The 70,537-nt window shown below is 47.7% G+C and overlaps 1 protein-coding gene and 2 long non-coding RNA genes across 9 annotated transcripts; 1 reads left to right on the top strand and 2 right to left on the bottom strand.

Annotated features, from left to right (window-relative positions):
• Positions 1 to 40,172: 40,172 nt before the first annotated feature.
• Positions 40,173 to 45,306, bottom strand: LOC144306566 (uncharacterized). Its single transcript, XR_013373641.1, has 4 exons — positions 45,060 to 45,306; positions 42,076 to 42,330; positions 41,196 to 41,303; positions 40,173 to 40,905 (listed from the first exon to the last, which is right to left on the bottom strand). It is a non-coding gene; the product is annotated as an uncharacterized LOC144306566 (long non-coding RNA).
• Positions 45,307 to 45,846: 540 nt separating this feature from the next.
• Positions 45,847 to 68,949, bottom strand: TFAP2A (transcription factor AP-2 alpha). Of its 6 annotated transcripts, none has more exons than XM_077886500.1 (8): positions 68,731 to 68,945; positions 59,404 to 59,461; positions 59,027 to 59,264; positions 55,770 to 55,821; positions 53,632 to 53,863; positions 51,624 to 51,742; positions 49,578 to 49,719; positions 45,847 to 47,582 (listed from the first exon to the last, which is right to left on the bottom strand). In XM_077886500.1, the coding sequence occupies exons 1-8, from the start codon at positions 68,801 to 68,803 to the stop codon at positions 47,294 to 47,296; spliced, it is 1,203 nt and encodes a 400-aa protein (XP_077742626.1). In that variant the 5' UTR covers positions 68,804 to 68,945; the 3' UTR covers positions 45,847 to 47,293. The 6 variants fall into 6 exon arrangements, with proteins under 6 accessions (XP_077742626.1, XP_077742627.1, XP_077742624.1 ...); XM_077886501.1 differs by lacking the exon at positions 68,731 to 68,945 and adding an exon at positions 60,442 to 60,467 and having other exon boundaries at positions 59,408 to 59,461; XM_077886498.1 differs by having other exon boundaries at positions 59,027 to 59,461; positions 68,731 to 68,949.
• On the top strand, positions 62,786 to 65,798 carry LOC144306863 (uncharacterized). 2 transcript variants are annotated; one of them, XR_013373925.1, is made up of 3 exons: positions 62,786 to 63,166; positions 64,048 to 64,322; positions 64,573 to 65,798. It is a non-coding gene; the product is annotated as an uncharacterized LOC144306863 (long non-coding RNA). The 2 variants fall into 2 exon arrangements; XR_013373924.1 differs by lacking the exon at positions 62,786 to 63,166 and having other exon boundaries at positions 63,177 to 64,322.
• Positions 68,950 to 70,537: the final 1,588 nt, after the last annotated feature.

The raw sequence follows: 70,537 nt of genomic DNA, 5'->3' as shown, positions 1-70,537 counted from the left end.
AAGTCCTGCTTTTTAGGGGCTTGCAATCTAATTATAAAGAAATATTCATCATATTTGATTTTTTTTGGAATGTTAAATCTTGTGCAATGTAATTTATCTATAATATGTACCATTTGTCTCCACAATAGACCATACCTCTGTGAGAGCTCAGGTATGCACCTGCATTTGCTCATGCTCATGTTCCCAGTATTTCTAACAATGATTAGCTCTTGACAGTTATTCATAAATACATTTGAATAAAATATATACAATAAGATGTAACAGGAGTTGAGGGAAAGGAAATATCAATTATAGGGTTGATTTCAGGGAGGAAATGACCAGAGTCTTAGAAATTCAGAGGTCTTTGTACATGGAGGCATGTACAAAGGAAAAGATGAACAAGACTTAAGAGGAAAAAGTCCACAATTCTTAGACCCACGTGACCCCAAGTCTAGTTATGCCACTAAATTCTTTTCACTGTCCATCAGCCCCCATTGGGTGTTCATTTTCTTCCTTACTCTGCTTGGAGTCCATGATCCATCCAACAATTCTCCCGCTTTACACACACCCTCAACCCTCTTCTCTCTCTCCCTCCCCATCCAGAACTCACTTGGTGAAGCCCCCAAACCTGGTGAAAACCGAGCTTCCATCTACTCAGCATCTGCCCTCCAGCTGAACGTGACCAGAAGAAAGCATACAACTGTGCTAACAGATTTCATTTTAAATTCAGGGGGTTTTTTTGTTTGTTTGTTTTTAAATATTTTATTTATTTATTCATGAGAGACACAGAGAGAGAGGCAGAGACAGGAGAAGCAGGCTCCATGCAAGGAGCCCAATATGGGACTCCATCCCGGGACTCCAGGATCACAACCTGAGCCGAACGAAGGCAGACGCTCAACCACTGAGTCACCCAGGCATCCCTCAGGTTTTATTTTTAACTTATGAACCAAAATCTCAAGTCGCTTTCAAAACTTCCTAACAGCATTTAGATGTCCAGTCACATCAGTTTCTGATCCTCCAAAATGATGATTTCACGCCGTTTCTTCTCCCCACAAGATTCTCAAAGATCCCCACCCCACTCCCTCTGTTTGATGACACTGCTTTATTTATCAGAGAAAATAGAAACAAGAGAATAGACTTACTATTCTCTTTTTGCCTATTCTCTTTTGCCTATTTCCTACTTTTTAAGGTCAACTGTTCACTTTCTCTCTTCTGCCCATTAGCAACTTCTATTACTTCTTTTTTCTTCTGATTCATCTATTTTCCCTCTTCTGCACCACTTCCATTATATACAAAAACACTTTAATAGTTCCCTCTTTTAACAATCCACTCTTGACTCTACATTCCCATATTTTCCCTTTTTTCACAACAGAATTTGAAAGAATGATCTATACTTGGTGTCCCCATTTCTTTGCACTGTGTTCTCTTTAATCGTTTCCTTCAGAATTTCATCTGTACCATTCAACTATGCCTACTCTTTTTAAGGTCACGATGTCAAATCCAGTAGTCAATTTTCTATCCTTGTTCTACTGCACCACTCAACTGGACTTGGCACAGTTGACTGCCTGTTCTTTTTTGAAACATTATGATTTGAGGGGCACCCAATCCTTCTGGGTTTCCTCTTATTTCATTGATTATTCCTTCTCAGTCTTCTTTGCTGGCTCTTCTATTCATGTTATCCATTAAATATTGGGGTGCCCCTGAGCTCAATCCCAGCCTCAAGATGAGCACTTCCCTCTCCAGGTGATCTCTTCTTGATCCGTGGTGCTTTTAAGATTTTATTTATTTATTTGAGAGAGCAAGAGAGAGCACGAGCGCACGCACGAGTGAGAGAGAGGGGCAGAAGGAGAAGCAAACTCCCTGCTAAGTAAGGAGCCCAACATGGGGCTCCATCCCAGTACTCCAGGATCATGACCTGAGTCAAAGGCAGACACCTAACTGACTGAGCCACCCAGATACCCCAATCCGTGGCTTTAAATACCATCTACACACTGGTGATTCCCAAAGTGTGCGTCCAGCCCTGATATTTCTCTTAAATCCCAGGTGACTGTATCTGCCTATCTGATAACTCAATGTCTTCACTTAAAATTATCAAAACAGGGACACCTGGGGGGCTCAGTGGTTGAGTGCCTGGTTTTGGCTCAGATCATGATTCCAGGGTCCTAGAATGAGTCCCAGATCGGGCTCCCTGCAAGAAGCCTGTTTCTCCTTCTGCCTGTGTCTCTCCCTCTCTCTGTCTCACATGAATAAATAAATAAAATCCTATCAAAAATAAATAAATAAATAAATAAATAAATAAATAAATAAATAAATAAATACAATCTTTAAAAAATTACCAGAACAGGGTTCTTAATTTCCCAATCTAAACCACCTCTTCTCTTAGTTTCCCTATCTCAGAAAATGATCCCACAAATCACCTAGTTACACAGAACACAAACCTGGGATTCATTCTAGATGGCTCTCTTTCCCTCCTACTGCACATATGATCCATTATCAAGTCTTTTGCCAATCCCTTAGAACATGTACGAAGTCCTACCACCTTCTACTACTTCCACTGCCATACCTAAGGCCACCATCAGCCTTCACTTCTACTCTATCTTAACCAAGTAGCTGGTCTTCCTAAATCCCTCTTTCTCCTCAACAGAATAGGTTCTACAGAAAAGCCAGAGTAATTTTTTTCAACTATAGCTCAAATCATCTTGCTCCCTTACTCCACTCCCCTGCTCAGCTCTCTCCCGTGGCTTCCCACTGCACTTAGAATTCAAAGTCCTTACTATAGCCTACAAGTCCCTAGTGATGTACTGACTTCTTCCCCTCATTCCACTCTTCTTCCCCTTGATCATTCCTCTTCAGCCACACTGACCTTCTTGTTGTTCCTTGACCAAGCCTCATTCTCTTCTACCTCTTTCCGTAATGCTCTCTATGCAGGTCCTTGCCTGAATGTGCTACCCCCCAACTTAGGTCTCTGCTTGGATGTTACTCCTTAGAGCAATCTTCTTGCCCACCCCGTCATCCTGCCTTCTTTGTTCCTCACATTCATCACCGAATGAAACTATATACATATATTTTTTTCTTTGGCTCACTTATTATTTATCAGTTTTCCATTCTGGGCCACCCTGGTGGCTCAGCGGTTTTGGCTTAGCGCCGCCTTCAGCCCAGGGCGTGATCCTGGAGACCTGGGATCAAATCGCGCGTCGGGTTCCCTGCATGGAGCCTGCCTCTCCCTCTGCCTGTGTCTCTGCCTCTCTCGGTGTGTCTCTCATGAATAAATAAATAAAATCTTTTTAAAAAAAATGCTGCTAAGGTAAAGAAGGAAAGAAGGGAGAGAGGAGAGGTGAGGGCAGGGAGGGAGCATGTTCTTTAGCATCAGATCATTTCCATGAATCCATCAAACTACAACATGCAGATAAATAGAAACATCTTCAAGTTACCAACTTTGCAAACCAGTTGCCATGAGCCTAAAGTCAACAGATTTCCTGTTGTGCCTCATAGTTCAGCCTACAACCTGACAAGGCTGTCTTAGAATTGGATTACACGGCTACCAAATCTCAATTTCCACCTATCTAACAGGTGCATTCTTTGTATGGATTCAGGCTATCTGCTGCTAAAAGTATCTGCCTCAGAGAACAGATGATGTTAATGGTATTGCTTTGACCACCCTGGAGCAGTTGAAAACATGAGTTCCTAGAGGCCAGGATCCTCAACCCACCATGACCTGCAAAATAAACTTCAAATTGTAGATGAAGTTGAGTGCCCTCCTTTTGTGAGACACTGTACACAGCAAGTAAGGAACAGTGTTGCCCCCAGGGCCATACTCATAGAGACAGGAAAGCATCGAGAACTTGGGGGAAGAGGAGATTGCCATGAAATGACACACTTCAACTCCTGGTTCAAAGCTCTTACTATATCACTCCCCACACTCAGAACATTCAGTAGAATCTCCCTTTCCCAGCCTGAAAGTCAACCTTCTCCGTCCCTTTCCTCCAAAGATCCTTCCCGCCATTACCACCACACACCCCTATGTCTCTGCCTCTCTCTCTCTCTCTCTGTTTCTCATGAATAACTAAATAAAAATAAAAATAAAAATAAAACAGAATTGAGAGAAAAGAGACTTTGGCAGAGATTAAAAGACTGGGTAAAGAAAATGTGGTGGATATACACTATGGAATATTACACAGCCATAAAAAATAATGAGATTTGCCGTTTGCAACAACATGGATGGAGCTACAGAGTAATGATAAGTGAAATAAGTCAGAGAAAGGCAAATGCCATATGATTTCACTCATATGTGGAATTTAAGAAACAAAACAATGGAAAAGAAAAAAAAAGGCAAACCAAAAAACAAACAAACCTCTAGACTATTAACTCTAGAGGACAAACTGATGGGTGAGACGATGAGTGAAGTGGGTGAAGGGGATTAAGAGGACACATCATGAGGACCAGAGCCATGTATAGAAGTGTTGAATCACTATACTGTATGCCTGAAACTAATATGACACCATATGTGAACTATACTGGAATTTTTAAAAAGACTGGAATTGTGAGAGTGATTGTGTGGAAAGGGTTGGAAATATGACTTGCCTGGAGTGTGGGCACCTGTTCCACAAATCCCACAGGCAAAGCTACACAATTCTGTCAAGGAGAGACTTGGTGGTGGAGGTGGGGGAGGTGGGCTGTAATTCCCCTTTGTACCATATTAAGGATTTAGAGAGTTTGGACTTAACCCTGCAGAGCATGAAAGAACCCCTGGAGACTCTGAAAAATTTAAATTCATTACACTGACAGCAGACTGGAGAATGTACTGGAAGACTAGAGGCCAGTGGAAAGGAGAGGCCGCCTGGGTGGGAGCAGTAATTCAAACCACAGGTGAGGAGCTGATGGAGAGCCCTGACAGGAGGGGTGGTCAGATTTGAGAAATATGTTTAAGAAGAACCAACAAGTGTGTGCTGTGAATTATCTCCCAGTAAAATCTTTCATGACTCATTAGATGCGGAGGCGGAAGGAGCGCAGTGAATAAGGATGACAGTGAGGATTTGCTGGTCAGAGAGACTGCCTAGGTGGTGACGGCATGATCCAAAATGGAAGAGGGGGCAGGAGGAAGACAGGTTGGTTGGGGGGAGGAACAAAGCGATATGTTTGAGACACATTCAATTGGAGGTGTTGTGGAACCTCAGGAGTAGACAGCAGGGAGAAGTCACAACCGGAGACTGATGTTGAGCAAAGCCACGGAAATTGATGAAATCACCCAAGAGAAGCACACAGAGCCAGATGAGAAAAGGTGTCCCCTTTTACAAATTTTAGCAATGCAGAAAGAAGGGAGGCAGTAGTGTCTAAAGATAGGATTGTAGAGGGGGAGATGATTTTTAGATTTAAAGAGACCATAGATGTTTTTGTTGGCTAAGCACGAGGGGCTAAAGGAGAGGGAGCAAGAGAATATTCAAAAACGAGGATTAGAAGTATAAGCAGAAGGAGGGAGGACCCCAAAGCTCAAAATCCCTGATTTGGAGATTCCATCATTTCTTTATGCCAGAAATCCTGCTACTTTTGAAGTTTTTATTTATCCTCTCAGTGACTCGGCATACACATATTGGTCACTTGCATCCTCAAGCATCTTGCCGGGGCACGGAGAGAGAATAATCACTAGAATCCTTTCCCTTGAGTAACTACCCTTCTTGGGGCACCTGGGTGGCTCGGTGGTTGAGCATCTGCCTTCAGTTCAGGGTGTGATCCCGGGGTCCTGGGATCGAGGCCCACATCCGGCTCCCCCCAGGGAGTCTGCTTCTCCCTCTGCCTGTGTCTCTGCCTCTCTCTGTGTGTCTCTCATAAGTCTTAAAAAAGGAAAAGAAAGAGGAAGAAGAGAAGAGAAGGAAGAAGAGAGGGAAGAGAAGAGAAGAATGTACTGGAAGAAGAGAGGGAAGAGAAGAAGAGAAGAGAAGAGAAGAGAAGAGAAGAGAAGAGAAGAGAAGAGAAGAGAAGAGAAGGAAGAAGAGAGGGAAGAGAAGAGAAGAAGAGAAGAGAAGAGAAGAGAAGAGAAGAGAAGAGAGAGAAGAGAAGAGAAGAGAAGAGAAGAGAAGAGAAGAGAAGAGAAGAGAAGAGAAGAATGAAGAGAAGAGAAAAGGGCACTGTCCGCTTATCCGGATGGTCTCCATGTCCCCTGTCCCAGGAAAGTGACACAATCTGTGAAGGGTGGGGGCAAGGTAAGTGAGGATAACAAACATGAGGGAACTGAAGAGATTCTGGAACACCAGCCCTGGAAACAGGTGACAGAAAGCCAACTGGGAAGTGAAGATGGGGAGATATCACCTCACAGGGAGGGACCAGCATTTATGAAGCGCCTACTCCATGCGGGCAGTATTCTAACCCATGGGTGAGAGTCGCTGTGCCCAGGAAAGGCTGGGGATCTTAATGAGCTTGAACTTGTTGGTGTCATTTTATTTCATCACTAATCATCTTTGAGCGTCTTGGCAAAGGACCATAAGACGATGACGATAACCACCATGACGACTGATGGTGGCCCTGCCTATTTGCCCTCTGCTTGCTTCTTCTGCATTGGCTGCTGCACAGAAGCACGGAGATTGCAGCTGCGACTTGCCCCACACGTAGGAGGGCAGAGCTAATTCCTTCACACCTCCCTGCTATCACACTGCATCTCTGCTCCTTCCTCCACTTCCCTGCTGCCCCACCCAGTTCCCATAAGTGCCGGATGGGATTATCAAGAGAAAAGGCTGAAAGTGCCCTTATCAGGAGGAAGGGGAGGACTAGGAGCTTTTTGTGTGTGTGTGTATGTCTGGTTTGGAGCAGTTAATAATAATAGCTGACAAATTATGGGATAGATACTGTTGTGTAGATTCTGCATGTATTGACTTATTTCTTATCATAACCCTGCTAGATGAGCCAACGTAGCTCCCAGGAAATACGTGGCGCTATCATCGTACCTATTTTACAGATAAGAAAACCGAAACACAAGAGTCTCCTTTACCTAAGGTTACACAGCACAGGCTATAACAGAATTCGAATCCAGGAACCCTGACTTCAGCCTCTGCTTTTTTATCACCACATGATACTGCCTTCCAGTAAGAGTTAAATGGAGGAAACCCTTAGACTTACTTTTTGTTGCTGTTGTTTTAGATTTACTTTTTGAAACCACCTCAGAAACCATCTGTCCTGGTCTCTCACATCAAGCAGAAATCCTTCTACGGCTTGGACAATTCTGGATGTGACAGGCAATCTGCTCCATTCCTGCGTGGCTCCACCTAGAACAAAACCTGCCCAAATCCTGTCACTGGCCCTCCCTCCCTTGGGAAGCCAAAAGAAATGTGCCGTGAAGGTCGTGATCCTGATGACCCTCCCGGCATATGCAAGTCATTACCTTACCCTTAGACAAGCAAGAGTAGAGCCATTTCTTAAGCTGAATAGCAAAAAAAAAAAAAAAAAAAAAAGAGACCAGCATATGTGGCCTCGGTGGCGAATTTGAACAGGGTACCATGGCTCTTAGCTGTGCCAACTCCTCAAGTCAAAGCATTTGCTCTTCCTAAACCATCCAGAGGGGGGAGGACACTCATCCATGACCCCTGGGGCATTCTAAAATGCAATCAGAAAATGGCTGTGGGTCAATATTTGTTTAGGTTCAGAAATGGGCAAAAAATAGGCTTTCCTCTCTACAGCCCAGCTCTTCTGTTGATAATCCGTAATTTGCTTCTGCGGGTGAAGAGTATGTTGGTAATGGCTCCTTTGTCCCCTATTAATTAAAAGTAGATCTCTAATCCCTGGTTTGCCTTTGGGCAAGTCAATTGACTCATGGCACCCTTCAAAGCTTGTCAACTTCCTCTGGGCCCCTTTGGAAGTTCAGTAGGTCTGTTCCCATTTCCTTCTCCCACCATATGGGCTGCACTCACTCACCTGAGCAGAGAGGGGGCATTTGGTCAGACAAACAGCAATATCTCAGGAGTAAAGCAGTCAGCCTCTGCAGGCCTGAGGACAGCAGGCTAGGATGACTTTCCAGAAACAATGGCTATTCTTTCAAGAACCCATGCACGGAGGTTGCACCCATCAGCACGTTGCCACTTCACACTCCTGGGTGTGTGTGTCTGGCAAAGAGAACAAGCAAGCAGAGACAGGCCTGAAAACTCAGGAAACTATAAATAAAAAAGGAAGTGAGAGCCAAATCTTTTCACACTAAAGGAAATAAACATATGGGATACGTTATTGGAACAAGCAGCTAAGGCGAAGGCCATAAATGAGTTCAACAGGTATCTGCTTTGTCTGCTTGCAGAGGAAAGAACCAAGGAGAAAGTGGGTCAGAGTAAAAAGCATATAGGAGTGTTTCTTCTTCCTCTAATTTGTTACTTCCAAAAATTCAGTTGAGCACCTACTAGATACCAGACACTATGCCAGGTCCCAAGGATAAAAAGATGAATAAAATGTGGTCCTTGCTCTTAAATTTTTCACAGACTAGTGTTTTAATTACCTCAAGTTCTCATGGTTTTAGGGTCCTATTAAAATTTTATCAGAATAAGAGTTTTAGGCATCTCAAGACATGTAGGACTTTGGTGAGAAAACTAAGTTCCCTTTCTTCCATGCTTTGATGCATCATTTCCAAATGAAGACCACTTCCACCCTAGGATGGAAGACAGGCAACAAGCTCCTAGTAGGGGGGTTCTTTAGTAAGGACACATGATGGCACTTGGAATCTCACGCTCTAGTGGAAAGAGCCCAGGCTTTGTAGCCAGGAAGATCCAGACTCAGCCACTTATTAGCCATGAAAACTTAGTCAAGGCATAATTTTCTTTTTTTTTTTTTAAGGCATAATTTTCAAAATTTCAGAAGTTGGCTATTGGGAGACAACCCTACATGGATCTCTTGAGTCTCTCTACAGCTTACAAAGCGCTAACTGTCCTTTGTTCCAGACTGTCTTCGCAAGGCAGTTTCCAAAGCAGAAGGCCTTGGGAGATAGTGATCATGTCTCCCTGTGGAGAAAGGAGAAAGCAGACTTAGTGAACATTACAAAAGGTTCAGGTTCCTCCTGCTCAGTATAATGCTTATCACCCCTGTGGCACTTGAGCGCAGGGGTAACTGTCACAAATATACTGCTGCTTACTGCTCACTGAACTATAATCGTTAAGTCCTTTGTTTCTGACCCAGGAATCTCGTGTCTTCTGTCAGCATCCATGAAACCCTGGCAGGTCAACTCGATCGCTTGCACGTAAGGGGAAATTTAAATTGACTCTCCTACAAACATATAGCAAGCACATAACAAAGACTGATTTAACTCATTAATAAAAGAACCAAAAAAAAAAAAAAAAAAAAAGGAACCAATAATATGGTAAAGGTTGCTCTAGAAGCATTTGAAAATACACATTTAATTGCCCCTCCAGGAAAGAAATGCTGCAAAAATTAGTTAAATTGGATACAAAATTAGGTAGTATCCTACTGGTCAATGAAACTACAATCTTTGGGAATATCTTTTGTAATAGAAAAAATTCATCTGCACCTTTACTGAACAAAAGTATGTTGTAATTTAGCAACCTATAAATTAACAACAAATCAGATTCTAATTTACAGTCCGGGCTGTAATCCTAAAAAACAGTCTGTCCAAGTGGGGTCAATGTACCTGGCCCTAAAGAATAAAATAATCGGGAGGGGAGGGGCTATTGGACAGTGCTTCTGATGATACAGAAAAGATATACAGGCAGTCATCCTTTTGCTTATTGCTGAGTTTTGGATTATCTTTCTTACTTCATTGAGCAACTTACCTATACTCTTTGGAGTTCAAAGTCTTCATCTGTAAAACAGAGATCATAATATTCACTTTTAAAGGCAATTGTAGGGCAGCCTGGGCGGCTCAGCGGTTTAACGCCGCCTTCAGCCCAGGGTGTGATCCTGAAGACCTGGGATTGAGTCCCACGTCGGGCTCCCTGCATGGAGCCTGCTTCTCCCTCTGCCTGTGTCTCTGCCTCTCTCTCTCTCTCTGTGTCTCTCATGGATAAATAAATAAAATATTTTTTTAAACAATTTTAAAAATTAAAAAAAGGCAACTGTATGGAGGAGAAATAGTACATACAAAGTGAATGGTACAGAGTAGTTGCTAAATTAAAAGTAGCTATTAGGACCAGTAATCATACACAGTTGGATTTTGCTAACTCTTTCTTCCCCAGTCTGCCACAATTTCTTATTTGTGCTCTAAAGCTAAAAAGAACGTGTATGTGTGTGATTGTGTGTGTGTGTGTCAAAACTTTGAAAAGCTGTTTGAGACTAATGGATGGTAAGGAGTGGCAAATTCATTTGTGTAAAGATATAGTCTGGCTTGAAAAGGCAGGCCATACGCACTCAAGGCTTAGAGCAGCGTTTTAAAGGGTTTGAAAGTATTTGATCCCTAGACAAGTTGAGCTAGAAGGCAACAGGCCTGAGGCCCAGCATACTGTGAGGTCACCAACATTTGCTATCTCTGAAAATCCTGCTCCATAGGTTGGTGATAGGAAGTTGTCCAAACTCAGTCAAATGAGAAAATCTGAACTAGGCATTCTGGGCTAAAGGAACAACATTCTGTCTCTCCCTCCTTGAATGCCTTGCCATTAGGGGGGACAGGTGGTCATAGATGAGCTCTAAAAATAATAGTACTTAGCTCCCAGGTTTACGTTTCCCCACCTCTCCTGCCCAGCTGCCTGCCATGATCCAGTACCTCATAGCACAGCAAGACTTTACAACACTCTTGGTCCTCAGCAGAAAGTCCCCACCCACACTGGGAAAGCCAACCCCTACTAGTAACCTACTATTATTCCTTGCCCGATGAGAAATGTTTGTTTTTCCATTACGGTAACATGCATAGTTCCCATGAGTGCTAATGGGACTACCCCACAGACATAAAAGAGAATAGCACCTTAAGTTTAAACAGATAGAACCTTCTACTGAACTCAGACATTATCTCATTAACTGCCTTTACATAGGATGTATAAAGTGACTAGGGGCAAAGTATTAAAGTGTCTACTAGCCAGATAAAGAAACTGAAAAATATGTCATTATGTGCGACATCAAAATAAGCATTTTACAAAAGGACCTGAGTTGAAATCCCCTGCCCTCCAAGAATTTAGAGCTGTGTTCTCCATACAGTAGTCACTGGCCACATGTACTATTAAACCCTTGAAGAGTGGATAATCCCAAATAGATATGCCATAAGTATAAAATACATATCAGATTTCTAACATAATACAGAAACGTAAAACATGTCACTAATAATTTCTATGTTGATTACATGTTGAAATCTAATGTTGTTTACCTATTGATTTAAATAAAAAATGGATTATTAAAATTAATGTCATCCTGTTCTTTTTACTTTCCTACGTAGCCGCTAAACACTGGCACGTCTGTAGCTTGCATGATATTTCTGTTGGAGGGCTGATTGAGAACCCGGTGCACTGCTCTTATATCTTTACAAGTAGCCCTGGATTAAACAGGATAAAAACATATTCGAGAACCCTGAGTTTTAGTCCTGACTCTACCACTAACTAACTAGCAGACTGTAAAATCTTGATTACATCTCTGTCCTCCTTTCTATGAGCTTTGAATTCCTTCTTGGTAAAATTCAAGTTTTGGATGATTGGTTCCAAGCATCGCTTCCAGCTCTGAGAACTAATAACTTTAAAGTTACTCTACCTTTTCATTCCTAGAGCCAGGCCAAATTCCAGATGAGTCCTCAAATATCCAATTTCAGACCAAGATGAAGAGGTCTGCTCTCTTTTAAGGATTTGCATCTGTTCTCTTCTGAGTAAGCACTAGATGATAGGATTGCTGGACATGCTGGGGGGATATTAGATTGACCAGAAAGTCTAGGTACATGACGTTTTATGATTCAATGATCAAGCTCCAATATCAGTCAGAACATATTTGGTTATGCTGCGTAACAAAAAATCCCAAAATCTCTGTGGATGGCTCAAAATCAGATTGTTTTCCCCCTGATCATGCAATATGTCCATTTCTGGTCATCAGGAGGGCTCTTTTTATTGTAATCATTCAGAAACTCAGGCTAATGAAGAAGTCACCATCTCAAACACTGCCTGTTGTTATTCCAGGGGAAAGGCAAACACTAGAGGCTCTCAAGTAGATAACTGCATGGTCTAGCTCAAGAGTGACTCAGGTCGCTTTCATGCCACCTCCTTAGCTAGAATTGGTCACCTGGTCCTACTCACCTACAAGACAGACAGGAAGTACAATCCTCCTTGTGCCCAGAAGGTGAAGAGCCAGAAATGTTTGATGCACAGACTTGTGATCACCACTTGCCCAAGAGTGATTCTGAACATACCTGGTCTCTGTAAGTATGACGTGGGATAATGTGAGGCCACTAAGTGCATCCAGGCTGCAGGGAACCCCAGACACATACTGGAGCAATACCAAGCCAGGCTCTCAACAGACGGAGATGGGGAGCTGGAATATAAAGCAAATACCTAGTCATCTTACTGCAACTCTTCCCAGTGAAAAAGAATTTCCTATTAATCATAACTCAGTTTTTTATTTACTGGGCATCAGGCTCTTTAAGCATTTCGGAAAGAGAGCAAGTGACTTGTGTCTATGCTCCGCATTTTTGCCAAGTTACTCTTTATTATATAAAACCATCCTTCCAAAACTAAAGACTGTAGTTGCTGGTCTCTTTGCTAGGGATCAACAGCCTACTGATCCATCTATATTCTAGCAACCTTAAGCAAATATTACTACCATCAAAAACAACCAACAGACCCTTCCAGGATTATGCTAATCATTCAGCACATAGTCAGGGGCAGCACTGAGGTGCCTCCTTAGGTGTCCTCCCTGAGGAAGGCTCCATTCCAACCAAATCATTGCACTCTGTACAAATGCACACCTGGAGCCTGCCCGAGGGGTACAGATCTTTCCAGTGGCCTCCACCGAGAGTGACATAGCACTGGATATTATAGGCTGGACACTGGGCTTTTTCATTCAGCTAATTGACACCATACAGACCCTTCTGTGCGCTCTCAGCATATACACAAACAAATGCAGCAAGATTACCAACGAAAAATGTTGAATGGCTCAACACAGCACATAATATTAGATGGGTACCCCTGTGAAGCGGTCTATTTTAGAAGAGGGGCTGCCAGTGGGGAGTAACCTTAATGCATTCTGAGCCTGCTGCCCTTTGGGGTGCCTCATCTTGCTTCCTGGGATCTATAGCGCTTGGGTTTAAACTGGTCACTGCTTGCCAGTTCCCACATCTGGACTCTGCTTCCCAGAATCGTTTTCTCAGCCCATTTGGGGGTGACCCACTTTGCTGGTTCTGTAGCAGCTGCAGAACAATCCTGCGGCTGTTCACACGGCCAATGGAAAGAGCTAGGTCAAAGGCACTGCTAAGACAAACACAATACTTTACACCCAGAAAAACTCAGGCTATCATGATGCACAATTTTGTATTACCTTCATGCCTCAAGTAGGTGAAGTTGAGGTTTAAAAAAAGAAATGTTTAACTAAAAACAGAAGAGGAGGGGCATCTGGGTGGCTCAGTCGGTTAAGCGACTGCCTTCGGTTCAGGTCATGATCGCAGGGTCATGGGATCCAGCCCTGCCTCAGACTCCCCACTCGGCAGGAAGCCTGTTTCTCCCTCTCCCTCTGCCTGCTGCTCCCCCTGCTTGTGCTCTCTCTCTCTCTCTCTCTGTCAAATAAATAAATAAAATGTTTTTAAATTAAAAAAATTAAAATAAAAACAAAAGAGATAAGCATTTCTGAGCCTTTAACCCACACTAGGCATTTTACTAAGCTCCTTAAATGCATTCACTTATTTCATCCTCTCGACAACCTTGTGAGGAAATTACTATCATTATCTTGTTCGACATGAGAAGACGTTGATATGTTGGCAAATCAAGTAATTTGTCTACAGCCATACAGTTACAAAGTTTGGGAATCAGGATTCAGAGCCCAGATTCATATACAGGTCTCAACCCTGGTATATCAGCCAGGGTTCCCCAGAGAAATAGAACCAATAAGATATATAGAGATAGGGCGCCTGGATGACTCAGGTGGTTAAGCCTCTGCCTTCAACCCAGGCCATGATCCCCAGTCCTGGGACGGAGCCCTGTGTGTAGGGTTTCCTGTTCAGCAGGGAGGCTGCTTCTGCCTCTCCCTCTGCCCTTCCCCACCGCTCCTGTGCTCGCTCTCTCTCTCTCTCTCCTATTTCTCTCTCTCTCTCTCAATAAAAAAATCTTTAAAAATAAGATATATAGGGATAGATATCATTGTAACTAGATCAATCCATAGATGATACAGATCGAGATGAAGAGACTGATTTCTAAAAATTGTGGGGGCTGACAAGTCTGAAATCTGCAGAGCAGAAAAGCAGACTGCCAACTCGCTCCGAAGTGATGCTACAATCCTGAAGCAAATTTTCTTTTTTCCCTGGGAAAACCCAGTTTTTGCTCTTAAGGCCTTCAAATGACTTGGATGAGGTCCACCCACATGGCCAAGGGTCCTGTCCTTTATCTACCGCCAGTACTACAATCAACAGACTGTAGATGTTAACCACATCTACGAAACACCTTCCCTGCAGCACCTTCCCTGGAGACTGGTGTTTGGTGACACAACTAGGGGCTATGGCCCAGCCAAGGTGACATATAAAACTAACCATCGCACCTGCTCATTTGATTAGTAAGCTGCATCTCTAACGGCTGTATTCTGCTGCCTAGCGATGGTGAGATTTGTTGTCGTTTCTGCGTTGGGAAAAAATGCAAAGGATCAGTGTCTTCACACTGATCAAGTCTGATACTTGAATCAGTCTTCTATCCCTGGCAAACTGCCTCCCAACACCAGTCCACGTGTCACCTCCTTCTTTGCTGGCCCCAGCAGTAAGATAGACTCAAAAAGAGAATCCAGAAATCGAATTAAGGACAGATGTTCTTCCCTAAGCCATGGCAGTACTTTACTAATACTCCTACTGGAGGCATTGCAATTATCCACCTTCTAATCCAGAAGGGTAGTTTTCTTTTTCTTTTTCTTTTTTTTTTTTTTTAAGATTTTATTTATTTATCCCTGAGAGACACACAGAGAAAGGCAGAGACACAGGCGGAGAGAGAGGCAGGCTCCCTGTGGGGAGCCCAATGTGGGACTCGATCCCAGGACCCCAGGATCACATCCTAAGCCAAAGGCAGATGCTCTACCGCTGAGCCACCCAGGTGCCCCAAGAAGGGTAGTTTCTCAAGGGAAAGGATTCTTTTTTTTTGGGGGGGGGGGGGGAAGGATTCTAATGATTCATCTCCCTCCATGCTCTGGCAAGATGCTTGAGGATGCAAGTGACCAATATGTGTAGGCCAAGTCACTGAAAGGATGAATAAAAGCTTTCAAAGTAGCAGGATTTCGGGCATACAGAAATCACAGAATCTCCAAATCATGGATTTTGAGCTTTAGGTCCCTCCCTGCAATCTAACTGGGCTCTTGGATTGGCTTCAGAGGGTCTCCATGAAAGCCCAGAACTTATACGCACAAGTTTGTAAGCATGTGTGAGTTGCTAGGAATTTTCTCATTCTCTGCTTGCTGAGACGGTCCCAGTTTGCTCCAACTATAGTCCAGTTAATTTTTCTTAATTGTTTTTAGTATCTCTTTTCAATCTCAAAAGGGTTCTGGCTTGCACAAGACTGAAAAAGCCATTGTACAAAGCTTGATCTACCTGTCTGCTTTCACACTCAGGTGAATTCGAGACCTGTGAAGAGCTTTCCTGGCCTATTCCCACATTGTTTCATGCAGCCAGCACCTCTGCTTTGCACAGAGGCCTGCTACAAATTAGGTCAAAGTTATAGCTGGGTAGCAGGGACTCCACTTAGCTTCTCATCCAAAGCTTCAGACCCCAGACTTTGGCTGCACCCTTGACACCCATGGGCCATTGATCATAAGTGAAACCAGATCAGCAAAAGAACCAACAACATTTCTGGGAACAACTGAAAATACATGTCGTGCTGACAGGGCATCAGTGAAAACCAATGCAGCAGCACATTCTTTTAAGGGAGGTGACCTCAGGCTTTTCTTGATGAAAACTTACCTTGATAGATGATGAGAAAGCAATCTGCTGGCTAGGAGAGGAGGGACCAGTGTGGACCATGGGAGGAGGATACGGGCTGCTGCGACTAACTTGGAGTTTGTTCCATGATCAATCCCTTGGTAAAGATTGACATACTGGAGAAACTACCATAATGAGGTGCCATGAGCATATTTTCTGAATCAAAAACTGGGACTTGTGTGCCAAGAAGCATGCATGGGAGAAAGTTGGGACTGTCTCAGATCATCAAGAGCCTAGAATTTTCAAAGATGATATGTAGAAAATCAAACATGTCATTCATTCATTCATACCAGGTGAAAGGCACTAAAAGGAAAACATGAGCAAAAATTAAATTAAAATACAGTCTCTGTCGGGACACCACTCTGTCAGTGGTTGAGCATCTGCCTTTGGCTCAGGTCATGATCCCGGGGTCCTGGGATCAAGTCCCACATAGGGCTCCCCCAAGGGAGCCTGCTTCTCCCTCTGCCTATGTTTCTGCCTCTCTCTGTGTGTTTCTGTGAATAAATAAATAAATAAAATTACAGAATGGAGGGATTCTTTAGATACGAGCACAGTTTGCACAAGCAAAGGAAAAAGGAAAAGGCACGCCAGGTAGAGAGTACTTTGGAGCCCCCACCCCAACCCCAAGCATGCTTCATGGCTAGCAGTGCCCGTATTATACAGCCATCATGGGGAGCCAGAGAAATGAGGAGGGGAAACATTTCCCCTTTGTCAGCACAAGCTAAACAACCCAATGGCCCTCTGCCCGGGGCAGGGAAATTGGGTTCATTGTCTCTCTGTGTTTCCCAAGGCTCTGAGTGGTTCATCCGTCAAGATCCTAAACTCCTCCAACAGGTCTTGGCGCATGTGATTCATCCCATTTCTGATTCACCCAGGGATGATGTCTATCATTTCCATTTCTCCTGTGATATTTAGTCCCATAACAACATACTTGAAAAGCTTTCTTCTTGAGAGCCTAGAAGAGAGTGAGATACATTCCACCGGTGAAGATTCAAGTGCAGAATAAATGTCTTTGTTGATTGCTCTGATCTGTCATTGCAGGCAAGAGGCTACTTCAAGGCTTATTGTTCAGAGGTTCAGTGTTTTGTTTTACCCTGCTGCATGTTAAGGACTTTATATCTTTTACAACGTAAAGGCACAATGCCAGGAAATGTCTGATATTTCAGTAGCAGGTATCCACACTAAGAGAATCTGGTCCATTTTACTGGTTCCTCGATTACATCTTTCTAGAGATTTTGAGGTCAAGGCTATTGACCTCAACGATAATGATTTATTGGGAGATCTTGAAACCTTCTTATCTGATGGTTTTCTGTTGTCATGCACTAGAAAGTGGCATTTGCAATCAAAAGTATTCTTTACAAGGAAAATCTTGAGCCTACCAGTTTTTGTGGTATAAAGCAAAGAATTCCACTTCAAGAATTGAAACAATAAGGCCACAAATTTTCAGGGGGAAGTCAGGTGGTAGCCTTTGAAGAATACTGGGAATCAGATGAGACTCTGGAAAACCTGGTCAAAATATAGCTTGGGTTTCTACGAAAGATAATATTCTGCAAATTTTAGATCAGTGAATCTGACATTTTTCATTGCTAAAGCTCTAGGAAAGTAACACAGGGGCAAGGGGAAAACTTATGGACACAAGATAAAGAAGATAAGATCACAGCAAATCACAAAGTGTTTGCTAAGAACACCCAAGAGGGTTCACTTCCTTTTCATGTAAGATTACCAGCCTAAAGAATATTTTCAACAGCTACACTTTTTTTAAGTCTCAGTAAAATCTTTTACCCCTGTGGTATTGATAAAGAAATGTAAGTTGGAAGATAAAATGGTTCTAGGTGAATCGAACTTAGTCAACAACTTTATGTGAGACTCCTTGCTGCCCATGGGTGGGTCTTCCTTGAATGTGCACAAGAGAGGACGCTGCCTCGCCTTAGTTTTTCCAGGCTCCATGTTATTGTTCAAGAAGAGGATTCTTGGTTCAGCTCCTTTCCAGGTTGTCTGTGCTATACCACGCGTAGAAGCTCTCACCTCATGAGGTAAACTTGACAGAAAAATGTCTCCATCACAGAGATGCCTGGCTGGCTCAGTCAGTAGAGCATGCTACCCTTGATCTCAGGGTCATTGAGGTTGGGTGCCATGTTGCGTACAGAGTTCACTTTAAAAAAATAAATGAAACAAATAAGTAAGAATTTTTTAAAAAAAAGTTTCCAGGGGCACCTGGATGGCTCAGTCCATTAAGCATCTGCTTTTGGCTTAGGTCATGATCCCAGGGTCCTGGGATCAAGCCTCACACAGGGCTTTCTGCTCAATGGGGAGCCCACTTCTTCCTCTCCCTCTGCCTGCCATTCTGCATGCTTGTGCTCTCTCTCTCTCTCTCTCTCTCTCTCATTCTCTCTCAAATACATACATAAATAAAAATCTTAAAAAAAAAGTTTCCATTGCTTTAAGCCTTAGGACCTAAGATGTTGATAACTATGATCCTATAATGGGACAGAAGCATATTATATTGGTGACATGAAATGCCAATTAATACAAAAGTATACTTGTTTTAATAGTATGTTATATTTCTTGGAGATGCCAGCAGCTTTTCCCTCACGTGGCTATCATTCTTAAGGAGTCTGGCGTATATGAGCTACTCGATGAAGAGAGGCTGAATGAACAGACAAATGGTGTGCTGCTTGCACTACCCTGGTTCTTTCCCTAAATTGATTTTTCCAAATGTGTGAATTAAGAGAACTCTGACTCTGACCCTACAAGAAATCCAAGGACAACTGCCATACAAGGACTTTTGAGGGTTTAAACACCAGTCATTTTTACAGATTTTATTTATTTGCTTATTTGAGAGAGAGGGGGTTGTCTGTGAGCAGGTGGAGAGGCAGAGGGAGGAGAGGCAGAGAATCCCAAGCATGAAGCATGGAGCCCAACGCAGTACTCCATCCCACAACCCCAAGATCATGACCTGATTGTAAATTAAGAGTCAGAGGCCTGACTGAGCCACCCAGGCACCCCCAGAACTCCAGTTACATTTATCTTTAATGGAAACTGTGCATTCAAACCCCAAAAGATGCTTTGAAAATCTCTAAGTGGACACAATGTGAATTCAAGAGCCCCCCAGTCACTTTGCTGGTGATGTTAAAAGTCAACATTTTTATTAACTTATGAAGTGCTATATTACCAATGCTAGGCAATAAGGAAGTATACAATGGCAGTCAGAATCTGAACAAGGAGGGACACCTGGGTGGCTCAGCGGTTTAGCATCTGCCTTCCGCTCAGGGCGTGATCCCAGGAGCCAGGATCGAGTCCCACATCAGGCTCCCCACAGGGAGCCTCCTTCTCCCTCTGCCTATGTCTCTGCCTTTCTCTCTGTGTCTCTCATGAATAAATAAATCTTTAAAAAAAAAAACAAAAACAAAAAAAATAGAATCTGAACAAGGAGAGGCCCCTGGGTGGCTCACTAGTCAAGCGTCTCTCTTTGGCTCAGGTTGTGATCCCGGGGTCTTGGGATGGAGTCCCACATTGGGCTCCCTGCAGAGAGCCTGCTTCTCCCTCTCCCTGTGTCTCTGCCTCTCTCTGCCTTTCACTCTCTCTGTCTCTCATGAATAAATAAATAAATAAACATTTTTAAAAAATAAAAATAAATAAAATGAATCTGAACAAAGAATAAATATGAACATAAGATAACATTGGATAAGCTGTCAATAGATGGTGAGTACAAATGGTTTGGAGGAGATGGCTCCAAGTGGGACATCACAGATCAAGTGACCCAGCATAACGTAGATGTCAAGATCGCAAAATGACCAACAGTCCAATATACGATACAATATAATTGGTGCTTATTCGCATATGATTTCTTACATGTGTTATAAGTTCAATGAAGTCAAAATAAACACAAATTCCCCTCAGCCTGTGTATTTTCATCAGAGGCATCCCCAGAGACCTCCAGCCTCACCCGAGGCTAACCCATTCAGAAAAATTTCAAATTAAAGTTGAAACAAAACCTTGCCTTGACCCAGCCGAAGCCAGTGGCTCTCTCAGGTTTCACCCCACAGCGATGCTAACTGTCTCCAGCTCCTCATTTCCATCTTGACAGGCAGAGTATTAACACTTGCACCAAAGGTCCCCTTTACTTTTCATGGCAATTGTCATTTTGCAGATGATGAATCTAAAGCACAGAGAGGTTCTAGGCCAAGAGTACCTTACAGAGTAACTAGGCCAAGTTACCAGTTGGCAACAGGAATTCAGATGCAAGCATCCGATTCCAGAGTCAATGCTTCTCAGCAACCCCCATTCTCTATTGTTGCCTTTCTCCTCAAATCAGAAAATCTGATGCTCCCCATAACTGGATGACAGAGGTCTAGAAGCCTGGCTTCCTCGAAGCATCCCTCCTGACCATGGACACTCCCAAGAAACAGCAAAGACAGGAGGCCAACTATCCATGCTCACCCTACTTCACTGTTACCAATGCCAGAAGTCGACTCAGGGCCTGGAAGCTCCAGTCTCAGCCTGTCCTGATTTCCTTGATCTTCTGGTGTGAAGAGCCTCATTCTAGGCATTCCAGCATTGACTCACATAACCCTTTTCTTTGTAAGATTTTATTGTTAAGTGGAGTGCTGGGTGGCTCAGATGGTTAGGTGTCTGACTCTTGATTTCGGTCTAGATCCTGATCTCAGGGTCATGAGATCGAGCCTGGCATCAGGCTCTGTACTCAGTGTGGAGTCCACTTGATGGTCTCTCTCTCTCTCTCTCTCTCTGCCCCTCCCCTGCTCCTACACACTCTTTCTCAAATAAATAAAATCTTTAAAAACATAAAATAAAATAAAGTATTACCATCAGAAGTGTTAACATCGATTGCCTCTGGATGGAGAAACCAAAAGGGGGGGAAGATAATATGTTCGTTTCCTAGAGCTCCCATAACAAATAACCACAAACTGGATGACTTAAAACAATAGAAATGTATCCTCTTCCAGTTCTGGAGGCTTCAAGTCCAAAACTAAGGTGTCAGCAGGGCCTTGCTTCCTCTAAAACTCTGAGTAGATCCTTTCTTTCCTCTTTCTAACTTCTCATGGTGACTGAGAAGCAATCCCGAGCGCTCCTGGGCTGGCAGCTACATTGCTCCAATCTCTGCTCGTCACCACGTGACCTCCCTCCATGACTGTCAAAATTTCCCTCCTCCTATAAGGACACCAATCATAGTGTATTAAGGACCCACCCTACCCCAGTATGACCTCAACTTAACCAATCACACCTGCAATGACCCTATTTCCAAGTAAGGTCACGTTCTGAGGTTCTGAGGTTAGGATTTTCAAATATCCTTTGGGGAGACACCATACAACCCATGACAGATGGGACGGGGAGAAATTGTCATAGTATCTCTTTTCACACTTACTTTTTCATGCCAAATGCAAAAGAGAAATGCACAACATTTGGCCAATATAAAAGATGACTGTCACAAACAAACCAGTGCCCTGTTGGAAAAGAGGGCTCTCCATGCAGGCTGCATTCTGAAACCTCACTGATTGTGAGTTCTGCTTGCAGTTGTGCTTGCTGGGGACGGCGGTGATTTTAGAGGTCTTTCCCTCCAGGATGCTAAAAGGAAAGTAAAAACTAAATGCTAGGGAAGTTTATGCGTGTTTACAGGAGGCTTCAGAAGCCCTGATCTTTTCATTAGTTTGGCGTGGTCATAGTGGGACGCAACTGGCCCAGAGTCACTTTAGTATAAGTGGCCCAAAGTATCCTTCATTTCTGGTTTATGTTTCTCTCCTGTAAATACAAGAAGAGGCAAATATGTCTCACCCAAGATCTCCCTTCCCCAACATTTATTAATTACTCAATAAAATCGAATGCCTTTATCATTAATTCAGATGACACCCATCCACCTAGAAAGCCATGGGAAATTTCGGCAGCAAAAGGCCATGGGCCACGCAGCAGCTGATATTTCAACTGTAATATCCTGGAGGAGTTCGTTTGTCAAAATGAAAAAGCAGTTAACTTGTTGGCTGGCAACAATTCAGAGTTGTAGGGGGTTTTAGGGAGATGAAAAGGCGAACTAGGAGTACTCTCCGCTCACAGAAAACCCAACACGGAAACCTGGCACACTCTTCACTTACAGAAGAAGAAGTCAACACGGGGATGGGGTGTTTCTTAAAAAGATCTTCCTTTAAATTGAAAAACCAGAACCAATTTTCACATGCAAAAAAAAAAAAAAAATCCAATCTCGTCGTATATTTTCAGGAACTCATCTTCCCTTGAAGTATACTCACTTCCAAATCACGTTTGGTTATTGCCCTTTGCTTGCCATTTTTCACACCAAAAGGTCTGAACCTTCATAATATGTATCTTATTAACCTAATGTTCTGTTGTTGCCGTTGTGACTAATGTGTGCAAGGCTCTTTGCCAATCACTAGAGAGAACACGGACCTAAATAAATCATAGGCCCTGCCCTTGATATACTCGTCATCTGGTGAAGGAATAAGCAGCTAATCAAACACAAAGTTGAAATGCCAGTATTCCTCATGCTTTAAAAAAAAAAAAAAGTCATCACTGTACCTGCACCATGCCCAGCATTACATTTATTAACTCTATTACAAAGATAGGGGATGTGCAGCAAATAATGATGATAATCATAGGTTCACAGCAAGTGGGTTTAAAGAGAATTAAAACAGGGTTAAAGAAAGTTACAAAAATTATGCTGTAAGAAGTCAGGAGAAAAGACAATTGCTTCTCACTAAAGGAATTAGAGATGCCGTATGAGGCGAATTTGTAAGCTGGGATTTAAAGGATAAGAATTTTTTTTTTTGTCTTTTTTCCTGAGTGGGAGGAATGGTATTCTAGGCTGAGCAAGGGCCAGGAGGAGTCCTGTAAGTTCCCGGCATATTCCAGGCAAGGCAACAGACTGGAGCAGCCAAAGCATTGGGGGGTTTGGGAGCATTTCACAAATGAAAGTCTGGAAAAGTCTTTTGGGTGTAGGTCAAGGGAGACCTCACCTGCCAGGCTAAGAGTCTTAGAAGTTGATCTTTCCAAAAGGGAAACCTACCGTTTGTGGAAGGGACACTGATATGACTAGAACTATGTTCAGGAACATGACTCTAGGCTACAGAAAATGCTCGACGTTAATCCAGCGCGGAAGATGAACCGAGGTGAAGAATAACTGTTTGTGAAGATCTCAGAGGGGAAGTCTGGGTGCTGGCTCATTTCAGCCTGATCATAAAGCCACCTCACACGTCTAGAGCACTGTGCAGTTTTACAGCACCCAGTCCTCTACCTAATTCCTACAAAATATATATCATTATGCCCATTTTACAGATGCAGAAAGGAAAGCTCACCCATATTAACTGGTTTGCCCGCAGCTAAAATCCGACAGTTCTCCTGCCTCTGAATCCACCCAGCTTCCCACTAAACCACCGTCAACTCCAAATATGCCCACCATTATTTGACAGTGAGGGCTGCTGACCCCAACATACCTAGTGTCATAGTTGGAGTTAGGGATGCCTGGGTGGCTCAGCAGTTGAACAGCTGCCTTCAGCTCAGGTCATGATCCCAGGGTCCTGGGATTGAGTCCCACATCAGGCTCCCCACGGAGAGCCTGCTTCACCCTCTGCTTGCGTCTCTGCCTCTCTCTGTGTGTCTCTCATGAATAAATAAGTAAAATCTTAAAAAAAAAAAAAAAAAAAGATGGAACTATTTTGGAATTAAAAAAAAAAAAAACAGTTTCCTTTCAACAAAATTGCCTCTTTGGTCATCCTTGTGTGTGAACACACACATACACACACACACACATGCACACATACCCAGAAAACTTTAACACCAAGATTTAAAGTGAAGCAAATGTTAGCAGTCAACTTTTAAACTTTTGAAAATGGTGTCATTAAAGGAATAACAGCCACAATAACAAGGCTACAATAAAACAGTCAGTACTAATATGGTGTGAATGAGAAGAATTGTGTGTTACATTCCCTAGGAACATGGGTCAACCTTCTCATGACTCCCCTTCAGCCTGGTCTGAAGCATTAACAAATGGCTTTTGTGTCCCTGTCTGTATGACGGCGGTATGTGACTGGACAAGCAGCTACTTCCCACAGAATGGCTTGTATGCAAGGGTTTCTACCTACAGTAGCCCCTTCCCACCCAGATGGCTTGAAATGCTGTTCAAAATGCACTGGGGGGGGGGGGGCACCTGGGTGGCTCAGTGGTTGAGCACCTGCCTTTGGCTCAGGTCATGATCCCCAGGTCCTGGGATCGAGTCCCCCATCGGGCTCCCCACAGGGAGCCTGCTTCTCCCTCTGCCTGTGTCTCTGCCTCTCTCTCTGTGTCTCTCATGAATAAATAAATAAAAGCTTAAAAAGAAAGAAAGAAACACCGTGTGCTTCCACCCCCACCCTACTCAGCCCTGTTCTGGGAAGCCACCGGCTCCAGACTCCAGCTGTCTTCTCCCTTGTTGGCAAAGGATCCTAAGCCAGGTTTTCTGCTCACATCCCCCTAATGTATTCAGCGACTCCTTGCGACTACCCAGGACGTGTTTGTGGGTGGTAGGGCTTTTTACTTTTTAAACTTTGCTGGAACAGGGAACAGGAAGTTCTATTATCCGTTTCCAGTGAAGTCATTTCAGGTAAAGCAATTTTTGTGACCATTTTCATCCCTCTTCCCCCCCCCCCCCAAGCTGCTAGGGAGGGGGCAGGGAAGAGGGATGAAAGGTCTCCTCCCTCACCCAAGTTGCTCAGTAACGACCATTTCCGCTTTCTCAGTTGTTAGAGACCGACTATTAGTAGGTTCCCAACTCGTCTTACGTTCTACTACTTCAATGTCTTTATATGGTGAAAGAAGTCCTTTCGAAGCTGTCTCCAAAAATCTCAGATATTGAGCTCAGCACTTTCTTAAATTAAGCTTTGGGCAAGATATAGAAGTGGTAATGACAGGTAGCCCAAAAGGTAAAAACTGCAAACCCAAAGAATAAAATACTTACAACCTTGTGAAGGGCTTTTATTGCTTTCTCTGTGTATTAAAATGTGATATCTTAACCTCCACATAAGTGGAAGGAAACATATTTGCAAATTCAACCATCATCTATTTGTAATTAATAGGATGGAATATCATCTGTCCAAACCTCTCCCTCCTACAGGTGTCAACATTTGATCTAGGAGATTTGTTTTGCAGCAGGGAAACTGAGAATAAAAACTGCTTTTCAGAGTGACTGCGTAGCTCTATCAGTTAAGCAACCAACTCTTGATTTTGGTTCAGGTCATGATCTCAAGGTCATGAGATAGAGCTCCATATCAGGTTCCACACTCAGCAAGGAAGTATGCTTGGGATTCTCTTCCTCTTCCTCTACCTCTGGCCCTCCCCCTGTTTGTGTGCTTTCTCTCTCAAAAATAAATAAATACATCTTTAAAAAAAAAAGTTAAAAAAAATAAAATAAAAAATAAGAAGTTGGCTTTCCATGCTTCTCCAGAGGTAACTAATTTTTGAGGGAACTAGAGGAATATTTGGGAATTCTCTTTCCTATTTTGTGAGACTGGACAATGGGGTCTCTCTATATCAAGCCACAAATCAAGAGAAATTTTTTAAAGATTTTATTTATTTATTCATGAGAGACTCAGAAAGAGAGACAGAGACATAGACAGAGGGAGAAGCAGGCTCCCTGCGGGGAGCCCGATGTGGGACTAGATCCCAGGACCCAGGGCTCAGGCGCTGAACCCAAGGCAGCCACTTAACCCAGGCATCCCCATCAAGAGAATTTTAATCAGTAAAATAGTGATAAATTTTTGGACAAATCAGCCAAATCAATCCCTACTTTTAAATGAGCTGAACAAGGCAGCCACAAAAACCAACCTGGTAGTCTCAGACAGATAGCCTGAGTTCCTGAGGCAAATTCATCTATCTAGCCCCATGGTTATCAGCCGGGTTTTTTTGTTTTTTTTGTTTGTTTGTTTTTGTTTTTTTTTTTTAATTATTGCAACCTCTAAGGAGAAAAAAAAATAAATTTAATTTAAAGTCTATAACAAAGGGCTCCTGGGTGGCTCAATGGTTGAGCATCTGCCTTCGGCTCAGGTTGTGATCCCAAGGTCCTAGAACGGAGTTCTGCATTGGGTTCCCCACAGGGAGCCTGCTTCTCCCTCTCCCTATGTCTCTGCCTCTCTCTCTGTATCTCTCATGAATAAATAAATAAAATCTTTTAAAAAATAAATACATAAATAAAGTCTATAACAAGAAAAATTAAATAGAAAGAAATAAGATGCTGTCAGGTAGGGTTGAGGGCCACACACCATTGGAGTGGTCAATATTTTTTGCCCCCTAAGAACCAATTTTTTGTCCCTTTGGGAACAATATCACCCCAAGTGAGAAGGTATATTTTCACTTAATTACAATATCAAAATGATTCACTGACCCAGTCCCACTCTATGTGTAAATAAATCCCTGTTAGAACTTACTCCATTGGCTGTAACTATATTTTTACTCATCTGCCTCCCCACCAGCCTGAAAGCAGCTCAGTAGAATTTTTGGAATCCCAGCAAACAGCTCAAAAGTGTTGAATCAGTGAATTAACAGATGAATAAATGAAATATAAAGACTAAATACTACAATTAGGAAACCAGCATGTCCTTAATAGCTCTGCCTCTTTATTCCTTGACTAGCTGACCCAAGTTTCAAACATTAAAGACATCTCCAGGTGTTGCCCCAGACAAGCATCTAGTGTGAAAAAGCACTAAAGGTTTTTCAAACACTCACAAGGTCTTGCCCAGTTTTTGGAGAATGACAGGTGCAGAAGGCGGTGACAGACTTGATGCCTGTTTGATGTCTTTGTGACCATTTCTTTACCAGACACAATAAGGTGTGGGAAGTAGTAATTATGTTGTCTCAAAGCAGCATTGCAAATTTACTCACCAAAATGAAAACTTAACCTTTCTCACTGTTGTCCCTGGCCTACCTACTAAGAGTGATGACCGACAGCAGGGCTAATGGCCTAGGCAAAGCAGAACAGAGCACCCTGCAATTAGGAGGGAGGAGATCCCTAAGGATAGGCAGGGTGGCCAGCGGTCCTTGGATACCCACTCCTGCCAGACCCTGAGATGCCATAGGGCATAGGGAGAGTGGTCAGAAAGCGCCAAATCACTGCCAGTAGTGTTTCTTCCATTCCACTGCACTGTCTACTGCATTTCCCACCAGGCCAAGTCCATCACCACTCACATCACCAAATATTGTTCAACCGTTGTTCAATCAATTTCAGTGATTGCTGTTGCAGAGTAGGTGTATTCGAGGTAATAGTGATTATAGATAAGAAATAGCATGTAACAACAGGACACCTGGGTTGCTTGTTGAGTGTGGAGATTACTTAAAAATAAACTCTTTAAAATAAAATAGTAATAACAAAAGTACTATACATTCATGTAACATTTCAACATTCACAAAACGTCTTCATAAATGGATCAAATTTTATCTGCACCACACTGCGTACAATATGGACTAGAGATATTCACTGCATTTTATAGATAAGAAAGCTGAGGGCAAATGGTTTGCCCTTGATTACAATGGCTGGAAGTCCTGGGGCAGAGCACCCCCCATTCTACTGTCCTGGGTTCCAGATCACAGATTGCCAGTTACTCACTGGTGGCCTAAGATAGGTTACTGACCCTCTTCCATTCAGCCTTGGTTCCCTCCTTTTAAAAATAAAGATATCCACAATAGCATCTCTCTAAAAGGGTTGTTAAGAGTTTAAGTGAGGTAAAGTGTATGAGCACAGTCACTGGCAAAAGATACAGACTAAAAAAAAAATGATAGTTATTAGTATTAGTATTCATATTTAGAGGACATGAAATATTAAGCGATGTATGCAAAGCTAAAATGACTTGATTTCAGCAACTCTCAGAGGAAACAGGAAAATATTCAAATTGTCCTAGATATTTACAAAAAAATAAATCCATTCTTTCTCCTTCAGAAGAAATAAAGCCTTAAGACAAAATGATCCCATTAAAGAAATATAAAACATCTTCCTTCAAAACATATTCTTTAAAAATGGGATACACATACATACACACACATAATAGAATAGTATTCAGCCTTTAAAAAAAAAAAAAAAAAGGACATCTTGCCATTTGTGACAATGTGGGTGAACCTGGAGGACATTATGCTAAGTGAAACAAGCCAGACACAGAAAGACAAACATTGCATGAGCTCACTTATATGTGGAATCTAAAACAGTCTAATTCATAGAAGCAGAGAACAGAATGGTGTTGCCAGGGGCTGGGGGTAGAGGGAAATGATGAGATCTTAGTGACAGGGTACAAAGTTTCAGTTACACAAGATGAATGAATCTAATGTGCAGCACGGTGACTACAATTAACATTACTGTATTATGTACTTGAAATTTGCTCAGAGGGTAGATCTTAAGGATTGTCACTAAAAAAAAAAAAAAAAAAAAAAAAGTGAGGTGACGGATATGCTAGTTAGCTTGAGTGTGGTGACCATTTCTCAATTTCTATGTATATCAGAAGACCAAGTTGTTTTCCTATCCATCAGTTCTTTATCAATAAAGCTGGAAGAAAACACAAGTATATGCTTTATATCATGACTTTCACCAGCAGACCTCAAATGTCTTCTAACAACCACTTAGTAAAGAGGGATCCGGAAGGTAAAAATTAAAGTGTTTTCCCAAGGTTAGATAAGAAGCCATTTGCCCAGCCATGTAAAACAATACATCCACCAACACATCCCAAATCAAAGTGTAAACTTCACGAGGGAAGGGAGTTTTGCCTATTTTGTTTGCTTGCTGTATCCTCCATACCCAGAACTGTTCCTGAACATAGTAAATCATAAAAAAAAAAAAAAAAAAAATCTGGTGAATATTGAAACTACAGACTGCTCAAGCATCTCGGTCCATCTCCAGATGCTATCAAGTAGATCATCCATTTAACTTTCTGGTTTGGGTCTATTTAATCATTTACTTATTCAACACACACGTATGGATCACCTACTCCACGCGAAATGCCAGGCTGGATGCTGAGGTTAGAAATACCGGAATGAGATTGTGGGCTCTGGGAGCTTACAGTCTGGGGGCAGAGAGGCGGGAAGGAGGGATGATATCCTGCAGGTTGTAGAAGACAATCAACTTGCCTTGCCGGCTCCCCTCTTCTCCCAGGCATTTCCATTGGGCTCCTTGTCCCACATGCATTCTGAGGAGGTTTGAGTCAATAACGAGCATCCTGTTGCAAAAGAAAAGAAACAGAAGAGCATTTCATTTTCACGTTCCCTCTGATCCAAAGGCTTCTGCACCTCTACCTTGTTGGTTGTGGTGCAGCCGCCGTTGCACTGTGGTGGTTACAATGCAGTCCAGTGAAACACCAGCGGCCAACCTAGATCGGATGCAATGGTGCGACGCTGGACTAGGACTCCAACCACATTAGCCATGGGCCGCATTGTTGCTGCCGCTGCTGTTATTTTAATTATGATTGTACGTTAACTACCACCTTCCTTCCTCTGCCTTCCTTCAGCTGCAATGATGTATGTTACTTTTTGGTAACTGGATTTCATTAACATTTATGAACTCTCATAAAGTAGTAGAAAAAGCAATTTGTGTGGAAGAATTTTCCACCTCATTAAACAGTGTTCTTTTGGGGGTCAAGCTGATATTTTTTTTGTTGTTGTTGGATTTTTTTTTTTTTTTATAGGTCCTTTGTCCTTCCCTGAGCCCTGGGGGATGGAAGGAGAGCCGGCCACAGTCGGCGCGGCTCGTGAGCCCTGTAGAGGGTGCTAGACCGAGCGCGGGCTTCTCGCTCGCCCCTGCCTGGTTTTACCCGCCCGCTTCGCAGACACCCCGCACCCCTGCCCCCCAGGCCCGGGGGCCCACTCTGGGTCCCTGCGCTCTTCTCCCTCCTGGGCCACGTCTGACTCCTTTCCCGCCTGCACATGATGTCGCCCTAAGGACCCCGGAGGGCGTGGGGAGGAGCGGGGGGGGGGGGGGAGGGTCTCCTGGCCTGAATGCAGCTCACACCTGGGGCCTAAGAGGATGCACCGGGCTTTGGGTCAAGTGTGCAAGGCATTCCCACGCCTAGCAAGGAATGTCCCCAGCTCGGCTGGCCGTAGGACACCACGGTCGGCAAAGGCGCAGGGGGGGCCCTCCACCCAAGCCCCCTTCCTGGCCTTTGAGGCAGGCTCCAGCCAGGAAAGGCCTGGAGGAAGTGGGAGGAGAGACCCGAAGAGAGTCTGTTAAAAGCCCTGCCCCGGGCAGCGTGGGTGGCGCAGCGGTTTAGTGCTGCCTGCAGCCAGGGCCAGATCCTAGAGACTCAGGATCGAGTCCCACGTCGGGCTCCCTGCATGGAGCCTGCTTGTGTCTCTGCCTGTGTCTCTGCCTCTCTCTCTCTCTCTCTCTCTCTCTCTCTCTCTCTCTCTCATAAATAAAATCTTTAAAAATAAATAAATAAAAGCTTTGCCCCCTGCCCAACGATTCAAGCCCGGACCGCAAGCGGAGCCCTGGGGGGCGCCCGTCGGCGGGCAGGTCTCGGTCCGCGTGGGGCTGATGCCTGCGCTCCCTAACCCACCCCGCACCCCAAATCCCGCATCCACCCCTCCCCCCGGGGCCTGCTGGAGCCACGCAAGAGGGTGAGGGCGAGCGGTGCTGACTCCAGGGGAACTGGGGAATAGGGTCTCCCAAGCTGGGCTCGATAACACGTGAAAAGGGCTCCGGGGCCCTAACACTTGGGGGAATAACCACGTCCCGAGCGCGCTGTAAGGTAACCAAGGAACCAGGTGACAGGTGCGAGGGGGAAATGACCACGTAGGAACCTCCTTTCAAAAATGTAAAACCACAGGGCAGCCCTGGTGGCTCAGCGGCTTAGTGCCACCTTCGGCCCAGGGTGTGATCCTGGAGACCCGAGATCAAGCCCCACGTCGGGCTCCCTGCATGGAGCCTGCATCTCCCCCTGCCTGTGTCTCTGCCTCTCTCTCTCTCTCCCTCTAATGAATAAATAAATAAAATCTTTTTTTAAAAATGTAAGACCATAGTTCAAACTCAACCATCTGTGTGTCCACCTAGGTTAAAAACCCTCTTATTATCTCCAAGAAACCTCTTATTTGTGACACCGTTTCCTGCCAGCCAGCTCCCACACCAGACCTTATGACCTCTAGGACCTTTCAGCAGGTGACCCGGGCGGGGGCAGGAGCGCGTCTGCTCTCCGGCGGGCCTCGGGACAGGTTCTTCGCATCAGCCGGTGTGGACGCGGGTCTCCGGGCTTTTCCGATTTGCTGAGTCAGCCGCCGGCGCCGCGGGCTTTGCTGTTTCCAACCCAGGCGACTGTGCTTCGCTGACTGGTGTGTCGACTTGGTGGTGTAATTATTGTTTTGTTTTCTAATATGTAATTACTCTTTGTCGTCGCTATTATGAATCCGCCGAGCCTGACTTGAGCAGCAAGATGGATTCAAGTTTGGGGTTAGGACTCGATGCGTGGGAAATACTGACTCGTCCCCACGCACAGGGCCCTGGGCCCACGCATCCCTCCACCGCCCGCACCAGCCCAGCAAGAAAGAGCGCGCCGGGGGGTCCCCGGGCCGGCAAGAGGCCGCTAAGCCTGCGCCCCGCACAGCTGTGCACCCCCTCTCTGCGAGCAGGAATTGCTGAGCCTCTTTTTTTTTCTCTGCTACATATTTATAAAAGAGGGAGGGAGAAAAGGGAAGATTGAGAAAGAGATGGGTTAGAGTCTTGAGGACAGTGGGGGGGAAAAAAACACCAGAAAGGCAGAGGGATTGATTTAGAGAGTTGAGAGACCAAGGAGAGGAGGAGAGATGTTTATTTTCGAACGTTTCCTTCCTAGATTTAAAATGAGACACTGGAGGGTTCCCATTTCCCACTTGTTTTACCGCGCCCTGCGCCGCTAAATCCCCAGCAGCACCAGCACCCAGCACCCAGCACCAGCACCCACACCAGCACACCAACACTAGCGCACCGCACTCGCGCCTCCCGCTCTGAGCCTGGCCAGCAGGGTCCACCCCCCCACCACCACCCTCCACCCGACGGGGCGACTTTCCGGAGGCCCCGAAAGTGCCAGAACAAAGAGCTGCCGCCTGGAGAGAGCGCCTCCAGCTCAGATCCAGCCTCCGGGCCCCCCGCCCTCGGAGTCGGACCTCGGGGCCGAGCCTGGCCGCGGAGGCCCCGGCCCCCTGGGCTGGGCGGGCGGGGGTTCAGGGCCGGGCGCCCCAGGACCGCCCCGCAGCCCTCTGCGGCCTGCTGGGCTTGCGGAGCGGTCAGCCCTGCGGAGCCTTTCCCAGGCCGGGAAGGGAGGTCCCCAGCCCAGGAAAGCGATCCATTTCCTCTAACCCTTTGCCCGGGAGCTGTCAGGTTAGCGCTGCCTCCTCGGCCACCCAGAGAAGAATGTGTTAAAAATCCTTTGCACGAGAGTCCTCCCCAGACCCAAATATAACCACCTTGTGGCATTCGCGGCGCCACCGCCCGTCCCTAACCTCGGCCACCTTCTCCCGTTGAAATATGCACATCGCTCTTCAATAATTTAGACACCTGGGAGACTGGACAAGTATAATTTTTTTTCCAAACACTGGAGCGTCCGGGTTGCCATCAATCATGCTTTTGTTTTATGTGAGATGGGCTTTGTGTGTTTAGCTGCCCGGCTCCCTCCGATTTGCATGCGGCTACTTAATGGGCATTTATGTTAGCTTTGAAGATCTGCTTAAAAATCTAAACCCAGAAAAGGGAGGGAGTGCCCCCCCCCCTTGTGGTTCGGGTGAATTTGCCTCTGGGGCCCCTTCCTTTCAGGAGACGGGGCCCTGCGGGGCTCGATTACAGATGAATTTTGATTCCGAGGTGGGACCCGCAATGGAACGGAAAAGATATGCCCCCTTTCTCCCCTAAATCTCAAGGTTTCTTTCTAGCAAACAATGCTTCAGTCAGTATTTGCGTATGAGACAAGTAATTGTGCTCCAAATGCTTAAATAAATCATTGATGGGTGAAATTACACATGCTCACTTAAAGTGTAATGTGATTAAGAGATTATGAGATTGAAGCTAATATCTTGTCTCCCAGCTCCTGGCCCCAAATCTTGACATCAGAAATTCATCAACTACAACTGTCCTGAAATTTACAGATACAATAGGTGTCTCCGGACAGCGAGTCAAAAACCACCTCTTAAAAAAAAAAAAAATTAAAGAAATAAAAATAAAAAATAGGGACGCGTGTGCCTCCATATCCTACTGGTGGTGGTTTTGTAGTAAAAGGATGGAGAGAAAAAGACTGAGATGATGGGGCGGGGGGCGGGGGGCGCTTTTTTATCTCATTTTTAAAAAGTAAATGGCTGGGGTGTGGGGGGGCGGGGAGCACCGAGGCGGGCGCTACGTCTGCGAGCTGATTACCCCGTGTCTGGAAGCGGCTCCATTTCCCGCACGGTGGGTAAGTCCTTTATCGGGGGAAGCCCCGGCCTCGCCCGCAGCCATCCTCCGCCTCGAGGCGCGCGCTGGGCCGGGGCGCGGGAGCCGCTCGGCGACTCCGTAATGACCCGGGTTCGCCGCAGCTGCGCCCTGACCCTTTGTGATGGCGCAGATAGCGCTCGGATGAAATTATGTCCTTCTCCGGGTGTGAAATTACCATGTTTATTAATTGAGCCAGACATTAGCTTTACCTTTTCTTTTTAAGCCGTGCAAATTTGTGATTCAGGGCAAATGATTCCCCGACAGACGCTGCGCTGCGCACCCGACCCCTCCCGGCCCGCGCCCCCCTGCGCCCCCCCTGCACCCCCCGCCCCTGCGCCCGGGCGCCCCCCTCCCCCCAGCGTCCCGGGCAGTCGGGCGGGAGCTTCCGAGGTCCCCCAGCTGGAGAGCCCGGGGAGGCCGGGGAGCGAGCGGGCCTGAGTGCGAGAGCGCGCGTGTGCGCCAGTGCGCACGCGGGTTCTCTTTCCCTCCGCGGTTAGTGTTCTCCAACAATAATAATACCCCCGCCCCGAGTTGGACTGGAAGCCTTTCCCCCAGAATTCTTGATCAGTAAAACCCAAATCGTTTTCAAGACAAAGAGGCATCAATCAGCGACAAAGACAGATTTAACGTATTAAATCTTTATTAAAGTGAAGTCATTCTTATTGAAATGATGTATTGGGTGTTCAAAAAGATTGGACTCTTTTTTTTTTTTTTTTTTTTTTAACAATGGTGAAGATGGAGTTGGTGGCGGAGAGCCGGCCCTGTGTCCCGCCCTCCTTGTGCTGGGCTGGGGTTGGGTGGGTTCCGGGGGGTTGGGGGGGCTCTGTCCGCGGTCTCACGCGCGGGGAACACCGCCTGGGGCCACCGACAGGGGCTGACAATGACTGGCCCTTCCTTCTGCCCGCCCCCACTCCGCTATCCCGCAGAACGAGTGCCCCCCACCCCCACCCAGGCCCCTCAAACTTCCTGCCTTTGTGACCACATTGGGGAAACTGAGGGAACGCACACACGGATGTCCCTAAGTTCTCAGAAGTGAGCGACCCCGGGGGCCTGGAGAGGAAGGTCCTAGGGTGTCCCCTGGTTCTTGAGAACAAGCCTCACGTCTCTTGCTAGCCTCAAGAAGGTCCTTGAGCCCCAAACCTGGAGGGGAAGGGGACCTGTGTTCGCGCAGCCCCTTCCCAGTGGGTCTCCACGTCCTTCCTTGCCTCTGGGCCGGGACCTCTTTCCCGCCTGGGCTGGACTCTCCGTTCAATCGGCCCTTCGGACCCCGGATCCCGTCAATGACTGGGGACCCAGGGACCAAAGGGAGTTCAGAGAGGAGTCCTCACTCCCCCAGGGAGAGCTGCCCTGAGTTTTGGGCGTTGCATGTGAAGTGGCTCAAATTCTTATCTCCCTAGGAGAGGTGGAAGGGGGAGGGGGATCTAAATAAAACCCAAGGCTGCTTCTCAGAAGGGCAGCCACAATTTTAACAAGATGTATTTGTGTCTCCACCTTCAGACACACAGACATCCACCCCACCGAAAATGCACTGTTGGAATCAATTTCCTTGGAATACTCCACTTTTTTTTTTTCTATCATATTTCAGCAATGGGCTGAATGCTATAGCCACTTGATTCAATTTAGTATTTGCATAACCAGGAGAAGAAGGTGCCTTTGCAGACTCAATGAATGGGCCTCTTGTTTGTTGTGTGTGTTGTGGGGTTGGACTTTTAAATACAGGTAGGGGAGGAGGGCAGTGGGAGGCCACATGTAGGACTGTGTCGCTGCCCCCAAGGGTCAGAAACAGAGAAGTCACTGCTGGGATGGTAAGAGACTATTGTTCCCTGGCCCTCCCGATTTCCTCGCTCTTCCCTTATACCCACCCAGAGAATCCTCTACTTTCAAATATTCATGAATTGGATCTTTCTTTCGTTTGTTCCAAGCAGTCCTGCTTTTAAAGAGAAATTACTTTGGTAAACTGTTCGAAATAATTCAGTGGCAGGGAGAGATGGCAGTGCTGTTTTATACTCTGCACGTAGGAAAGGAACAAGCAGATTTTCAGGACAGTCTTCAGAAATAGAGCCAGTTTTAATAGGATCCCAACCAGCGCACTAATTAAATATTTCACAGGTTCCAAAGTTAATGTGCTAACATAAGGATTTTTTTTTCCCCACCAAGTCCTACAAATTGGCCTTCTGTAAAACCATCCCCCACCCCAAAGATCCCCTCCCATCCCCACCCACACACAAACACACTCCCTGCCACAAACTCCTACCCACCCGTTTTCTGAATGGCATTACAAAGAATTTTGTTAAAGAAAAGTCAGACTAATTGCTGCCAGAAGACCCGTCTCTTCGAGAAGTCTGGTTTTCATAAGCCAGATTCTGTAAGGGTTGTGGTTAAATCTAAGCCTAGTAGAAGGTTCTTAAGGTTTTCTCAGCAAAAGAGGAAAATACAAAGAAACACTAAGTTCAGCCAAAAAGCTCAGTGGGGAGAGGGGAGGAAGAAGATGGGGTGGGAGGGAAATTCAGGAGGGTCCCCTGAACTTTTGTTTCTTTCTAGATTCTTCTTGGAAGAGCTTTCTCCAAATGTACTAATACCCACTGAGACAGTTTTCCTAAGTAGCTCTAGCGGTGCATGGTCACACACCAGTGACTTGCCTCTCTTGATGTGGCTGGGAGTCATGCTAGAGAGTAGAACAAGGGACCTTCCAGCCCCAAGATTCTCGGAGGCAACCCCCTGCTCAGTCAGCTCCAGCCTTTCTCTCAAACCTCCTGACTCATTAGTAGCCAAAGACCCCTTCAGAAATATGCAGGTGGATCTCCCCCACTCTGCCTCCTAAGCCATGTTGCTGCAGGGGCAGTGCCAGTCCAGACATTCCTGCCAGCCCTCTCCCGGCTTCCCAGCAAGATGCTTCTCAGCCTTGAAACCGAGTTAGATGGCAGTGGTGTGTTGTAGGTGGGGTTTGGAGAGAGCAGTGTCTCTTTGAGTGTTTGAGAAAAGAAAACGCCCTCTAAGACTGGTCTCATTATCAACAAGCTGATTGAATTTTAGATTTTCCTCAACCTAACTCTCCTCTGTTCTGTTGTTCCGGAAGCTTTTATAGGCACAGCCCCAGGGATGGGAAGAAGCCCCCTGGAATTCATCATCAAAATGGTCCCCCCACCCCCAGGACACCTGGGTGGCTCAGCAGTTGGGCATCTGCCTTCAGCTCCGGGTGTGATCCCAGGATCCCAGATCTAGTCCCACAGCGAGCTCCTCCCAGGGAGCTTGCTTCTCCCTCTGTCTATGTCTCTGCCTCTCTCATGAATAAATCAATAAAAACTTTTTTAAAAAATGGGTCTCCCTCTAACAACCACCTTGATGCAGGTGACCCTGGAAACTAGAGGCACCAGCTTATGTCCTGCCATGCAGGAGGGGAAACCCACTCAAATCCCAGCCTCCGAGAACTTCATGGGGTTCTCCAAGACCATTTTGGCTTGGAGAAATATCCTCAAAGCTCAGACTCATCACCCTCATGTTCCCTGATATTCCAGAAAACAGTTTCTTTCCCTGGAACCCATTACCTTGGGTCCTTCCAATTCAACTATTGAGAGTGTGCATGTGAGAAATAGAACATGCAAGAATGATGCTCATTGAGCACCAGTAGAGCGTCCCATCACTCCTTGCCATCCCTGTCTGTAGTATTTAACTTCTTTCTCCTCCCCAAGATTCCTTCTGAATTCCCTTCCCAACCCCCCATCTTACTGCAGGGATGACCAGAGGGGCTGAACTGAGGAGGTCTTGATGTTGGTGTCTTCTTTTGTTGTATAAATTACAAAAAGATCCTAATAGAAGTACACGAATGAAAACTTAAAAATCCCCTTTTGTCTCTTTCCCACTGACAATCCTCATGGTTTAGGTTTTGAAGGATTTTAAACATACTTTAGTGTTTCGTATAACCATAAGAAAGTAATTTCTTGCTCTCAAGATATAAAGCTACTTGGCTAAGAGATGTGTTTCATTTTCCAGTTTCCAGGATGAGTCAGGACAGCCTTGTCTCCAAAGTCCACCCCCCACAGCCTGACCATTTTAGAGGACACAAGGCAGCACGTTTCCGATCACCTATTAAAACTGTGCTCATGTAGGTCTGACAAAATAAACACCTGGACCTTGACATCAACAGCAAATTTGGCTCATCCACTTGGTTAATCCAGGAGACCGCAAGGATTTCATTTGACTCCAGCTATGGATCAAGGCTAGTGGGGTTGGCATGACTGGGTCCATATGAGTGGAAAGAACCTAACCTTTTCAAGCAGTTGATGGAGGGCTTCCTTCGCCTGGGCTTGTACAGGGCAAGGGGAAATCACCAGAAAGCCCCGTGGTCTTTCATGCCATAAAGCCCACTGTATTTGAGACCATAGACCACATGGCCTGTCCATTAGCATTGCCTTTTTCCTCCTTGATCATCATGAAATAAATTGTTGCAAAGGGAAAACCACCTACGACCCTGAAATCAGTCTCAACATAGGGTGATTTGAGAGTTGAAGAACACTGTTCATTACTCTGACGTTCTCATTTTATAAACAAGCAGCAAAGCTGTGTTCCTATAATAGAACTACAATGTCTTCTGTTTGTGTATATTTGCATAATAATTGCTACACAAAATCAAACCTCAAGCTTCTCTTTTGCATTTGGCTTCATTATTATTTTTTTTTTCCTACAGCATCAAAGAAATTTTGTATATCTGCTTCTAAGGTCTTTTTTCCAGAGTTCATCTTTTCACTCCTTCGTTCCCTCTTTCTTTTTCTCCTAATCAATGAAAGCTTTTTCTCCCGGAGCTAGAAATCCAGTCAAACTATTAAACCAGGAGCGTGTGAGACTTCCATATTTCCCAAGAAGATATTACCATAAGGCAGAGATCTTCAGATTCAACTTTTATGTGTGCCTGTCCCTGGCAACAAAAGAGAGCTTCCATACACTTGTCCATGGGGACCGGTGCTGGGGGTCTTTCGCATAAAGAGACTAGCAGTAATATCCTTTAGACAGGGTGCTTCCCTGTTCTCTGCCCATTTCTGCTGAGCTTGTTTTTTGCCTTTTGCGCCCACTACGCTGCCCAAACACTCCACAGAGGCTGTCGATTTCTATAATTTCGAAGAAGAAAATAACTGAGATAAAACATGTTTTCTCTTTGAGTGTGACCTCTGACCTTTCCTTTCCAATACACCTGACACCAAGGCTTTAGAGAAAGACCTGTTTGGCTCTGGGATGCTGATGTTGCTTTTTTTGGGGGGGGGGGTGTCCCTCTCTCTCTCTGTCTCTGTCTCTGTCTCCTCTCCCCCTTGGTCCCTCCCTCCCTCCCTCTTTTCCTCCCTCTCCCCCTCTCTGCCTTCTCTGAGGCCGAACTCAATGAAAAGTTGTTGCAATAATCGCAGCTCCCTGCCCCGCCAGGGCCGAGGCGGAACGCGCAGGGTGTTTTGTTAAATGCTCGCGTCGTTCGCAGGGGCTGGGACTTGATAAAAGGAGACAGTTTTCTGAAAAGATTTGATTGAAATGGCGTGTGCCAGGGCTGATGGGAGCCAGCGAGGGACAAAGCGCCGCGAATCCATGGACACTCGAGCAATTATGCCTCCACGCTGAAGGTGGATTAGCGCGCTGGAAAGAAGCATATGTTTGGCCCGGGGCGACACTTCCCCCCGGCTGAGCTTAGAGAATGAGAGCGCGGAGAGCGGCTGGACCCGGAATATCAACTATCTGCGAAGCCCCCCTCCCCAGCCCGGCCCAGCCAGTCTCCCCGCCCCCGCCCCGAAAAGTCGGGGCGCGTTTTTACAAAGAGGAGGAGGAGGAGGAGGAGGAGGAGGAGAGGGATGGGAGGAGGGAGGAGGGAGGAGGGGGGCAGGGGAGCTGAGAAGTGCAAATGGGCCTGGGATTGGCGAGAGGCGCCACCCAAGGCTTTTATCTAGGGTCATCCTAATGGGACTTCCAGGCTTGGGTGCTGGGACCCAGAGGAGGTCACTCAGAGTGCTCCCCCACGGAATTTCCCCCGCTAAGTAGTTCGGTCCGGGATGTTCGCTCCAACGGGTCTTGGAAGGTCAACCAAATTGTTGCAATAGAACAAGGTCCTAATGACTCCTTAAAGATGCGAGTGGCTAATGGTCAATGTCGCAGGCGGGCGGGAGGCGCTGGGCGGGCGACGTGGGTTCTCCGCGTCTGGGTGGGTCTAGGTGAAGGGAAGGCCCTCGGGAGAGGCGTCCGACACTGAGGTATTGGGTGAAATGGGTTGAGAGTGAGAAAAGCTGGGGAGGCCTGGTCCCAGAGAAAGGGGGCGGGTGCCGGGGTCGGAGTCCCACGCAGCTCTAGCAGCTTAGAGACCCAGGCCAAGGATGCTAACGCTGCGCGCTGCCTTGGGAGTCGTGGAGACCGAGAGAAAGTTTCCCAGATCCTGCCTCCAATCATTAATTAAAGCACCGCTCCCGTGAAAAAGGCCCTTAAAACTCTGACCCGGAGCCTCCCGGCTCCCGCTCGCTGCACCGACGAGCGCGCGCAGGGAGGCGGGAGGCGCAGGCAAGTCCCAACCCTCTTTCTCAGGGTTTTACTGCAGCTTAATTGGGTCTAACCCGATCGCGAACGCGGGTGGCCGCCGCCCAGGCCGCCCACAGCCCATTCCGGGGCTGCCCTCCCCGCCCCCTCGGGTCCCCACCCCCGCCTGCATCCAACCCCCGGCTGGGCTCGAACCTCCAGTCCCCGGTTCCACCGTCACCGCCCCCGCGTCCCACCTCCCACCTCCAACGCCAGACCTTCAAAATCATGTTGCCCATTGCTTCTGATCCCAAGAGGCGCACCAAGGCATTTGGGGGCGAATTTAGGTAGGAGGCGCCGGGGTCGGCGGGCGGGGTCCGAGGTGGACCCGGCGGGGCGCACCGAGGGGGTGCGGACCGTGCCGCCTCCTCCTGGGCGGGGGTCCTGGCGCCCGGAGCTGAGATCTGGCGCTGGGGACCGACTCCATGCTGTGGACAAAGGCGCAGCCCAGACTTGGGGGCTCCGAAAAAGACAGGGGGGGATCCTGAAATAGGATTTGGTAGCTGACAAAGCAGACGGAAATTTGATCCTAGCATTAACTCAGCGCCTTAGGGGGTTGGAAGAGAAAAGAAAAAAAAAAACTCTTAAGCTATATTAGGTAAATTTAGTTTGGCCAAACAGTACAAATAAAAATATAAATAAATCTGTATACCTCGTTGTGTATATTTCCCCAGAACAGGCTGGATTCTGAAAGGGTGATGAGCGAGAACAATTCAAGAGAGAGCTCAGGAGCAGAAACGGGGGCCCAGGCTTCTTGACTTGAAAAAGTTGAGATTTGGGGTGGGCTACCGGGTGGGGCATGGTGGTACAGAGAGGCTGGACCACGGGACTCCACTTCAGTTTGAGGGCTTGGGTTTAGGATTGTTGTTGGAATTTAGCAGATATCATCTTAATTTCCATAGAAAAATCATCAGCAGAGAAAGCACAGCCTGGAATTGGGCCACTAAGGAAAAAAAATAAAAATAAAAAATAAAAAAAAAAAGCCCCGTCCTGCTGTTGAAAATATTCCCACCTCTAAATGGAAGTTAGTATGGGAAGTCAAACTAATTCTGCGAAGTTTCCCCAAAGATGGTCATACTTGTTTTCACATCAAAGGCAGAGAGAAAAGGAAGGAAGAGGGAGTAAGAAAGATGGAAGGAAGGAAGGAAGGAAGGAAGGAAGGAAGGAAAGGAAGGAAGGAAATCCATGTTACAAATATGCTCAAGTATATCCTCTATGGAAAGTTCATCTCACCTGCACTTGCTTCTCCTCTAACATAGATTTTTCCAGCAATATTCTAAGGGTTGCTTGTTTGGTTGAGAAAACATCTCTCTGTGAAAGCAAAGTTGGCTCTGTGCTGTCCTTTTCAGGCATCAAGGATGAAAAAGAAACACAGTTTTACACACGAATCACTTTTAAAGTTAGTTGTAGGGCCCCTAGCTTCAGCCTACAGTCCCCTTCATTCTTCCTTTTCCTTTTGCAATCATGATCCTAAAGGGCAGATTTTTTTTTTTTTTCAAACACAGGAGCCTCTCATGTATGTGACTTACATAGGTTCCCATCCCAATATCCTTCTCTCTTCCCAGTCTCGGTGGCCGTCCTGCTACCTCAATGGGGAACACCAGTTACTTCTTTGGAGGGAGCCTTCACTTGTGTTGGTGATTTGATTGAGAGTTTTTCTCATCTATGTCCACGTGGGCAAAGAGGAGTTTGGGCTACCACTTTTGTAGAAAGAAATCAATGTTACGTTCAATCATACAACCACTCTCTGTTTATAAATACTCCACCTCGGACTAATTCATCCCTGCCTTCAGAAACACAGTTGAGTAAACTGATCACTAATGGGGTTTTCCATCCTAACTCAGGGTTAACTTGGCAAATAAGGTTTCTAAAGACAGGCTTCTAAGAGGAACCCATAATAGAGTCAAACTTTTTCAGTTTCTCTCCCACAATATATCACAAGGAGGACAGTAGCGTGAAGGGTAGTAGTAACAATTGGAAACTGAGATGGCATGCCCGTGCAGCAATCAAGGTTATATTAAAAAAAGAAAAAGAATTGTTCATTGACATCCACAAGGAAAAATATCCCTGAGCACCCTAAGAGGTGACGCAGAGGTGTGAGAACTGCTATTACCTGGTGTGTTGTGTGGTTTCATTCTTCTGGGATGGGTGGTTGGGTGGTGGTGTGAGGAGTTGACTTGGATTTGTCTGAGGTATGTGGGGCATTTTCTTCTTCTCCCCTCCTTGCATTTTAGATTTCTTTTTACCCCATGGCACTAAGCGATGGGGAAACATGGATGTGTTTCTTCAAATGCCCAACTTGGATAATCAAGTAAATTAAAGAACAAATTTCAGTACTCTTGCCTCAGGATCGCTGCCATCTCTGCACCTGTAACTCAAAGAAGGAAAATGCTGGTTATTTATGTTGTACTTTCTGCCTCTTGGATCTCTAGCGAGTTGACCTGGTTTTTATAGCCCTTTTACCCAAGCAATGAGGATTCTTCCCCTCACTTCACCTCCTCCATCCCTCCCCCCCCACCCCAACCCTATAACTGAGTGGCTTAGGAGGAGATCTGTAACTGGGATGAGGCAGCTGTTGGCTTCATGCCGTCCTCTAACTTGATTATTCTTTGGACACGTTAGGCAAGCATTAGTGATTGATAATGACGCTAATTAACCCCTTTCCTTTCCAAACAGTAAACTGCTGCCAGCAGGATGCTACAAACAATAAATATAAAACACTGCATACATCAATATCTGTTTAAAGCACAACTTCATTTGGGCACATTTAACCATACTGTTTTCAGTTAACAATTTCGCTATTTATTCAAGCACTTCTCCAAAAGCCGGAGGGAGGAGGCAGGAGAGAGGGTTAAGGAAAGGAGCCTGCGGCTTTAAGACCACAAAATGCTGTCATACCTGTCAGCTGCAACAAAGTTAAGCTCTAATGAAAACCATGCGTAATTTTTTTTTTTAAATTTCAGGTCAATACTTTTTTAAAACTTAATTAATCCAGCTCTGTTCTTAACCTATTTAAACTTAACACAGGGCTGATGACCACATATGATTTTTCCTTTGTGGGGGAAGGCAGCCCTCCTACCTGACGTGGAATTATTACGAATTTACTTTTGATTGAGAAAGAAATGGGGAGACCCTGTTTCATAAAGCCTGGTGAAATTCAGATTTTTTCTTTTTTTTTTGCAGGATTTGGGGAAACCAGGGCAAATTTGATCTGATTGTGCAGTCTAACATAACCTGAGTGGTAAAGAAATGTACATTAAATTTGGAATTTTGATAAATGAATATTCCTAGCAAGTGAATAAAATGTATTCAATTAACTAAAACCCTGTGCACTTCTGAACTGAAGTGGAATCGACTGTAATTGATTTATTTGAAACCAGAGGTTAAGGACTGAATTAGCTAAGTACAACTGGGTATTTCAAGCCACTGACTTCTCAAATGTCAAATCCCTTCTATTTTAAATATTATTTCAGCTGCGGGGCATTGCAGTCCTGATGGTAGTTCCATCAAGAACTCAAATTATATTAATATTCGATTTTGGGGAGGAATGGATTGGATTGTGATTTTTAAAGGGTGTTAGAGAATAGAAGCGGTAATAAAGGGGCATTGTGTTTTTATAAAAATTGGGTGTGGTAATTAGCATAGCCTAGCAAGCATCCTTATAATTCAAGTATGTATCCTAATTTGAGTTAATCCAAAGAGAATCGAGGTTGTTAGTATATAAACATGTGACCTGTCAAGTAACCACCATGTGCTTTAAAAAATACCCATGGCTCCCAACAGATCAAGTCAAAATCTACATAAGTCTCCAACTAGTCCCATAAACATTATTTTTTAATAAAAACCCCTCTACTCTTCTCACCCCTTAAAGATATATATAGCTTCTTTTACATTTTTGTAAAAAAGAAAGAGAGAAAAAGAAAGTCCCAATATCCTGATTCTCAAAACGTCCAACTACTCCGGCATAAAAATAAGTAATTCTGTGCATTTGGAAACCATTGTTTATTATGACCTTGTAATGTTCTAACCCACTATTTCCTTTCTATCTTTCTCAGGATGCAAGGATTATATTGGGTTCAGGTTTTCCAACATAACAAGCATCTGTAAATCCAGATATGAATGAATGGTATTTAATAAGATTGTTTTCGTTTTAAAATGAGTATTTATGTGTCGTTGGAGAAAGAGCAGCAATGTATGGCTGTTTATGAATGCTATTGTGCCTGAGGTTAGGATCCCCCACACAATCTGAGATGCAGCCAAGAAAAACAGCCCTGATAGACAATGCTTCACTTCACCTGCTACGATGCTGTGTGCATTTCATTTCTGTCAAGAGTATGTACAGTTAGGGTTCATTCGCCTCATTATTTTGTTACATCTACGTTACAGTTAACCAGTCTCTCTAGGAAATAATAAATAACCGCTTTAAAAAACAATTGCCGCGTGGCGTTCTGAGGATACACTTTCCATTTGAAATTTTTTTTTTTTTTCAAAAACCCACCATTGTTATGAATTCTCTGGCTTTGGAAAATAGAATTTAGACTCCACCAACTCTCGTTCGTCTGTCGAGATTGACTTTACACAGCCTTCCAGAAGGAGATTAGAAAGCAAGAGGCTGCAAAATGGACACTGTCTAATGCTTTGCTTCCTTAGTCCTTCGGAATGTCAAACCGGATGAACAAATGTTAAATCTCCTCCAGTATGTCCACCTAGACACTTTTTCTATGACCTTTCCTATAAACCTTCCAGTTAACTACCTCCATTCTCTTCTGAAAAAACCATTAGGAAGCCCCTTCACTTCCAAAGCAAAGTCTTTCCAAATCAGACTTTACAAAAGCTCTGAATTCGCCATTTTTATGTACAGGAAGTCCTCTCTGCTGTAAGAGCTAAGCATATGGCCCTGATACTGCAGAAGACATAGAGGAAAGGTCTGAGGAGGCAGGCTTCACAGCCCTCCCCCATCATCTCCACCCCACCTCAGAGGACACTTTATATTTCTGAAAGGTCCTAGGAGGAGCCCTGTGGTGATGGGAAGGGTGGGTCGGCAGTTAGGGGGGTAGGCAGAAAAGATTCTGGGAATCAACAGAATTTCCCACTCACCTCTGCTACCTCAGGAGAGCCTAAGAACAGCACTGTAGTGAACCCATCCCTAAATAAAATACTAAAAATAAGTGGGAGACAGTGTGCCCTCTCTTTCTCTGCTCCCCGTGCATTTCTGCCACCATTCCCTTTCTCCTCCCAGAAAACCAGAGCTAGATTTTGCTCATTTACAGGTCTTGGCCACTGAGAAGCCTGAGCTAGCAAGTGAAGGTTTAAGTGGGTATTTCCTTTGTGCTAATGAACTAACAATTCAAATTTCAGTTATCCTCTGAGACAGGTTCCAAAGTAGTTATGGGGGGCAGGGGTGGGGGTGGGGGACGTGTCTTCTGTTCTGTTCTCCATCTTCCTTGTCATCCTTAACGTTTGGTTCTGAAGGTTTTATACTGTGGTTTCCAAAACACAAACGAAAACCTAAAGGATCAACATAAATAAAATAAAACTTTATTTTTAATAATAAAATTAATGTTTCTAGTAAGGAAAAGATAGTATGTCATTCCTTTAGCAGTACAAACAATCTTTTATCCAAAAGAATACATTGGGTTTTATTGTGTCATTTGTCTGAATACAGACTCAGTGGAATATCTAAATGATACCCTGCTCTGAACTCCAAGTTGAAAGTAAGTTTTTATTATACTTGAGGGAAACAATGGGTTCAGCTGCTTATTGCAAGGAGCAATTGCCAAGGGAGAGTTAAACTCAATTACTGTAACCATACTGAATAAAAAATACTGCCAAGAACAAAAATACGCCTGGGTAAAGACAGCCACTGAATAAAAAAAAATCGACATAAAGCGTATCAAATATTTATTTATCTGGGTAACAAAGGACTATGATACATTGACAGGCATGGAAACTACTGCCAGCACAACTCAATACAATACAACTAGAACTGCTTCCAAAATGGCCAGTGAAAATACAGAATACCAGGTGGTCCCAAATGTTTGAAGTTCTTTGAACAAAAAGAGAGAGAAAGAGAGAGACGAGTGGGGGGGGGAATCCCTTACCCTTGGTTTAAAGACAATACTCATTTATTGCTCAAATGATGCTTTCAAGGGACGACAGTGGGATAAAATGAACTTTTTTTTTTTTCTCCCCACCATACATAGAAGGGTTATCAAACCACTCGAGTTTAAAAATCTTTCCGGGGTCCAAGATCACTTTTTTCTTTCACTTCAATGAAAAGCTAAATGTAATACTAATTATATATAAAATTTTATTTTACTTTTTTTTTATTTTATTCGTTCAGCTGTTTCATTGTCGCCTTTAACATGCTACAACAGGGCTAAATTCATGAATCCCAGAGGGGAAAAAAAAATGAAAATCCCCCAAACCTTGAATTTCTAAAGAAGTACCATAAACCACATGAAGAACTAAGAGGGAAGATTCAAAACCCACTAAACAAGAGGTAAACGAGATCACCAGATAAATAAAAAAAAAAAGAGGCTTAAAACAGACTCACCATATTTACAATTCCCATTAAATTACACATAAATAAATATATACAGAGACGTGAACACTGATTCCCTTATATAACTGTGAATCGTGTTGCCAGAGAAAGTTCAAGTTGGTCGCTTTACCTTGAAGAGGAAAAACTTCTACAACTGAAGACATGACATGGAGCTTCGTGTATTTGTGTTCAAGTTTATTCACAATACTGATAAAAATGTCATTTTTCCTTTTCGCCTTTTTTTTTTTCTTTTTTAGTATGGCTACAATCTGAACTGAAGTGTGGAAGGGAAGGTGATGATTCAGTCCCATGAAGCTCATATAATCTTTTTTTAAAATTTTTATGTAATTTTTTTTTTTTTTTTTTAGAAAAAAAAAAACCGTTTTCCATCTTTTTGTGGCGGTAGTCGTTGTGGAGTGGTCCTTGGGTTTTTTTTGTTTTGTTTTGTTTTCTTTAAAAAAAAAAAAAAAACTTGGTTCACAAACTTGGACAGAACTTTTCTTGGCTGGCTTCACGGCCTGTTCTGTTCTCTTAGGCTCCACAGGAGGGCAAAGGGGAGTCGGTGCCGACGGGGAGGTCGAGGCAGGGGCTGTCCCGCGGATGGTGGAGGGAGTCCCCCAGCGCTGGGGGACCGAGGGCTCGGTGGCGGCGGCGGTGGCGGCGGCGGCAGCAGCAGCAGCAGCGGGTGGGGAGGTGCCGACCCCGGGCTGTCACCTGCCTGCGCTGGTCGGTGGGTTGGAGGCCGGGCGGGTGGGCTCTGGCCGGGGCGGGGTGGAGGGGGGCGGCCTCACTTTCTGTGTTTCTCCTCTTTGTCACTGCTTTTGGCGCTGTTGTCCGTGTGGCTGTTAGGGTTGTTGCTGAGGTACATTTTGTCCATGGCTTTGAGGGCCTCGGTGAGATAGTTCTGCAGGGCCGTGACCGCGGCGCACACCGCGGGGCTGCCGAAGCCGTGCGAGATGAGGTTGAAATGGGTCAAGCAGCTCTGGATGCCCGGCTCCAGGATGGGGTTGGGCCTCGAGTTCCCCAGGGGGGATCGGTCCTGAGCCAGCAGGTCGGTGAACTCTTTGCATATCTGTCTGCAGCACAAGGGAGGCAGAGAGAGAGGAGGGGAGGGGGAGGAGGGGGGGGCAGAGAGAGAGAGAGTTGAGGCTCCCCTGTGGGCAGCACCAGCAGCAAAGAGAAGAGCTTTCTCCCTGCAGTGGCCTACACCGGAACCGGGGAGCCCTGACCAGACCAGAGGCCCCAGACAGGGACTTGGGGGCTGGCCACATGTTGAAAGGCCCAGACACCCCTGGGGGCGGGGGGCACCGAGACATGGCTCTTTCCTTCCACGCAGGCCTTCCTACCTTCCCAAGTATCTCGCCCCACTCCTCACCGCTCAGCTACACCTAACTGCTAGCCCCCTCCTCTCTCACTCACACCAAACACCCCTGACACAGAAAAAGATTTCACACATTTAGAGGAGAAACAAAGGAGGAGAGGGAGAAGGAGTCAGAAACACCAGCATCTCGCCATGGCCAAAAGCATGCAGCCAGCAGCTGTCCTGTTCAAAGTGTTACAAAGACCCTCATCCTGCTCTCTTCTAGGGAGATCTCAGTTGGCGGGATGAAATCTCCGCTCATTCGCCTTCAAACCAGGTGGGATGCAGACAGAAAGGCAAACTCTTCTTGGGATTATTTTGCCTTTTAAAAAAAGGCACAAAAAACCTGTTACTTGGGGACAATTCAGATTGGGAGAAAGAGAGAGAGAGAGAGAGCTAGCAAGCAAGGGGCAGAGGGAGAGGGATCGAGGGAATCTTAAGCAGGCTCCAGGCCTCAGCCAGAAGCAGGGCTCGATCTCGATCTCAGGACCCGGAGATCTTAACCTAAGCTGAAAGACAGAGTGGGACACTTAACTGAGCTGCCCAGGCGCTCCTCAGGCTGATTTTTGAGAAGAAATACACACTTCAATGTCAATTTCCCATTCCAGCTCTTCTCTCTCTCTCTCTCTCTCTCTCTCTCTCTCTCTCTCTCCTAGGGAAACTGTGAATATGGGTGTGCTTAGGAAGCTAGGGGAAGAGGGAAAGTTGAAATCTCAGAAAAAGTCTTGAAAAGTCAGAAACACAGACAGGGGAGGCCTGTGCCCTGGAAGCTGTCTCAGAGTCTGGGAAGCAAGGACTGGCTGGGGCCTTCCTGAGGCAGGAGCAGCCTGGAGGGGGTGGGGGTGTTGGTATGAGGTGGGTAGGGAGGAGGGAGAGTGGGAGTACTGGCAGGCTGCCCACTGCAAGGCCAGCTGATGTCCCCAGGCCAGAAACTGTCCCGCCTGAGGCCTCAGCCTCTGCCCCTGGGTTCCAAGCCCTCCTGTGACATCGACTTTGATAATTAAGGGCTTCCAAACAAGCCTTTTAATTTCCAGAAAACATATCAAAACAGTCATTTTCTTTTCACACACCACCTGGAGAAGCCTATTCAGCCCAAGCACTGATGGGAATATAACTTGGGCCATTTTGAAACCTATTTGACATCTCGCCTGTAGGCTAAAACTTGTGGGCTGTGTGTGTGTGTGTGTGTGTATGACTTTCCAGGAGGGAGGGGAAAGGAAGGCAAGAAATGGGATAAGGGATTAAGGTTGAAACTAGGACAACTTCTGGCTTGCACATTTTGCAGGCCACTGCTTAATCCTTGCCCTCGAAGAACATATTGATAGGAGACAAAAAGTGATACAGGCAAGCCTGTTACCCACCTACGGACTCGATGCTGGTCTTTCTAAAACAACATAGTCACCAATCCACACTCAGCACCAGATCCCCACAATACTCCACCCCCATGCACACTAATTTTTTTTTTTTTTAACTGAGAAGGTGGAGCAGAAGAGAGGATAAGGGATGGAAACACACCACCAACCCCACCTCCACCTCTCCTTTAACATAGAGTGTGGATTCTAAAATTGTGTTGTTCACTTCGATTATTCACAACAAAGCTAATTAGCACCAAACGAAGAGGGGAGAAAAGTGAGACCAGAAATGATTTTGACTTTTGTTTCTCTTGACAGTAAGACACAGAGACCCCAGAGAGGTAAGGTAAATGCCTTACTTTGTAGCCAGGAGCATGTTTTTTCTTGTCACTTGCTCATTGGGATCGGAATGTTGTCGGTTGAGAAATTCAGCTACTGCTTTGGCAGGAAATTCGGTTTCGCACACGTACCCAAAGTCCCTGGCTAGGTGGACGGCTTCTCCTGGCAGGAGGCGAACGCAAGAGAATGAAAAGAGTTGAGGTCAGATTTTCCTCCCCACTCGCTTATTTTCTTAACCCAGATGTTGAAGAAAACACAAACTACTTGTTTTCTCGTTTCAGGCATTTTATTTCCTTTCCTGTAGAATCTGGCAGATGAATTTATCAAGGGAAAAAAAAATGGTCACTTGTCCTAGAAGGCCAAGAAAATTTGAAAATGTAGATCCCATCCACCACCCTCCAGTCCCATCCCCCACCCAAGGACATTTCCCCAACTTCTCTTTTAAAACGTCCCTTGTATTCCAACCTCACACCTATCAACACGTTCATAAATGATATTCATAATTACTCGTTGAGCTTTTCTGCAAGGGAACCACTAAAGGTTTACATTTTAACTTGATCGCATATAATTATCTGTTCATCCAAACCGATTAACCAAGAGGATTTGAGGGTCACTCCACTGAGTCTGTCTGTGTTGTTGATTTTCGAATCTTTGGTTTTAATTTCCTGAACCAGTTGGTTTTTACTGCAGGGCTTCCTGCCATTAGCTCCAGCTCCGGAAAAACGCATGCGCCAATTAGAGCATCAAAGCCCTCTCTGCAGAGCTTGTTTCCATAAAATGGAGCGGATCACAAACAATAACAGTTCTCCAGAAACTGCCTCCCTGCTACAGGACTCAACCCCCAAGCTCATGCACACTCTCACACTACACCCGAAGCCACTACTACCGTTTCCTTTGCGCATAATTCTTTGGGGGCATGGAGAGTGGGTTCTGTATGCAACTGATGTGATTTTTGATGTAAAGCTACTGTAGTTGAGTTTCTGGCACCAAACAACTGCTTATTGTCTGACTGTTATGTTATCATCTTTAACATTTACACATGCCTCGTAGGATTCCTCCTCAAGTTTAGGGTTCTCAACTTTTTTTTTTTTTTTTTTTTAGTTCTTTAGGAAGCTGGAACTCAAACAGTTGTAGGGTATCTCCTCAAACGTAAGATGTAAATGAGATAAAACGCCTTCTCTAAATAGAAATGGTAGTTTTGACATCTACCTGATAATTTAAGTGTCTTTTTTTTTTTAACCTATTGGCATAAGACATTTCCAACACAACACAAAGGAAAATGCAGGACAGCTTATACATTCGTTCCAACACATCTAAACTTCAGCTAATTTAGTATCAGAAAAAGTTAACAGGAATCTAGAGGAAGCAGGAATGTGACTGGATTCTGGTGACAGTGTATCTAGAGCATGGAGTGAGAACAGGGGTAGCTTTTGTTTTGAAGGATTGGGAAGCTTGTGTGTGTGTGTGTGTTAAAACTGCCATGAGAAACTTTTTGCAATGCTTCTATTTCTTTTTTTCTTTCCTGGCCAAACAATCCAAAATCTAAAATTGCTCACTTTTCTTCCCCTCCACTAGGGAAGCACAATTAAATAAGAGATAAGGGAGCATATGTTTGGAAAACAAAAAACCTAAAAGGGCATATAACCCTGAGCTTTCAGGACGGTCTTAAATCAGGATGCAGGTCAAAGATTCCCAAATTAATTCAGGAAGTAATGGTCACGCATTTCTCAAACGCAGATGTCAGAATAGCTTAAGTGATTTACTGCTGAGCTCTGTAGAGGAGACAGGAACTTGGAGAATATGCAGTTCTTAAATTTTCACTTTGTTTAGGTCAGGACTGGGCTAGGGAGTTGTAATTTTGTGGCAAAGGAGAAGAAGAAAGGAGGACAGGAGTAAATGCAAATAGTTTTTTCACATGCAAGGATTCTGTTCACTTCCAGCTCTATTCTATGGAAAAAAATGAAACTGCCCAATCGACACAAAATACAACCAAACATCTAGCCACTAAGTATTATCCATTTTCCCAGAAGACAGTTCCCTTCTTGTTAGCAAGTGGACTCGCTTACCCTCCACTAGTGATGTGAGCAGGGTGACATTGGCAGCTTTACGTCTCCCTGCTGGCAGATTTAATCCTATTTTGTCCAGTTTTTCTCTTAAAGATCTTCCTCCATTTTTAGACTTCGCCCTGTTTCACAAATATATGCAAGAAACGGATTTAGAAAACATTGGCTTGCTCTGTGTCACGTTATAGTCATTTTGACAACTTCCTAACATGTGCTTTTTAAAATTAAGAATCATAGCCCCGAGACACTTAAGGGAGGGAAACCTAGGAAGGAACGGTACAGGAAGATCATAGGAGACAGATGCTAAACTGTAAAGCACCCCCTGTGCTCAGTTATTATTGCAGCTATTGGTGGCAGGTTGGAAGGTTTTGATTTCACAACTCTCTAAAGAAGAACCACAAACAAACAAACACAGTTCCCATCTCTAGGGTTTGAGGCATTTTTGAGTTCAACTGATTACTGTATATTTTCCCTGTTGTTACAATCACACAAATCCCAATGGGGTCTTTAAATTGTCTTTGCAAGAACCGCTGTTAGGTTGTTCAGAGTAACCAAAGTTATCATCGCTCTCACGTTTCTTGCTCTGGCTCTAGCCCCAATGGGAAATTCATTTTACCAACTGTTTACATGCCACGTCACTAGCCTAACTGGAAATGTCACACGCGGGTATCAGGCTTTAAAAATTCTCACTGACTTCAGAAACAATGGAGGTGGTTCTAAATAGATGTCTAAATAGGCTCCCATCATCAGAAAGTGGTTAAGATAAATTGTTTAAATAAAACAGCAAATTAATTAATTTCAGATTTTATTCCCAACCCAAGTGCTCTTTAATTGTGTGGATTAGATTATACTCCCCTAGGTAAACAGTCTCCAATATTGGGGATGGGGGAAGGGGAGGAAAAAGCAGAGGCCGCATTCAGATCCGTGCCAGAGAAAGATGACAAGAGGAAGCAAAATGACGGTGAAGGAGGAGAAAGAAGAGATCAGAAAAGCTGATGTTAAAGCCTTCCAAAAATAGTTTTACAGGCTTTGTGTGGGATGTGCCCATCAGAGCGGGACTGTGAGCCCATAGATGCATAGATGCACTGATGTGACGTTCTTGGTCTAGGTTCTTATTTTGGAAAAAGAAGGAAAGAAAGAAAAGATCACCTGGGAAAGTTCAAGCCAACAGCCACCACTCGCAGCGCTGGGTGGAACCCCAGGTGGACGAAGTCCCAGGAAGGGAGAAACCTGCCCTGAGGGAAGGTGCTTCACCTAGCATCCCCTTATCAAATCTTATCGATGACACGGATCATTGCGACCTCGCAGAGGTGAGCTGTGCATCCCTGGCCACGTATGGAACATGCACTCGTGGGGAACGGCCACACCGGGTGCACGTGAACGAGACCTGCGGGCCGCCCGGGGCACGGCGCCTCCGGCCAGGGCGACGCTGATGGGGCGGGGAGGACGGGGAGGACGGGGAGGGCGGCCGGCCGCACACTGAGCCACCGTCTTCCACCTACGCCCTGTTCCAGGGACGGTGGGGGGCCGCCGGAGAGCCGGGCAAAGTGAGGCACCTGAGACAAAGTTTCCCAGGGCTTGCAAGGTGCGCGCCAGAAGCAAAAAGGCGGCTGCACGGCGCCCCGCCGCTGCAGCAGCCGGGACTGAACCCGCGGCGCGGTGAGCTGCGCGTGCGCGCGGGGAGTCTGGCGCGGGGGGGGGGGGGGCGGGGGGCGGGGGGGCGCGGAGGGCTCCGGGCGCGTGCGCGCGCGGCGGCGGCCCCGGGCGCGCGCGGGGCGGTACGGAGAGCGCAGGCGCGCGCCGCCTGACCCCGCCCCCAGCTCCCACCCACCGGCTCTACGCCCTCGGCCCCGCCCCTTTTCTCCTCCCGCGAAGGGAGGGCGGCGGCGCGGCGCGAGGCCCGTGGCGCGGCCGCCCAGGCGCAGGCGCAGTGTGTCCCCGGGCGGGGCGGGGCGGGGCGGGGCGCGGAGGGCAGGGCGAGCGGGGCGAGCGGGGCGGCGCCGGGCCTCACCTCCGCAGCACTCCGCCCAGCAGCGAAGCGTTGAGACACTCGGGCGGCGAGAGGCGCCGCTGCACTTCCGCCACCGTGACCTTGTACTTCGAGGTGGAGCTGAGCAGCGAGAGGCGACCCGGAACTGAACAGAAGACCTCGTTGGGGTTCACGACGCCGCCGAAGAGGTTGTCCTTGTTTATGGGGATGGCGGAGACGGCGTTGCTGTTGGACTTGGACAGGGACACGGGGCCTGCGGAGACACACGGGGCAGCGGCGCGTGGGCGTCGGGGTCCCGCCCCCGCCCCCCGCCAGGCCCGCAGGGGTGCTGTCTGGAGCCGGCGCTGGACTCGTGACCCTCCGGGCTCTCCTCCGAGCAGAGCGGGCCCAGGCGAGGTGCTGCAGCTCGGGCTCCGGGGGCAGCGCTGCGCACTGCGGTTGCACCCCGAGAGCAGGCTCCGCGTACCGGGGAGTCTGGGGGGCGGGGCGGGCGGGGTTAGTGCCGGGGACCAGCCGCCCCCAGGCCTCTAGTAAACGGCTCCGAGGTCACAGGGCCCCGCGGCCTGTCCGGGAGCCCAAGGCGGCCCACCCGGAGGCGGTGGCTTCTCCTGCCACACCCCACAGGCGCCCCATCCTCTGGACAAACCGGCCCTGCCCTGCGCTTAGCCTTAAAAAAAAAAAAAAAAAGAAAGGATCCCGACTTTTCGGAAATCCATTCCAAAGCCCCATCTTGGACTGGGAGAGGAAAAAGGACAAACAGGCTCAGCGTGGGTACTAGCAAGACGCCCTTTTGTTGAGCAAATAGTTAATACCCTTGTCTTAAGCGGCTTCAATGGGAAAGGGAGAGGATATATATTTTTGCTAGTTAAAATCCTCCAGCTCGTCATTGTCGCGCCCCCCCCCCCCACTCCCCGCCCCGTGAGCAGGGAAAAAAGAAAAAAAAAATTCCAGGCCCAGCAGAAAGTGCACTACCTACCATGTTGCATTTCTCAACAACCCAACGTAATTCAGATGCATTCACAACCATTTAAGGGACTGGATGCATTTGTATTTTTAAAATTCCACAAGGAGACATATATAATAATATGCATACATTCTCCTCAGTACTCCTCCCTCCTTAATGGGGGATATTCTAGACGTATGGGGAGGTGGGGGGGCTCTAGGTTTTGGATAGATCACTTGTGACATTAATAGCTCTGGGGAGGCTAATAGAGACAATAGGAGTTAAACGAACTCTTGAGAGATTACTAATAAAAGAGCCAATTATCATGTCGACTTGGAAAGAGCATCTCTTAAGATTTATCCCTCGCACATCCAATTTGACGTGACAAAGACTTCACAGATGCAAAAACGAAACTTTAAACTAACAATATACTGATTGGGGTTAGAAATGAGAACAGTTTTATATAGCATCGTCCCTCTGGTGGTGCCTAGAATCCTGAAATGTAACATTGCCACCATAACAACAACAAAAAAAGCTGCTGTGAATAGCATTTAATCCAGTGAACTTTATTTCTACTCACTAGACACAATACAAATGACAAATCCATCCAAATTACTTGACACTCTTCAGAAACAATTTCGGCTCCCGAACAACTACGCTAACAATGCTGACAATCTTCAAGATGCTAATTTTAACCAAAAGCCAAATTTTTGTTAACCTAATTCACAAAGTTTAAAAACCCTTAAACGGCTAATGAGAAATTAAATTGAGGAACACGAAAGTTTTTTTTTTCCTCTCTTCCTCTGCTAAGGCATGTTAATAAAAGACACAACTGCTCTTAGAGTAATGTTGAATTATTTGCACTGTTGTAGCGTTATACACTTCTTAACACTCATACAACGGATTAGCTAAACTATTAAAACCATTACAAAATTGAAATGCCACTTCCGAATCAGTTCAGCTATTACACATTGCATGTGTTTGTCCAGAAACTAAACTAAATTCAATGGTCAAATCATGAACAAAGCTAGCCTGTTGCCATTACTAGCATACTGAAAGCCGATCATTTAAGCATTGCTGTTCCATGCCATCTATTTGCTAATTCTGAGCCTTTAGGAAATCCTATTTGAAAAAAATAAATACAGCTCTGCAAGTTCTTTTTAAATAGCACTATGCCTGTAAGGACATGCCTGGAATGTAGAAGGAAATGGCTTACCTTTCTTAATTACAGTTTGATCTGGGATGTTAATACCCGGGTCTTCTACGTGCTGCAACAAAAGGATACACATGGATGTAAGTGTATAATCAAAACAAAAGGAAATGAATATTCCATGCAAGATGGGGGGAGGGGAAGGTGTAGAGTCAAAATCTCCCCCTCCCGGTATAGTGACATTTATATATAAACATCTCATCTTGGCTTATTGGAATTTGAGGCTTTGGAACTCAAGAGGTTTCACTGCACACCCACGGCCAATTTCTCCTCCCCCAGCAAATAATCCATGTTTGAAGGAGCTGGGGGTGGGGAATAAAACTTTCTTTGGAAATTAAACCAAGTTTTGGAGCACCTAATCTTTCTCACAAAGTCAGTTCAACCTTTAAAAATGCACCTAGCTTTAGTTTGGCGCCTCGGCGGCTTCGGACTTTAGCGATTCCCAGTGTTCAGGCAGCAAAAGCCAGGGAAACACAATAGAAATGACAGAGGCGGGAGTAGCAGGGGAGGGTTGTAAACGTTTTGGGTAATGCGATAAAAAGCAAATGCATATACACACCCTCACTTATGGAAAACTAAAAATAAATTTTAAAGAAGACTACTGCCTAAACTGGGTTATCAGAAAGGAATATGAAAACGATGAAAAACCAAAACAAAACAAAAAACCATTGAGGGTTTTTTTTTCCCCCCTGTTGTCCAGCAGCGGATTTGTTGGTGTGGTTTTTTTTTTTTTCTTTTTTTCTTCTCCCCCCCTCAACCTTTTTTTTTTTTTTTTTTTTTTTTTTTTTTTTACAGATGGGTGGGTATACGTGTGTGCTAGAGTCAAAACGTGATTAGAAAGTAAAATGAAATCATGTTTTCTAATGCAGAAACTGACAGGCAATATAATGTCTGGCTGTGTTTACAAATTAGCACCAGGGCTGCTGAGATAGAAGATTTCGCAATCGTTACCAAACACAGGCATTACCATTTAAAAAACTATTACTTCCTTCTCTAGTCTTTGTCCAACAATAATACTGATTCGAACATTTTCCATTCTGTCTTGGATTTATGCTCCTGTTAATTGTGCCTGATTGCAATGATTCCGGGTGGATGGTACTAAGTTGCTTTATTACAGGTTTTATTATACTCAATGCTCTCATTTGTAACTTGCCTAAAGTGCTTCTGGATTTAAGTATAATTAAATTGAGAAATGTTCAGAAATGACTACTGCTGCAGTTCTTGTGTTTTAACTATATGGGGAAATATGATCCCTTTATGCATGCACCCTAAACCCATAAAGTAAATGTAGTGTGGCATAATACTTTTATTTGTGTTATTTCTAGACCTTGTCCATACAGAGAAGACTGTTAAGTTTAAAACCCCACTGAGATATTAATGATTAAATAATTTTCACCATCAGTTTGATTTTCTTAAATATTTAGCAGTCATTCTTATTAAAGGTTAACTGTTGCAGCAATGGGAAAATTGAAAACAACCCTTTTCCTGACCCAAATTCCTTTGAAAGAATTTTTTTTCTTAATAGGTGGGGGAGGGTGGGGAAGAGCAGCAACTGGGTTTCCCTGTTTTTATTTGATCTTTTGGTTAATTTCTCCTACTGACTAGTTTCGCCACAAAGAGGGACTATACAGGTGTTAAGAATTCACACCAGCCACTTTGGAATTTTTGCAAAGTAGACCAATTCTAATTCACAGTGATTCCAAAAGGCTGCAATGCATTTTGCAATTCAAATATTTCCAAAGAGCAGGCTAGGAAAAAGGATTCAGAGACTCCTTGGGAAGGGGAAATGATCACAACTTCCAGGTTTGCCTTTTAATTTCTTTTTCTCAACTACTGCTCCTCCCATTTTACTTCCCAAGAAATGCCCTGTTTAGTATCAGTTTCCAAAAACATTTATGAACACACACACACACACACACACACACACACACACACAATGCTTACTAAACCCCACAATGGATCAAGTGCCTACTTTCCTGCTTTCCATGCAAGGCTGCTAAACATAACCAACAAATTTCCATGATTAACTGGGCCAAATGAGCGCCGTAATAAATTTTCTATTTTCCTATGTAACTTAAATAATGTTTTAAATTCACCAAGCGAGCAGGTAAGTTCATCTGACCATTTTCTTTGCAATCTAATGCAGTAATCATTAAACTGTCAACGGACATATTGCTGCAATATTTGATGCACTAATTTGAAATAGCATTTTAGTAAAAATCACATCCAGATACATTTCCTCTCCAAAGAAAAGCAGCATTAACAGAGCCTTTACAGCTTTAATAAAATTATTGGCTCATTCTAATTCCATTTCAGGAAGGTTGTGAGGAAATCATAAATACGTAGAACTGAAACAGAGATGCTGGTTTAAATTTAATTTCAGAAAGTATTTTCAAATTATCAATAGCCTGGTTTACATTGTAAATAGTACATGTGCTAATACCATGCTTATTCAGAAATCGTTTTAAACTGCATTTATTGATAACTGAATTAGAACTCAAATAATGTATTGCCCAATAGTCTCAAAACATTTAATTTAATATGGGGTGTAGCAGGTTCTGATAGGAGTTGGGAACCCAGCTAATGATTTATGAGGTCAGCACTTAGCACCCCTAGGAGGAGAAGGAGGCTGCATTTTAATGTCCCTCTGCTCCGATTTGCTGCTCACTATTCTTTAATCAGGGTAGGGTACACACATTAACTTTTTAGATAATCACTAGTGCTTATGAAATCCGGTAAAAAAAAAAAAAAACATTTTTACGTATGTCGTTCACACTTTATTTTAAACTGCTAGGGTGTCCAATGAGCTCTTTTGGTGGAATTTAACATCTTTTTCAGGACAGGCAGGAATCCCCACGCCAGACTCGGCGGTGGAATCAGATCCTCTCCCAATCGAAACAGTTTACTGTCGTGGCGAGGGGCAGATATTGTTAATGGTGACATTCGTCTGATTTATTTCTATGCCGGTGGAAATGGTAATGCAGGCATTGTTCGAAGGAGCTGCAGGAACCATTGTTCTAGGGCTATAACTCTCAACTACTTTTTGATTTTTTTTTTTTTTAAATTCGGTCTCTTATGTGGATCCTCAAAGTGTCCGCCCCCCACCCCCACCCCCCCAAAACAAGATAATGAAAATGAGATTTCGAACAGGTAGATGCCACGGAGGGAAACCCGGCCCCGCAGGCTGTGCGTCCCGATTATCCGCTCCCGGGTGGGTGCGCAGGGGCCGCGTCCCCCCTGGCACCGCCCGCGCGGCCTCTTACCGGGACGTCCTCGATGGCGTGAGGTAAGGAGTGGATCGGGAGGTCTCCGAGCCCTGAGCTAAGCCCGTGTGGGCCGTGCAGGAGGTCTTCGTGTCGCCGGTAGTCCCTGCGAGGATCCAGGCCCGAAAGCTGGTGGGGCAGCCCCCGGTGAGTGTGCAGGAGCCCAGACTCCTGGCTCTGCCTCTGGCCGGGCCAGCCCGGGTGCTGCGGCTGCGGCTGGGCGTGCAGGGGGTTCAGGCTGTAGGGGTCGTTGACGTGGGAGTAAGGATCTTGCGACTGGGGGTAGATAGGCTGGTAGGGCGGGGGGAAGTAAGGGGGCTGGAAGTCAGCATTGGGGGTGTGGGACAGCGGCGGGGCGCTCGTGTAGGGAGATTGACCTACAGTGCCCAGCTGGGGCAACCGCGCCGTCCCGTTGCTGGTGCCGTCGTGGCGGTCCTAAGAGAGAGAGGGACAGACAGAGAGGGAGAAAGGGGGGGAAAGAACAAGAAATCAGGCGTCGAGTTACAGCTGTCCACTCCAAACCCACTCCCCAGGACTGCGTGGGAAACCGCTCATTCCCGTCGGCAGGCCGCCGAAAGACACCAGCTCTAAGTTACTCATTTCCGAAAACACCCCACAAATGCATCGGGGCTCTTCCAAAAACGCAGGGAATCAGATCGTGCAAACGTAAGGGCGCAAGAAGCTCGGGCTTAGGCGTTTCTTTCAAAGTGTGTGTGTGTGTTGGGGGGGGGGGGGAGAGATAGAAAAAGGCCTCCCAGAACACAGCCCGTTAAAAGCAGCGTGAAACCTCCCTTTAGCAAAATTAAAATTCCTGCTAAATATTAAACAGCAGAAGCGGCCTTTTCTTTCTCCCCTGGATTTGAACCTGCCAGCAACTGCGTTATTGTTTACCCTTGTTCCATTTATTTGGAGGTGGGGGGGGGGGTAAAAAAGCACACACGTTCAAAGACTATTACCATTTCATGACTATTTAAATAGAAACATTTCGTAGAGGGGCTGTAACGAAAGCACGCGTTTAAATTACCAGCTTAGAGAAGGTTTTAAGTGCAGGATGGGGTTCTGTGTTTTTCGCTTCCTCAGTTAGGAGCCTGTTCTCGACAGGGTCGATTTATGGTACGGATGGGGAGAGGGGAGGACCGCAAGGCAAGGTTTAAAATAGAAAGATTCAGCCTTATTGGGTTTAAAAGGGAGAGGGGCACCCCCGGGGCGGAGGCTCCCGCCCCTTGCACCCCAGCCCCAAAGGGCAGAAGAAAACGCCTCACTTTAGGTGCCTCTACTGCAATTCGCTTGCAAAACAAGCGAACCGAGTGGATTCCAGGGAGTGCGAACCCTCGGAGGTTCAGCCCTGGCCCCGAGGGTAAGGGACACCCCGGGCCGCATTTTCCCCTCCCCCGCGGATGGATTAAGCATCAAACCTTGAGAACATCTCAGGAACAAGTGAAGACGCAAGGAAATAAGGATGAACGTGGCGAGGAACACGCCTGGGGAAGTAGCGGCGAGGTAAGGTCTGCGCGCCGGGAGAGAGAGGTCGAGCGGGGGCGGGGGGTGGGGGTGGGGGTGGGGGTAATGCATTGGATTTAAGAATGAAAAAAGCGAAAGAAAAGAGGCAAGAGAGAAATGCACATTGAAAGGGGGGGTGCCCTAAAGGAAACCTGGGCGCGAAACCCGAGGTTGCGGGCAGCTCCGCTGCACCAGGTTTCCGGAAGAGAATTCCTAAGGAAACGGGGATAGGGGTGGGGGTGGGACTCACCATAGCTGAAAAACTGTGAACTAACATCTGCGAAGAGTCTGGGGTAACGAGTCAGGGTGGAAAAAAAACAAGCAAGCCTGGAGAGCCCGGCTGCCCAGCCGCCCGAGCGCGCCCCACACAAAAGGCGCCGAGAGCCCCGCGCCACCCAGGACTCCGGTCACGGCGCAGACGCTCCCCCGAGCGCTGGAGCCCCGCTCTGGTCCATCCGAACTTGAACCACCGATTCGAGCGGCGCCTTCAGCTGGTCGAACCCACGGTCTCTATCCTGCCGTGGTGGCTTAGGATTCAAAGTTCCTTAAAAAAAAAAAAAAAAAAAAAAAAAGACCCCCCCCCCAAAAAAAAGGAAAAAAGAAAAAAAAAAGTGTGTGTGTGTCTGTGTGTGTGTGCGCGCGCGTGTTCCTTATTCCGTGTCTCCCCTCTTTTCTTAGCGGCGGCTTCGCTTGAGCTTCTAATAACCGCGCTGGGCAGCGTTCCTGGAGCCTCCTAATAGCAGATATTCATGACTATTAATATTACACGAATACTTAATAAGGGAAGAATGCCTGGAAATCGAGCGTGAAGCGGAGAGGCAACTCGCGCCGGAGCCGGCTCTCAATGCAGTCCATTGACGGGAGCCTCAGTGTAGCAAATCGGAGGTGGGGAGAGGGAGCGCGAGAGACAAAAAGCGGGCGAGAGAGGGAGCGGGCGAGCGCGCGGGGGGCCGCGGCGCGGCGTCTGGCGAATCACAGGGAAGGGGCAACATTTTAAAAGGTTGCAGGGCATGCAAAAGTGAAAGAGAAAGAGGGAGAGAGGGAAACCGAGGGAGAGAGCGCAGAGAGGGAGAATGTGTGTGCGTGCGCGTGTGAGAAAGAAAGTGTGGGTGAGAGAGAGGAGCCCGGAGTGGGGAGAGGGGAGGGAGGGAAGGAGGGAGAGCCCGAGAGGAGGAAGGGAGGGAGGGAAAGAGGGAGGGAGGGAGGGAGGGAGGGGGAGGGGGCCGAGCCGGAGCGCACGCAGGGGGAGGCCGCGGGGGAGGGGCGGGGGAGGGGGAGAGGAAGCGAGCGAGGACAATCAGACCTAAAAGGCTGGGGCAGACCTCGGGATGCCGTGGGGGCCGCGCGTCGCGCGCAGGAGCCGCCGGGGCCCGCGTCCGGGCATTCATCGGGCTCTCGGCGCGGGCGGTGCTGCCCTGCCCGCTGCGGCCGCGGGCTCCTGCGCTGCGCAGCCGGGCCTGGGGCTCGGGGTTCGGCTGCCCGCCGCCGCGCCGCTCCTCCATGGCCCGGCGCCCCCCCGCCCCCCTCCAGCCCCGGACCGCCCGGGCCGTCCGCTCCGCGGCAGCTGCCTCCCCGCCCTGGGCTCTCCGGGGCAGGGGCTCGGGGAGGGGGAGCCGGGACGCGGCCCGGGGCGCGCGGAGACGCTCGGCGGCCCAGCCCGGGCGCCGCTGGCACGGGCTCCCGGCTCCCGGCTCCCGGCTCCCGGCGCAAACCCGTCCGACTGGCTGGGCCACTCCCGCCCGACGCCCCCCCACCCCCCCACCCCTCCACCCCCGTGACACGGCTCGCTCTCTCCCTGCGCCGCTGGGCTCCGCCGCTGCCGGTCCGCCTGCTGGGTTGTCAGGACACGCGCACCTCGCCTCCTGCGTGTCCCTGCAGAGCCCCGGCGTAATTAGACAGCCCCGAGCCGGCTCGGAAACCCGAAATCCCTGCTCCGGCGCTCGCCGCCGCAAAGTTGTTGAAACAGCCCTCCCTCTGTTCCCTCTCTCCGCCTCGCTTACACACACATTCACACGCGCCCCCACAGGGCCCCTCGAGTTCCTCACCTCCCACCTAGGTCTCCCAGGCGCCCCGAGCCGCGCGGAGGTCGGGACCCCGCCCGCCCAGGGCTCGGCGCCCGCAGCTGGGTTCCAGCCTCCGCGAGGGTGACGTGCCCGAGCCTCGGGCCACAGCGCCGGCGGGGACAGTGCGCCCTCGGAGACGGAGGAGCTCCCTCGGACCCGTTCGCAGAGCCCTCCCACCCCACCCCCCACCCCTCGCCCCCGCCACGGGCCTCAAAACAAAGCGGCTGGTGCGCCCTGGGGTCCCTGCGCCCCGCACCGCGCACGCGGGAGGAGCCCCCAGGGCAGCGTCGGGCCCCGCGGGGTGTCACCCCGTGCCCCTTGGGGTGAGGGGAGGGCGGAAAGGAAGAGCCCGGGAAAGGAGAAAGATTTAAAATAGTCGGCGGAGAGGAGAGGGGGCAGGGAACCGGGGACACAGCGTTCGCACAAACCCCGGTTCTGATTTCAAGTGAAGACAAGACCCACGCTGCTGCGCCCGCGCAGACCTCTGCTCCACACATTGCCAGCTCCAAAGGCCAAATTCAAAGAAAAGAACGGAAAAAGAAAAAAAAAAATAGCGAAAGCCGGGACTACCACCTATGTAGGTAACCCTCGGCCGCGGGCCCCCTCCCCCTCCCGTGAATCCGCCGCTCATTTCAGCGGGGGCTGCGAGGGAGCCCGGGGCCGCGGCGGCCAGGCCGGCTCCCAGCGCCTCCCGCGGGCGGGCCGGCGGTGCTGGGGCTTCCCCGGCGTGCCCCCGAGAAGCCGGGCTCCGGAGACCCCGGGTTTGCAAATGGGCTCCAACGAGGCGCGCTCCATCCGCGCGCCCGAGGTCGTGTGCCGCCCGGCCAGGATTCCCACGGTCACGCAGCCGACCGCCGGGCGCCTGCAGGGGCTGAAGCCCGGGGACCCGGCGGCCAGGCGGCTCCACGCGGTGCAGCCCTCCCACCTCCGCTCCAGGGGATGCTCTCGGAGTGTCCCTCAGAGGGAGACGCTGCTCAGAACTTCCTCAGTAGCACAGAGCGAGCCCCGCAGCAATTTGGGAGAGGGGTGCCTCCAAACTGAACCCGAACACTGGGAGGTGCGACCCAGCTCAGACTGAAGTGTGCGAGGGGGGGCCCTTCTCCAAACGGAAAAGAGCCTCCCTTTTTAGGAAGAGGGGAGGGGGACGATAGGAAGCAAAGAATGAATAAATGAAGGAATAGTAAAGATCGGAAGTTACGGAGGGAAAAAAGGGGGTCTTCTCTTTGCTTTCTCTTCCTGGTGATTCGCCCCCCCCCCCAATCTCGCTGGAGAGACACGCAGGGTGCACAGACGCGTGCCCAATTGCCAGCAACTGCTTCCAAACCCCATGCTCGTGTCTTCGCTTCACTCTTAGGCAGACCCCCAAACTGGCCAGAAAAAAAAAGGGGGGGGGTAGTGGGACACGAGCTTCGAAGGAGAGAAATGAAAGAAGACAGCGTCCACATCCTTCCTCTCCAGCTTCTCCCCTGCGTTCTTCGGGCAAATTGGAGAGGCGGGCGCTGCGCTGGGGAAAGTTTGTCCCACCCGCATTTCGCAGCTGGCTGCGAGCGGAGGAGGAGGAGGAGCGGGAAAGCAGAGCTCGGAGCCTGCGGCCGCAGGGAGAGCCAGCGCCGCGCTTACCTCGCAGTCCTCGTACTTGATATTATCCGTCAGTTTCCAAAGCATTTTCATGGATCGGCGTGAACGGATTTGCCCCCTTCTCCGCCTCGCACCCAAGTGGAGCTACTCTCTGGGTAAGCGCAAAGTGCGGGCTGCCGGCGGTGAGCGCAGGAGGAGGAGGAGGAGGGCGAGGAGGAGGAGGAGGAGGAGGAGGGCGAGGAGGAGGAGGAGGAGGGCAAAGAGGAGGAGGAGGAGGAGGAGGAGGAGGAGGAGGAGGAGGAGGGCGAGGAGGAGGAGGGTGAGGAGGAGGAGGCGAGAAGGGAAAGAGCTCCTGTGTGCGCTCGGAGATCTCCCTCTAATGGTAGAAACTTTTCCCTTTTCCAGCTCTTTACCAACAGCCTAATCGCCTCATTAGCATATCAACAATAGTCCAATTGCTCGCCAGCACCGCAGTCTGCGGCCGGCCGCTCCGACCCAGGTATAAAGGCCTCTCCGAGCCGCGAACTTGCTCCTAGAGCGCACGCCCGCCTGCGAGCCGACGAAATCTCCCCTGAGACCTGCCGTGCGCCCCGGCCCCGGCCACCCCCGGTCCCCGCCGCCGCGCCATTCCACCCCAGTCCTCTCCCCCTCCGTCTCCTCCTCCAGGGAGATGCCATCCGCAAGGGCCCGGCGCTGTGCAGGGTCCGCGCCGCTGCGCCTGGGGCCCGCCTTTCAGCACCTCTCCCTCACCCCTGCCCGCGCTAACCGCGCTGTCCTTTCGGCCCCGTCCAATTTTATTAGAAATTATTATCCCTTTCGCAATTAAATATAATCATCAAACCGAGACCGGCAAAGTCACTCCAGGATTTTTGCCCAACAAGAGATCGCCTCCGCTCGCTGCAGCCACCACCTCGGGCCGCAGCGCCTTGGGAGTTTTATTGGCTTTGCTCTTCCCACCCCCCCACCCCAATCCACCCCCCCCCCCCAGGTTGAAGATTTTGCCAAACGGCTCCAGTCGCTCGGCTGGGGTTTGCGATCCTTTAATTGGCCGCGTGTAAAATAAAAATTGTACCCTAAAGAGGTTAGTTGACAGCTCCAGGGGTTAAGTGATTTTCCTCTCGTTTGTATGAAGCCAGGGCTGACTGATAATTCAACGTGGTGTTTGGGCTAAGGGTTTCCTAGGTGCGATGTGGACAAAATACAGAACTCCTGTGGAGACTCACAGCCGCTCCTGGAGTTGTGCCGAAGTAACCGACATGTGTGCTCCGTGTCATGCATGCATCAAAATAAATCGCTGGGAACCAACTCTTCGCTGCGCTAATCTGCTCCAGTTTTCCCAAGATCCCCCTTTTTAATTAAAGCAGGGAGAGTTCCTTCATGATTTGGTGATGTTACTAAAGCGGGCGCGCTGGCGGCGCAGTGCCCGGCTGAGGCGGAACCGGAGGCCCCGGGGCCACCTCCTAGTCCAGATTGGCCAGTCCAGGCTTTTCCGCTCCACGCAGGGACCTGCTCGCCCCAGCGGGGATTGATATATATATATATTTTTTTCCTTCTTTTAGTGAATTGTTTTAAAGAAGAAATTATAAAGAAAGACGAGGTGTAATCCTTTGAAATACAGAGTAATTAATTTATCTGGCTGAGCTGCTCATTTGTACTCCGTATAAAAGTTTTTGTGTGTGGCTTTCTCCCTCCTGAATACTGCAAACGCACCAACGTGGGTCTGCCTCAGAGCTGCTCTGGTAACGACTTTGGTTCCATCTAGGCCTGGTTTTGTTTTTTTTGTTGTTTTTTTTTTTTGTTTTTGTTTTTTTTTTTGCAAATCTCCAGGCTTCCCAGGTCTCCATAGCATGTCCTTGCAGAAGGGTAAAGGCTGTTGCAAACCCGAGCATTTCTTAACAGGTGGAAGGAAGGCAAGATGAGGGAGAACCACCTTCCCTCACCCCCCACTCACCCCCCATTTGCAGAAGGGCAATTCTCCTTCCGGACGACCACAGCCAATTCTCCCAGCCAGGCAGAGTAGGCCAGAGGCCCTCCCAAAAGTTAGGAAAAGGACTGGAGCTAGAAGGGGGACTTAGAGCATAAGGGACACCCTCCCTGGGGCACTCCCTACACTCCTTTTTCCCCACCTGAACACTAACACAGTTCTTTGGCTGAACACAGCCCGGGGGTTAGGCACCCCGCTCTACCCGGAAAACAGTCAACTTCCAGTGCTCTCACCACTCACCCTGAAGGGCAGCCCCGGGGCCCTCCGCCCAACACAGTGGCTTGAAGTCCGGAGATGGGCCGCCGCGAGCATTTACACCTTCGCAACCAGCGGCCACGGCCGCAGAGCGTGATCTGTAGGCCAAATCCCAGGCCTGGGAGCATGGGATTTTTGCACCCTCAGACGTCGCCACAGTGTGCTTAAGGGAACTTCGAGTTTCGCTTTCTTTCAGCTTGTGGGCTGGGAAAGGCATTCAAGGCTCATCATCTTCTCCACCCACCCCCATCCCCCTTGCTGACCAGCACCCTGCAGATTTCTGGCTCCACACCCGCCAGGGCCGCTAAACTGTTGTTGTATTCCTGCCGAGGGTGCCTTTGAGGTGGAGATTGCAGCCTGCGGGCTCTGCGCCATAGTCCGGAGTTCTGGGCATTGAAGAAAGGCCCAGGCGAGCAGACCCCAGAGCCAGCCAGGCTGCGTTTCTGGGAATGTCATTACCACAAGTCTCTTCATTGCATGTCAATGCTCTGTCCCCACCAGCACCCCGGGACGGTAGCGCCAGGCCTGGGGATAGAGGTCGGGGGTCCAGGCCTGAAGTGGGGGCGTGGAGAGGGCGTTGGAGGGAAAAATGTATATCAGTGTGAGACAGAGACACAGAGAGAAACAAAGAGACAGTAAGAGGCCTGAATGACTATTTTCTCTGGTTGTCACCACTCAGTGGGACCCAAGAGCCCCACAGGCCAAGCCTGAAGGATCCAGTCCCTCTAGGCCCCAAATCCACATGCCCCACCCGAGAGGCAGGCTTCCCACCGCTTGCCAAACTGTGAGCCCTCAGGAGCCAGGCCCAGGGTTCACTCCTTTCCCCCTTGGGCCAGAATCTCACTCCTTCCCAACTGTAGGCCCTTGGGAGGCTCAGACCCAGTACGATCCTGTGCTGCTGGTGCCTTCTCAGACCCAAGGAGTTCTGCTGCGACGTCCACTCAGTTTGTGGAGATAACTGCAAAGATCTAAGCCAAAGACCTTACCCAGTCTACACTTTCCAGAGACCAGAGGGGAGAAGGGACCTGAGGCTGACCAGGGCGGTGGAGGGGAAAGGTACAGATCCCCGACACCTGTGGTTGGTGTGGGATCTGCATCCTTAAACCACAAAGTCACTCTGACTTTGGGGGTGAAGTTGTATTTTAGTGAGGTTTCACCGGGAGGAGAGGTATAAAAGAACTTAGGGCTAATAAAAATAAGAAGTACAAGGAGAGAAATAAAAACTGCAAGATGATTTCCTTTCCCCAACTCCAAAGAACGTAGTGAGGACCAGCCTTCTCGGAACTTTACTTCTAATGGCACAAGAGACAAGAAAAAGAACCCCCACCCAGAAAGAGCAGAGCCTCAACTTCTCCCCGTATTCAGTTCAAATCGCCCTGCAGGCTTTTAGGCTCACAGAATCTCACCCTAACCAGGCCTCACTTGGCCAGGGGTGTGGGGGGAAAAGAGGGCCCAGCCATTCCCATTATACAATCAGCCACCCAGGAGAGGCTCTTCCCCTCACCGGCCTTGCCAGAGCTTCCCTGGTTTCCGCAGGGAAAATGTCTGGAAGCTACGAGAGGGCCAGGAGAATGCTCCCGGGGCCCGGGTGGGCCCAGGACTCCAGGAAGGCAGGATCAAGGGCCCAGTTGGCCTTGTGGTACCCGCGGCCTAAGCAAGGCCGAGTAGGGCAGACGTCGGTTTCGGCGAATTTCGGACCTGCCCTATCAACCCGCCGTTCACCCCTCATCCAGTCACCCCAACCTACAGCCCAAGCGGCGAAAACTGGCTTCACGACTCGCGCGGACCGAGCGAGACGCTAAACTTTGTGCAAACTCCTGTAAGTATTTCCCCCAGAGAACATTCTCGCGCGGGCGCGACCCGTCCATCCGGACCCCTTTCCGTTCTCCAAACCTCGGAGACAGCGAGGGAGACAGGTGCACCAGAAGCCCACCCCCCGCGTCGCCCCGGGGTCGAGGGCCAGAACCGAGGCGTGCGCAGCCGAGCGCCTTCCTTACCGCGCCCCGCGCCCTTCCCCCTCCCGAATTAGTCATCCACCCGGTTTCCACTGGGGGCGGGGGGACTGGAGGGCCGCAGCGCCAGCCGCAGGTGACCCCCGGGGCCACCTGTGGAGCGTGCGCCGGCCTTTCCGCAGCTCGGGCCGCCGGCCGCGCCGGGTGTCCCTGCCCTCCTCCTCCCCGGGGAACACTCCGGGCGCTGCCAGGCGCGCCGCGCTGCGACTCTCCTGCCCCGGGCCAAGGCTCTCCCTCTCCGCCTCCCCCTCCCGGCCCCCTCCCCCGCTCCACCCCCGCCCACTTCACCCCAGCCGAGGCAAACCCCCGTACCTGCCAGTCCCCCATTTTGGCAAGTATGGACATCGCTGCTCGGCGCTCCTGGCGACGGGTCCCCGCCGGGCATGGGCTGTAGGGCTCGGCCGGGCCCGCTCCCTGGAATCGCTTAGGCAAATCCTCCTTTTTTACCTGCTCACCAACATCTCACCTGGTCATAAAGAGCTGGGTTGCTACCTGCCGACGCATGCGCGCTGGCCCAGGAATTCGCTCCGCCAGCCCTAGTCCCAGCGCCTCGCGGAGCTGACCTGGGAAGTGATGGATTTATAGCCGCGGCAATCTCGCCATCAGCTCCGGCTTTTCCCAACAGCCCCAACCCGCTTTCCCGGTCAGTCCCTGACCGGAGAACCGAGGCAGACCGCCTGCCGGGGTGTGCAGGGCGCGATGCGAGTGTGAGTGGGTGTATTTTCTCACTCGAGCAATGGGGGCATCTAGGCGCTCTGCCCTGGACTCTCCTCCCTCCTCGGAACTTTGGGGCTGGGAGAGTCTCCACCCCGAGGTGGGGAGGACGGGGCGGGGGTGGGGGTGGGGTGGGGGAAGAGAGCAGGGCCGGGAGATTGGGCCCGACCCCGTAGGTCCCGCACACCTGGATGCAGGCGGTAGCGCCAGGTCGTGGTCCTGGCCTCCCTCCCCACTGGCCCACGGGGCTCAGGACACCCCGGCCCCCGCGGATCCGAGTCTGCACCCCCCAGGGCTGCTTCAGCGTCCGAGCCCAGACCAAAGTGTTTCTCAGTAGGTGAAAACGTTCGCGATTCTGTTTCATTTCTGGCTTCTAGGTTTTTAGTCTCCTCCCACCGCGCGCGCACACACACACACACTCTTGCACACTCGTACACTTACACTTCTATTTAAGGTGAGCCCCTCCCCCACTCCTCTCTGGCTTCCCAGCTTTATCTTTATCTTTTCCAATAACAACTTTTTAAGGGAGAATGGGGGCGTTGGTGGTTCTGGGATGGGCAACCGAGGTTCGGGCTGGGGTTTGCTTTCCCATGACAGATAAAATCACTCAAGTGATTTCACCGCTGCTTCTAATTAGAAGGGAGATTTAAAAGAAGCCACAGGATTTGGGGCTCCCGAGGAGCTCACCTCCCCGGCAGGCAGGAACCACACCTGGTCTGGTCGGGAGGGAGGCCCAGGTGAGCAGCTTAGCCTCGGGCCGCGCTCCTCGGCGACCGTGCCAGCCCCATTCCCGCAGCCACCAGATCCGGGGATCCAGGGCTTGGGCCTGTAACTCCTGGGACAGGCCCGGGTTACCCTCCCTGGCTGCCGTCGCGAGGACTAACACGAACAAAGACCCGGCTTCCAGTCGTCTAGGACACGTCAGGGAAAATGCGTAAAAGGTCAGCTCCGAAGCTGAGGCATCAAGACTTGTCCCCATTCCACTTGTCCCCGTTCTAACCCGGCGCTCGAGCCCCCATCCCTGGTGGACGACCCGCCGGCCTCGCACCCTCCCGGCCTCTGCGCAGCGATGATGGTGCGGTTGGGGACACTCAAGGAGTCCCCGTGTCGTCTGGGCATTTAAAGTCCTCCCTGGGCTGCGGGACTTCCCTCACGGTGTCCTTTCTCTTGTGGATTTGAAACTTTCTTGGACTTGCCTTAGAACCTTGCTCCACGAGTTTGGGGTTTTGTTTGTGGGTGCGCTTTTTTTCTTTTTCTTTTTCTTTCTTCTTTTTCTTTTTTTTTTTTTTTGACTTGCGAGAATTTTGAGTAATGAAAATTACAGCGTTTGTAAACCGTAGTGTCTCCACTCCACTTCGCCGACTTTCTCCACGCTGTCCAAGCGGGATGGTGAAAATCGAATTCT

The sequence above is a fragment of the Canis aureus genome, chromosome 37 (assembly GCF_053574225.1).
Source record: "Canis aureus isolate CA01 chromosome 37, VMU_Caureus_v.1.0, whole genome shotgun sequence".
NCBI lineage: Eukaryota > Metazoa > Chordata > Mammalia > Carnivora > Canidae > Canis > Canis aureus.
This window is presented reverse-complemented; position numbering and strand designations above follow the sequence as displayed.

What these genes read in the sequence shown, in the direction of transcription:
- TFAP2A (XM_077886497.1), bottom strand. Translation starts at nt 64,260, where the DNA reads ATGAAAATGCTTTGGAAACTGACGGATAATATCAAGTACGAGGACTGC. An exon ending in ACGCCATCGAGGACGTCCCG is followed by an intron (nt 55,822 to 59,026) that starts GTAAGAGGCCGC and finishes CTTTTGTTGCAG; the next exon opens with CACGTAGAAGACCCGGGTAT. An exon ending in GCTCACATCACTAGTGGAGG is followed by an intron (nt 49,720 to 51,623) that starts GTAAGCGAGTCC and finishes GCCTCCTGCCAG; the next exon opens with GAGAAGCCGTCCACCTAGCC.